This window comes from Mycena indigotica (assembly GCF_014461135.1).
Source record: "Mycena indigotica strain 171206Taipei chromosome Unknown Mind.scaff0018, whole genome shotgun sequence".
NCBI classification, from domain to species: Eukaryota; Fungi; Basidiomycota; class Agaricomycetes; order Agaricales; family Mycenaceae; genus Mycena; species Mycena indigotica.
In genome coordinates, this window is record NW_023503017.1 from 361,585 (window position 1) to 422,532 (window position 60,948).

A 60,948-nucleotide genomic window follows, 5' to 3' on the forward strand; every position below is an offset into this window, starting at 1 on the left:
GGTGCTGGTGGGCGTCGAGATAGCGCATCTTCGAGTTTGAAGGACTCGGCACGCACATGCTGCCACTCGAAGTCAAAAAAGTCGGATGTACGCAACCCAACGGAGCATGGGGGCATTCGGGACGTCATCCGGCGCTGAAATCATTTTAGCGAGAGATGTCGCATCATACTCGAGGCGGAAATGGACTCCCCAAAGGTAGTGGCGCATCTCTTTGAGCGCCCGGAAGAGGCCGTAGACTTCTGTTTTTGGCTGGCCGTAATTTGCTTGTGCCGCGCCGAAGGTACAAGAGCCGTAGATCGCGGGGTGCTTTCCGCCATCGCGGACCTGGTACAAGACCCATCCCGCTCCCATCCAGGACGAGTCACAGCCGAAAACGAGAAGACCTTCATCTGAACCGCGCGGCTTTCGGGTAATGGCTCGCGCGTCATCGTAGTCGAGCCGTATTAAGACTGGTGTGCTGGTAATACGCTGTTTGAGGGTTTTAATGGCTTCAACGGCCTCTTGATTCAGCTGGAATTCGGCAGTAGGCGTTCGAAGCAAGGAGGTAAGCGGCTTAGCTATTAGGGAGAATCCGCGAATCCATCGCCGGCTGCCTCCGGCGAGGCCGAGAAAGCTTCTGAGTTCGGAGATGGAGGTCGGCAGTGGCCAGTCCAAGACGCGTTGGACCAATTTCGGGGCGATTTTCCAGCCTTCGAGCGACACTACCGTGCCTACGATATGCAAGTCGAACGCCGCCAGCACTGTCTTTGCGCCAGAAGCGGTAATGCCAGCTGCAATCAACGTACCTAGAAAATCGTCCAGGTTCTCTGCATATTCCCACACGAAGCGTCGTATGTTGGGATTTCCTGCGATGGGCTCGTCGTTGTAGCGAGACATTGGGCCCTTGATGCCCGTGTCGTCGAAGAATGAGTGTGCTTTGTGAGGCGCGATAGGTTGGAGCGCGTGGTCGAATCTTCTGTTGAACTCGTTCGGTGCGTTTGCGTAGCCATGTGCCATCGTAACTTGTTGTTTTGGTCCCAGCGGCGAGTGAAACGACTGCATCGCGCGTGAATTCTCGTGGATCCAAACGGCGTCAAAACCTGAAAAGAGATCTGCAATTCCGTATATAGCATAGCCAACAAAGGACTCAGCAAAATCATTGATATTGGGAACCATGGCTGCGTCCAAGATGGTGACAGCGTTGAGTGGCTCGAGGTTGAGTATGACGCGGACTGGAGGGTCCGAGCCGGGTTTCTTGGCGACAGGGAACATGGCGCATCGATAGCTCGACACGCTCGGCTCAAATCTCCCATCTCGCTCGCCGTCTGCGATGACCTTTCGAACGGCTGGCTCCAAGGCTCGGGGAATGCGGATGGGTGCTGCTTGCCACGGGGTATGCTCGATGGTCGGAAACTCATAGTCGGGGTAGTATTTCCTGGAAAAGAAGCCTTTTTCTGCAAAGTTCCACGCAAAGGCAGACTCACGGGTGACAACGATGAACGCGAGGAGATTACTCTCTTCCTCCGTTAGTATCCCCGGTTGGATGTTGGCAAGCATTGCTTCGAGTCGTTCGCGGGTGACGCGTTGTCCATATGTCAGGTTCTTGTAGTCGAGAGGCTTGGTCGGGAGGGTAGTTGGCTTGGCGCGGGGTATCTCCTTGAAGAGATGCTTCCGCGGGTCGGGTTGGTAAGTCGGAACGGGTCGGATTTTTCGGGCGACAGGTTTGTACCGCCTTTTATTGACGATTGGCGCTTTAGCGCCGGCGCTGGTCGTGTAAACGCGGGTATCGTTGAATAGTCGGTTGGTCCACGGTGTTGATACAACAGAGTTGAGGTCAACTCCGGTAGAAATGGCATAGTCGATAAGAATAGAATCGTAATCTGAAGAAGGTGAAAGATGATAGAATGAATCGAAGTCAGAAAACTCAGCTTGGCCCATTAATGCTTCTAAGGATCTTCCCAGTGTGTTTGCGCAGGAGGTCGGGAAGGCGCTCGGTGTTCTCCCCCGCGTCAAAAATCCTCTCCTTCCGGGATGTCCTCGACGTAGGCGGATTGATGTGAGTGGCCGTGGCCACGTGTCATCGCGACAGCGTTCCGCGGGTCGGCGGGGTTAGTGATCGAGATGCCTATCGTAGGCTGTCCTCGACGCTCACCTTCCTTCCACAAGAATAAACTCACGGCTCCTCCGCGTTCGTAGTCGAGTCGGGCACAGAACCATTGCAAGAATGGCTGGCCCAGTATCAAGTCGTGCGGGCCGAGTTCCTGGTGGGAGATGAATAGGTGGTGGGTGAAGTCGTGTTGTCCAATGCGCAATGGTACGTCCGTCGCACACCCTCGCAGTTGCTCTGGGTCGCCGTGTATGCCCTTAAGGGCCCATCGTGTGCCCTGGTAATCAACTGCGAGAGAGCACCGAGTTGGGACTGATAAACTCGCCAGGTTGAGCTCGGAGCCCGAATCTATCATGGCCTTGAGCTCTACCCCTCCCACCGTGACTGTCAGCGTCCCCGTCGTCATCGCGAAGAAGCGGCTCGTCGGTGGTGCTTTTGCTACCGCACTGCTGTAGCGAACGAGGAAGTCTTCGAGCTCGTTCGAAGGCTCGACCACCATCTCGCGTGGCTCGCTGGACTGAATCTGGGACGCCAGGCGAATCAACTCGTCTGCATCGTTCAGAGAGTACTCAGCTTGCTTATTCGAATATTCTCGTTTCGCTCGCGTTTGCTCATTCATGAGCTTCTGCAATACCGGACTCGCGCCAATAATCTCGAAAATAGGCAACGAAACATTTGTCTTGAGTATGGTCTCTAGGATCCCAGGCGGGTTAGCGCGTTCTTGGAGCGCGGAGGTGATGTGGAACTTATCATTTGCAGGTTTGGATGCGTCTCGCATGACGACATCTTCGCCCTGTCCGCCAGCTCGCGGCGCTCTCGCATTCTTCCACCCGTCCTTGCGGTTAATCGGGTTTGGTGGAGTTGGGATCTTGTTCTCGACGACTGGTGGCGGTGGTGCTTGAGTTGCGGGGACTTTCGGCGCCTGCGGCGGGGCTGTTTGTTGCTGTGGAGCTCGCGTTGTGGATTTAGGTGCTGGAGGTGCATTCGGGCGCTGTCCAACCGGATTGAAACGGTTTGTGTCCTTGCCGCTGCGGGTAACGGGGTTCGCTGACGATTCGTCATAGTTGAGCGATGAGACAGCGAAGAATTCGCTGTCTAGAACTTGTGAGTTGCCAAACGCGAGACCAGCAGAATGGGTTGCGGCAGCCTGTACTCCCGTCTGCGCGCGCACGCATATACGACGAGACTCCGCCTCGCCATCCTTGAGGAGTCTTCGGGAGGTCTGTACCATCCATCTGGACATAGCGCTGTGTGTTCGGGTCAATCTTGACGAGTGCTCGCTCGATGAGCTCGCGCATATCGGGGCAATAACGCGGGTGAAGTTGGTGAGTGCCGACCTTTCCGCAAACGAAACATCGCTTACCCGCATTAGTAGCGAGCTGTCTTTCCGCAAGATGGAGACGCATTTGCTCCAGCTGGCGCGTCCAAGTCGGCAATCTGGGAATCTGTTGAAGTTGTCGGCGCCTCAGGCGCGTGGTCTTGAGCGGGTCGTTGCTGGATTTGGACTGGCCGCGGTTGCGCTTGCTGTTGCGCTTGGAACTCTACGGTTGGTGCAGTCTCAACATGGTTACCGAACTCGTCAAACTTAACTTGGCTTGGATTATAGGTCTTTTCGCTCCACGGTTCGAAGATCAGCGAGTCGGGGTCGAATCTCTTCTTCAAGATCTCGACTGTCGCGGACAATGTGGGTGCCGTATCGCGTGTCCGGTTGTTGGTCGGGGTACGTTGATAGAACCAATCTTTCATCGTAGTCGGAATGCCGCTAACGAACATGTAGTTCGCAGTCTCTTGAGTAATTCGTTTCTTCTTGACAAGGTTTCCTGACATCCGCAGAAATTCTCGATAGTATGTGTCAACGGCAAGCTTGGAAACGAAAGGGGACTTAGCGGCATTGGATTGGCAAAAATCCTTCAACTGCTGCTCAGTATAGTTCTGTGCTGACTCTTCGTCAGGATAAACGGCAAGAAGCGCCTTCGAAGCAGCGATCCAAGTCTTGCCAGCTGCCTCAATATCGAGGTCCGGTATGTAACGTATGATGTCCTTAACGCGGTCGCTGGAGTATTTGTAGATATGGTCGACAAGTTGGTCCTTATCGACGATACCAGCTTGAATTCCGCATTCGGCGATCTGAGTGAGGAAGTCTTTGGCATATTGGCCATTGAACTTGGGCGCATTCTGTGAACGCGGAATCGGCATGGGGGTGTGAAGGGTCGCGGTTGCGATTGGAGTCGCCATTGTCGCTAGCGGCTGAGGTGAGTAATGAAGTTAGGGGTCAAGAATGGATAACGCAGTGTTTATAGGCCTCGATAACGGAATACCAGCCCCCTCGCGGTGGGCTCCACTGAAGAAGGACAACTAAGTCCAAGCGAGGACTAGATGTGGACCGAGGTCGTACCGAGGGCGGCGCTGCGGGAGGAGTAGATGTGCGGGGTAGATTAGATAAGATTTACTTAGCTTTTGCAGTAATCGTAGAACTCGGGCTCGATGTAGCGCTTTCGCTCGCGCTCACTCTGACTTTGAGATGGGGGCAAGAAGTAAGGGATGAGATACTCTCCTATTCGACACATGAAACCGTATCTACGCGATCGAAAGGGGTGATGAAATACTTTGTAAGTACAGAGACCATGAATCCTAAGCTTGGTTAACAACCACACACACAGCCAGGTTGAGGACAATTCGGATAGGGTGGCGACGCTGCCGCCTCCAGCGCTAACTTCGGGATGACCAAGCCCGTGTTGATGCGCACCCCAGTCCCGCCGAGCTGCCGTGTGGTCGCAACTTCCGCTTCGGATATAATGAGATAAGGAGGAGGGAGGGAAGAGAGAAATGGACAGATAGAGGAGTTGAGTAGAGGAATGTGGCTGTTAACGCCCGAAGATGGTCGTCGCGTGGAAGTGGCGTGACCGTGATAGCGACGTGGAAGCCAGATGGCACTTCCACACCGGAGACAGCCCACTCGTCGGAGCGCGAGGAGCGGGGGCCTCGAGCTTGACCTTGGACCTTTAGGAGTTGCCGGGCCGCTAGTGCGACGGGCTCCTCCAGGTCAGGCTCACCGGAGAGGGCATCACGGATGTCGCGGAGGAGTTCAGAGCCGGGACCGGAAACGGAAACGCCCTCGAGTGCGCGGACATGGAAGAGTTCAGGCCGCAGAAGGACGACATCGGAGTTGTCGGAATTGACTCCGTGGCCGGGTCTCCGGGAGAGGGCGTCAGGCCGACCCATATCACGGCCAGGCTTGTGGTGCAGCGTGAAGTCGAACCGGGAGAGGTACAGAGACCACCGGGCCTGTCTCCGGTTGAGGTGCTGCGTCTTCCTGAAGTACTCCAAATTCTTATGGTCAGTCCAAATCTCGACAGGGTGCAGGGCGCCCTCGAGGAAGTGTCTATACTCCTCGAGGTGCGCGGATGATCGCGAGCATCTCCTTGTCGTGGATTTAAGTGTTGCGCTGGACATCATTTAAGCTTTTGGAATAGAATGCTACAGGGTGCCACTTCCCGTCCAGGGCGGATTGTGAAAGAACCGCCCCCGTCGCATAATCAGAGCTGTCCGCCTCGAGTCGGAAAGGCCGTGCGTCGTCCGGAATCGCCAGGACCGGTTCCGAGGTGACCGCGTCCTTGATCGCTTGGAACGCGGAGGCCTCCGCGACGCCCCAAGTCCATTGCTGGTCCTTCTTGGTGAGCGCAAAGAGAGGACGCGAGGCCGAGAAGTCCCGAATGAACCTGCGGTAGAAATTAGCGAACCCAAGGAACTGTTGAACATCCTTCTTGTTGTCCGGAGTCGGCCAAGCGGAGACGCCTGCGACCTTGACGGGGTCCATTTCGACGTGGTTGTGGGAGATGATGACCGAGGTATTCGATTGACGATTTTCAAGTCGCACTTCTCCGCTCGGAGGTACAACTTATGCTCCCGGAGTCGCCGCAAGACCTCCTGAACGATCTGCCGGTGTTTCCGGAGGTCGGAATGGGCGATCAGGATGTCGTCAAGGTAGATCATGACGTCTCCGGAGAGGATGAGGTCCTGGAAAATGTCATTCATCATCGTTTGGAACGTCGGGAGAGTTTGTCAGGCCGAAATACATCACCAAGGGCTCGAACAGGCCTCGGTTAGTCCGGAAAGCCGCTTTCCACTCGTCACCTTCCTTGATCCGGACGTTGTTGAAGCCCCAACGGACGCCGAGTTTGGTGAAGTAACGAGCGCCTTTGAGCCGGTTGATGAGGTCGTTGATCAGCGGAAGGGGTACCGGTTTTTGACAGTCATCGCATTGAGAGCACGGTAGTCCTGGACGAGCGGAGTCCGCCGTCCTTCTTCTTGACGAAGAAGACCGGAGACGCCATCGGAGACTTGGAGGCGAATCCGGCCCGTCGAAAGCCCTTCCTCGATGAACGCGTCGAGCTCGCGTTGCTCGAGGGGCGAGATGGGGTACACCTTGCAGTTGGTGGGCTTAGCGTCGGGGACGAGTTCAATAGCGTGGTCCCAGGCTCTCCGCTCCGGTAGCGTGTCGAAGGACTCCTTGTTGAAGACGTCCTGAAACTCCTTAGCCCAGTCCGGGATCTCGGAGGGCGCAGGGGCGGAGTTCCTGGCGAAGGCTTGGCCAGGCGCTGTGAGACAGTACTGCCAGGCGTATCTCCTCCGAGGGGCAGAACGAGGTGTAGAAGATGCGGTCACCATCTTCAAGCTGACCATCGTCTTCATCATCGTCGGAATCCGGCATCAGATCAGGCAGGGCGGAGTCGTCACCGGAGACGGAATCGTCTCCGTCGTCAGGCCCAGAGAGGTCCATGGTGCAGACCGAGGGGAACGGGCCGGAGCGGAGTCGCTTCTGGAGCAGCCGGAGTCGCCGTAGCTCAGTCCGTTCAACGCGTTCTTCCTCGCGGCAAGTGGAGCAACCGCGGGGCACCGTGTCATCTTGACCTCCTTGGTTTCCCAATTGATTTCCGGGTTATGCTTCCGCAGCCAGGAGTACCCCAGAATAAGGTCTTGTTTACCAAGATGAGTGACGGCGAGTTGAACACGCTCGGAATGGCCTTTGTAGCGTAAGACCAAGTCCGCGATCTGGTTGATGGAGCCGGGCGTGCTCGGAGTGCCATCAACGTTAAAGACCGGAATCGGTTGCGCCAGGGTGCGGACCGGAATGCCATTCGAGCGACATAGTTCGTGTCGATAAAGTCGGAGGTGGCGCCACAGTCAACCAGGCCAGAGAGCGAGAGCTTAAGGCGCTGGTAGTGGACTCTAGCTCCAACGGGAGGTGGAGGGAGTTCACTCCAGGGGAAGCAGCGACAGTGTACTGCTTGGGCAGTTTCTTTTCCCAGGCAGTGAGGCGGCGAAGGACGATGACCGGAGTCGCGGGCGAAGTCGGAGACGGAGTCGAAACGGGGCGGGGGAGGGTATGTCTTTCGTTTCAGGCTCGTTGTAGGGCAAAGGAATTGATTCGTCATACAAACAAGCGAAACGATTTACGGACGCGAACGAGGGCACACCAGTCACTCGTCGCGGGGACAAAATCCTCTCCGGCCATCGACTCCGCGACTGTTTCCGGCAGCGCAGCTGTGTCCGAGTAGCGGGCGATCAACTCCGCTAACATCTCGCCACCGAGTTGTTGGATCACCTCGTCGAGGATGTCCATTGAGCGGACGTCCAGGGGAGGGGGCAATCCCGGCGAGATGGTTTGGGTCGCCGCACCTGAAGCAGGCGCGACGAGGGGCACCCCGAGCCCTAGTGCGATCCAACTCCATGGGGACGGGAGCTGGAGGCGCCGGAGCGGGGGCGCGGGCCACGGGTGGCACGACCGGAGCCACCGGGCGGAAAGGGGCCGGAGCCGGGATGCGGTTGACCGGAAACGGAGTCCGAATCAAACCGCCAGGCGTCTTGGGGGCGGCTGACTTGATCAGCTTGGCCCGGACCAGGGCCTCGTATTGACGGAAGGCCCGGGTGCGCCAGCTAAGGTAGTCCCGGAGGTCCGGGGGGTCGTTCGAGGACGTGATTCCGTTGTTGATCAGGGGGTCAAGTCCGTGGCGGAACTTGGTCACCTTGACCAACGCGTCTTGAATCCGGCGAGGTCCATCAGGTCCTCGAAGTCGTCGGTGTACTGGTAGACATCCTTTGTGCCCATGTGATAGGCGGAAGTCTCCAGTTTGGAGAGAGCATGATCTTGCTCATTCTCCTCGACGAACCGGAGTCGGAACTCGGAAACGAACGAGCCCCAGGACGGAAACGGAAACGGGGCTTTGCTTCCGTGGCGCTCCGCCCATTGCTGAGCGGGTCCTTCTGCCATAAACGACATGGCATAGCGGACGGCCTTTTCCTCGCTCGCCTCTCCGTTGACCACGAAGGCCTCAGGGGCAAGGCGGGCGTAGGTGCGGACCGCATAGAGAAACGCGCGGCCGCGTTTCCGATCGCCGTTGAAGGTGAACGGAGGGTTTGGTCGCAAGACCAATTTTGAGGCGAGGTTGATGTCGCCAAAGAGGGCCTCGGAGTCGCCCTGAACCGGAGTCGGAGTCGGAATCGACGTCTCCGGAGGTGGTGTTGTTTGGGGTCCGCCAGCAGTATTAGTGGCGGCAGCGGCAGCGGAAGCCTGGGTGGTGAGAAGAGTAAGGGCCTCAGTTAGGCGGTCGATTTTCGCCTCGAGTGCATCCAGCCGAGTGTCAGCGTCAGGAGTAGCTCCGGAAGGCATAACAGGTGCGGGGATGACAGGAGTGACAGAGGAGGAGGGGACAAGTGGTAGGGGGGGTGACGAGGGCGGAACGGACTCGTATTCGAGCCTGAGTCAGCGCCCGAACCTAGCAATCTTGTCCGGTTGATCCCGTAGAGAGTTTCTTCTGCTGTAAGGGCAACCCGGAGGCCTGAGATCAAGGTCCTAGCAGGGGAGGATCCAAAGAGTGAATAGAAGTAAGCAAATACAAGTGAGGCTGACCTAGCAGGGGAGGATCCAAAGAGAAGAAACTCTAAGGGTCCGCCTGCTAGGTAGCGGAACTATATACTGCGCTCTTGACGCGCCAAGGTTGATCGTTGCTCCGTGCAGTATGCCTGCGCCATGTCGCAGGCCAGGTCCCAGGGGGATCGCCAGGCGGGGGCGGCGATGCGCCTGACGGAGGCGGTGATGCAATCACCGGAGTCGGAGCCGGAGTCGGACCGGAATCGGAATCGTCTCCGAGGGGCCGAAAGGGAGGTTTCCCTGACAGTCAGAAGCGTCCAGCCAAACCTTATCACCAACTTGAATATTCGGAGCGTCCGAACGTTTCCGATCGTAGTACCGTTTATACTCGTCTTTGGCTTTAACGAGTGCGGCCTTTGCCTCGGAGACCCCGTTAGCTATCCGATCGCGAAACTCGTTTACCGACTCCAACTCTGAGCGGGCGCCTGGCTCGAAACCCATTCGGGGGAGCCGGCCAGTGTCCGTCATAAAGGGTACCTGTTGAGTGGAGGAGTGAACGTGGTAGTTATAGGCGAACTCAGCGGCAGGGATAAGCTCGTCCCAGTCGTCTTGTTGGTAGTTGGTGAAGATCCGGATGTACTGCTCGAGCTCTTGGTTAACGCGTTCGGTTTGTCCGTCGGTTTGCGGGTGGTAAGCCGTAGAGGTAGCCGGCTTGACGCCAATTAAGCGCCAGAGTTCGCGTGAAGTCAGCGATGAACTGCGAGCCACGGTCCGAAATGTACTTCTCGGGGGTTCCGTGATGCCTCCAGACATTCCGATAGTACAACCGGGCGGCTCCGACCGCATCTATGGTCGTATGGCACTCAGTGAAGTGAGCGCGTTTGCCAAGAGCGTCGATGACTACCATGACCGCGTCGTACCCATGGGCCTCGGGGAGCTCGACAATGAAGTCCACCGTGACAGTGTGCCAGCGTTCGGGGGGGGACTTCGGTCGGGTGCAGCTCTCCGTGCGGGAGCCTTCGGAGGGCCTTCGTGCGGCAGCACAAGTCGCAGGTCGCGACGTAGCGTCCGATATGGCGGGACATCTGTGGCCACCAGTAGTTGCGCGAAACCAGCTCTAGGGTTTTGAACCGACCGGGCGTGTCCGGCGACTCGCGTGTCGTGGCAGAGCTTAATGATGCGCCTCCTTAGGTCCTTGTCCTTGGGGACTACGACCTTGCCGCAGAAGTACAAGAGATCGCCCGAGACGGCCCACTCGTCCGAACGTGATGAGCGGGGGCCCCGAACTTGACCTCGGACCTTTAAGAGTTGCCGGGCCGCAAGTGCGACGGGCTCCTCGAGGTCAGGCTCACCGGATAGCGCTTCCTTGATGTCGCGGACAAGCTCGGACCCAGGCCCAGAGACAGTGACGGCCTCAAGCGCGCGAACGTGGAAAAGCTCAGGGCGCAAGAGGGTGACGTCCGAGTCGTCTTCGGAGATGCCGTGGTCAGGCCGGCGGGAGAGAGCGTCGGGGCGGCCCATCTGGCGACCTGGGACGTGGTGCAGCGTGAAGTCAAACCTAGAAAGGTACAACGACCATCGGGCTTGCCGACAGTTAAGGTGCTGTGCCTTTCGGAAATACTCCAAATTCTTATGGTCAGTCCAGATCTCGACCGGATGCGCGGCGCCCTCGAGGAAATGCCGATACTCCTCGAGTGCGCGGATGATCGCGAGCATCTCCTTGTCGTGAATCTCGTAGTTGCGCTGGACATCATTTAAGCTCTTGGAATAGAACGCTACAGGGTGCCACTTCCCGTCCGGGGCGGATTGTTGTGAAAGAACCGCCCCCGTCGCATAATCTGAGCTGTCTGCTTCAAGTCGGAAAGGCCGGGAGTCGTCCGGGATCGCTAAGAGGGGCTCTGAGACGACCGCGTCTTTGATAGCTTGAAAGGCGGCGGCCAAGGCCTCTCCCAGGTCCATTTCTGGTCTTTCTTGGTGAGCGCAAAGAGAGGCTGCGCAAGGGCCGAGAAATCCCGAATGAACCTGCGGTAGAAATTAGCAAACCCCAGAAACTGCTGGACGTCCTTCTTGTTTTCGGGGCGGAGGCCATGCGGAGACTCCGGCGACCTTAACGGGATCCATTTCGACGTGGTTGTGAGAGATGATAACCCCCAGGTACTCGATTGACGATTTCTCGAAGTCGCACTTCTCCTTGCGAAGGTACAGCTTGTGCATTCGGAGTCTCCGAAGGACTTCGCCGGACGATCTCGCGGTGCTTACGGAGGTCCGAATGTGATCGTTTGGAAAGTCGCGGGGGAGTTCGTCAGGCCCAAATACATCACCAAAGGTTCGAACAACCCTCGGTTAGTCCGAAAGGCCGCCTTCCACTCGTCTCCTTCTTTAATCTGGACGTTATTGAAGCCCCAACGAACGTCGAGTTTGGTGAAATAGCGGGCACCCTTGAGCCTGTTGATAAGGTCATTAATCAACGGGAGGGGGTACCGGTTCTTAATCGTCATTGCGTTGAGGGCGCGGTAGTCCTGGACAAACCGAAGTCCTCCGTCCTTTTTCTTAACGAAGAAGACGGGGGAAGCCATCGGAGATTTCGAAGGGCGGATACGACCGGTGGCAAGTCCCTCCTCGATGAACTCGTCAAGTTCGCTGTTCGAGGGGGAGATCGGATACACCTTGCAATTGGCGGGCTTCGCGTCGGGAACGAGTTCGATAGCGTGGTCCCAAGCCCTCCGCTCTGGTAACGTGTCGAAGGACTCCTTGTCGAAGACGTCTTGGAACTCCTTGGCCCAGTCCGGAATTTCCGAAGGCGGGGGGGGCCGAGTTATGGGCGAAGGCCTCTGCAAGGCGTTGGGACACGGTGCTCCCGGCGCGAATCTCCTCGATTGGGCGAAAGGAGGTGTAGAAGATGCGGTCGCCGTCTTCAAGATGCTCGTCATCGTCGAGGTATGGCGAGGGACTCGGAGGGTCCGAAGTAGCTCCGGGTTCGTCGTCAGCATCGTCTGGGCCGGCAATATCGATAGCGCAAACGGTGGGGAAGGCGCCCGAGAGCAAGCGCGATTTAAGGAGTCGGAGGCGCCGAACCTCAGCGCGTTCGGTTCGTTCCTCGTCGCGGCAAGTGGAGCAGCTTCGGGGGCAGCGACTCATTTTCACCTCTTTCGTTTCCCAGTTGATCTCGGGGTTGTGTTTCTTGAGCCAGGAGTATCCGAGTATCAAGTCCTGTTTCCCAAGGTGGGTTACAGCCAGCTGAACGCGTTCGGAGTGTCCGTTGTACCGTAGAACGAGGTCCGCGATTTGGCGAATAGACCCAGCATCATTGGGAGTACCGTCGACATTGTAGACCGGTATGGGTACTGAGAGATTTCGGACTGGCACGTTGTTTCGGTTGACGTATTCTGTGTCGATAAAGTCCGAAGTGGCTCCGCAGTCGACCAGACCTGAGAGGGAGAGCTTGAGCACGTTCGCAGTGGACTCAAGCTTAAGAGGAAGATGGAGCGAGTTAACCCCAGGAGCGGCAGAGATGGTATAGCTGCCAGGTAGCTTCTTCTCCCAGGCAAGTCGGCGAATCCGAACGGGGGCTTCGGAGGGGGCAGGGGGTGCGTCTTTCGTTTCAGGCTCGTTGTAGGGCAAGGAAGTTGATTCATCATACAAACAAGTGAAACGATTTATGGACGCGAACGAGGGCACACCAGTCACTCGTCGCGGGGGACAAAATCCTCTGCCGGAGCCTCCGAATGCGCCTCCGCTAAGGCCGCGGTGTCGGACAGCCGCGCGAGCAGCTCTCCCAGCATCTCGTCGCCAAGTTGCTGGATTACCTCGTCAAGGATGTCCACATGGCGAACATCGGAGGGGAGCGGACAATCCCGAGCCAAGTGATTGGGGTCGCCACATCTGAAGCAGGCTTGGCGAGGGGCGCCCCGAGCCCTAGTACGATCCAACTCCATAGGGACGGGAGCCGGAGGTACTGGGACGGGGGGCGGGCGCGGTGGGGCAGGTGCGGCCACTGGGCGGATGGGGAACGGAGTTGCCGAGCGGGCGATAGGGAACGCGCGCCGGAGCCCCCGAAGGCGTCCGCGGGGTGGTTCCTTTGATGAGCTTCGCCCGCACCAAGGCTTCGTATTGGCGGAAGGCCCGAGTGCGCCAGCCCAGATAGTCACGGAGATCTGGGGGGTCGTTCGAGGACGTGATGCCATTGTTGATCAGGGGGTCAAGTCCATGGCGGTACTTGGTCACCTTAACCAACGTGTCTTCGAATCCGGCGAGGTCCATTAGGTCCTCGAAGTCGTCGGTGTATCCGTAGACGTCCCGCGTTCCCATGTGGTAACCCGCGCTCTCCAACTTGGCAAGCGCAAGGTCCTGCTCGTTCTCCTCAACGAACCGAAGGCGGAACTCGGAGAGGAATAGGTTCCACCGAGGGAAGGGGAAGGGGTTTTGCTCCCATGACGCTCTGCCCACTGCTGAGCAGGTCCCTCCGCCATATAGGACATGGCGTAGCGGGACGGCCTTTTCTTCGCTCGGCTCTCCGTTGACCACGAAGGCTTCCGGGGCAAGCCGGGCGTAAGTCTTGACCGCGTATAGGAAGGCGTGGCCGCGTTTGCGATCTCCGTTAAACGCAAACGGGGGGTTTGGTCGTAAGACCAGTTTTGAGGCGACAGTAATATCACCAAATAACGCATCCGCGCGGGGCATTCGGAGATGCCAGGCGGTTCAGGAGCTGCCGAAGGTGGTGCGGCAGCGGAAGCCTGGGAAGCAAGGTGGGTGAGGATATTGGTGAGGTTGTCTAGTTTCGCCTCAAGTGCGTCCATGCGCGTCAGCGTCCGGAGCAGCTCCGGTAGACATAGCAGGCGTAAAGACGACAAGAGCAGAGGAGGAGGGGTCAAGTGGCAGGGGCGGTGACGAGGGGGGTACGGACTCGTACTCCGAGCCTGAATCAGCGCCAAACCTGGCAATCTTGACCGGTTAATCCCGTAGAGAGTTTCTTCTGCTGTAAGGGCAACCCTGGAGGCTCCGACGAAAGCCTAGCAGGGGAGGATCCAAAGCGTGAATAGAAGCTACGGAAATACACGGAGGGACCGACCTAGCAGGGGAGGATCCAAAGAGAAGAAACTCTAAGGGTCCGCCTGCTAGGGCGCCAACTATATACTGGTCGTCCGTAACTGCCGACGTAGAGCGCAGAAGGCCTGAGCGGCGTCGCAGGCTCTGTCCCAAGGTGATCGTTGGGAGGGTCTTGACGGATCGGTGATTGTGCGGGCGAAGGAGGCCGAGGACGATGGTCGGGGTGGGTCGGAGCGTCCGAGGGGGCGCCGATCGGATGCGCCTCGGATGCGTTCGGAGGGTCCGAAGGAGGCCGAAGCGGGGGTTCCCCTGACACCACCTCTGATTTCATCGACACAAACTATGTCACTAGAAATGGCATTCCAGTCCGCACTCTGGCGCAACCAATTCCGGTCTTCAACGTCGACGGCACTCCGAATGATGCTGGCTCCATCAATCAGATCGCGGACTTGGTCCTACGCTACAAAGGCCATTCCGAGCGTGTTCAACTTGCTGTCACTCATCTTGGCAAACAAGACCTCATCCTGGGGTACTCCTGGCTGCGGAAGCATAACCCGGAAATCAATTGGGAAACCAAGGAGGTCAAGATGACACGGTGCCCCCGCGGCTGCTCCACTTGCCGCGAGGAAGAACGTGTTGAACGGGCCGGAGTTACGGCGACTCCGGCTACTCCAGAAGCGCCTCCGCTCCGGCCCGTTCCCCTCGATCTGCGCCATGGACCTGTCTGGTCCTGACGACAAAGGCGAATCTGTTTCCGATGGTGATTCCGGTCTGCCTGATCTGACACCAGACTCCGATGACAACGACGACGATGACCAACTCGAAGATGGTGACCGCATCTTCTACACCTCGTTCCGTCCCTCGGAGGAGATACGTCACCTGTTACAGCTGGTCCAATGCACAAGTTGTGGGTTATAACCCAACGGTCCAATGCGCAAGACATGGGTTATATACCAAAATATACTATAAAAGCATAATGTGACTAATGTGACATCGTATATGTTATTGTAAATCACCTTTTCTTCAGGCCGATGACTCGTGATGTAATATTGGGCTCCTAGCAGAGGAGGGAATAGAGATCAATAATAACTAGAGAAGGAGTGATGCAGCATCATGTGATCATCAAAACAATTGATCTCTTGCAAAACTGGTTCAACAAAGGTTAGATTGAGTTTGGACCATCAATCCCATCACTAATATCAGACCAAACAGCTCAAAAAAGAATAAAATGAAACCAAGTAATTATTCCTCCAAATTCCCCTGGGCTATAACCCATGTCTTGTGCATTGGACCTTTGGGTTATAACCCATATCTTGTGCATTGTAAGAGGGGCACCAGCTGGATACGTGCTGGCAGCACCGTCTCGCAGCGCCTAGCCGAAGCCTTCGCCAGGAACTCCGCGCCTCCGCCCTCTGAGATCCCAGACTGGGCTAGGGAGTTTGAAGATGTCTTCAACAAGGAGTCCTTCAACACATTACCGGAACGGAGAGCCTGGGACCACGCCATCGAACTCGTCCCTGACGCCAAGCCTACCAACTGCAAGGTGTACCCCATCTCGCCCCTCGAGCAACGCGAGCTCGACGCGTTCATTGAGGAAGGGCTTTCGACGGGCCGGATTCGCCCCTCCAAGTCTCCGATGGCGTCTCCAGTCTTCTTCGTCAAAAAAAAGGATGGCGGACTCCGCTTTGTCCAGGACTACCGGGCCCTTAACGCGATGACCGTCAAAAACCGGTACCCCCTTCCGCTGATCAACGACCTCATCAACCGGCTCAAAGGCACTCGTTACTTTACTAAACTTGTGGAAAGCGGCTTTCCGGACTAACCGAGGCCTGTTCGAGCCCTTGGTGATGTATTTTGGCCTGACAAACTCCCCTGCGACGTTCCAAACGATGATGAATGACATTTTTCAGGACCTCATCCTCTCCGGAGACGTCATGATCTACCTTGACGGAGCCATAGTGGTAATATTTAGGCTAAAACCAGTAGGTACAGCTAGGGGAACCCATTGCCTAGAGGGTTAGCCCTACCTAGGCAGCCCTTTACTGGCCTCTGTTAGAGCCAAATGTGACGCTTTGTAACATATGTGACATGTGGGACACTTTTTCAAAAAAATATTATTATTCCTTATCTGGTATCCTAGTGCATGTGACAATACACCTATCTAGATAATGATTTTATTGTGGAACCATTTTTGATTGCCATCAGTACTTTTGATGGCTATCTCCTGATATATCATTTTGTCCTAATTAGGAAAGTTATTGATATGGGCCTTCCCAACTACATACCGGGTCATCGGCCTGAAGAAAAGGAGTTAAAAGTATTATATTACATAATTATTCAATTATATGTATTATATGTATTATATAATAATTTATTTTATCATTGATATTATTGATTCAATAGCCTAAATCACTAGGTACAGCTAGCCCTAGGTGGAAATAACTGTGTAGGCAAGCACCTCTTTAGCTGTACATAGGCCTTTAGCCTAAAACTTACAGCTAAGGGTGCTTGACGACATCTTAATCGCCCATTCGGACCTTCAGAAACACCGGCAGATCGTTCAGGAGGTCTTACGGCGACTCCGAGAGCACAAGTTGTACCTCCGAGCGGAGAAGTGCGACTTCGAAAAATCGTCAATCGAGTACCTTGGAGTCATCATCTCCCACCACCTGTTAATCCCAATTATCTCTTCTAATTAGAATGGACCACCCATGCGGGTGACCATTCTAATTAGAAGAGATAATATAAAAAGCCCTATGCTGCAATAAAGGGGGCTATAAAACTGCAATATCTCTGGGACCCCAGGCTCTAAGTCAATTCATATGTTATCGCACAAGGTCAGTGTGACATTTTGTGACTGGTAGATACTAAGGTATGGTAACTTAACAATAATCTTATATTGAGCACTATAACCCCTGTCCTGCGTGTTATACAGGTTTACCCTAACAATAAGAAGATGTGATACTGGTATGTCACTATGTGACAGTGGTATGTGACGTGACATCCCAGGTTTCTCATATATGTCTATATTATACTATACATATTGATGATCAATAGCTGGTTTCAACTCCATATACTTCTGCTGTATCATATGAGGTCACAGGCATGACATGTCTCCGAAAAAGGAATTTTTTGCAGTTCAACAGTGGAATCATCAGAGAATGTCACATATCGTCACAAAATCAAAGTTGTGTATTGTGACTATATAAACAACTTTCATTAAGTAACATATAGTGGCAGCTCAATAAATGTGTTAGCACTGACCCATCACTAATTCATATATAACTGATGGACCTCTATCTTCATAGCTGCTTAAGCTAAAAGCATAAATTGAGAACTAGCAGGAAGGGTCTCAAAAGGACCATCGATTGATCAGGTATTTTGATTACCATCATATGATAGGATTCCCATATTGACTATTCAGTTATTGAAAAGAGCATGTTTGGTACTTTAAAAATGTAAGGTGGCCAATGTGTGAGTTTGGCTACTCCAACATAAGGCTCTGGTATGTATCCTCCTAAGTACCACTGAATGTGGCACCAAGAATGCAATGCATTCACTCATCAGTGGCCTTTGATCTCCATCACCTCTGAAAGATAAGCCCATATCTCCAGCTAGCCTTAGTGGATAAAGTTGGGAGAGGGTTCATTTGAAAGGTATATCATCCTACTATCCTTGAGCCCTATCAGCAATTTTGTTGTTATCATTGCCTTCATTTATTCACTGCCAAGAATGCCTAAATACTCAGTAGAGCAGTGTTTTGCTGATATCCTGGGACTACATGCATGGAATCTCATGATCCAAGTTGATCTGGAGCTATAGGATGGTCTACCACATTTTTACTTATTTGTGACCACACAGCAACTGTGAGGGTCAGTCAATTCCCTGAGACCTTAGGTGCCATATATTCTAGGATAGAGATAAGCTAACAGGGTGAGGGCACCATTTTCTGGGAGGTGCATAATACCCCTACCTGTAGATGTACTCAAATCAATGAGATTCGCAAAGGCTATACTATGGTGAACTCATCATTTTTGGGATAGATAACACTGATAATGGTACTGTGAGAGATCCACAATAGCTATGAGGTTAATTCAAGTGCTGAACAGGCTCATTTAGGGGTCCATACAATCCTACATTCATGTCCTAGATCATACTTGAAATTAATTTCTGACCAGTTGTAATAGCGAAGACACTCTCTTTTGCTCTGTGGGTACCTACCCTCTCTTCAGCTACCCTCTGTAACACTTGCCAGAACCATAATAGATTATAGTATGGGGTCCTACTAGACATCCAAATATCCTCATACATGCATCTCACTGTCCAGTACTTAGTCTATAGACCCCACCATTCATGTAAACTAGTTCTGCACTCAACTCATCTTGGAATGTTTATCCCAATGCATCCTCTGAGACTATATAGAGATCAATCGGAGTATGTAGATAGATTTATACACATCATTTGCCAACTTTCACATATTTGATCTATAATCAACTAGCAGATTACAGTTGTATTGCTAATATGATGTGCAGTACTATTCATTATTAGAATGGGGAATAACAAGATTTTTCATGCATATAATGTGGTGTCAAAACTGCAATCTTATAGGGGGACCCCTTCTCATGCTTGCTACCCTTATTCCATAGGGGATCCCTCACTTCTAATTCAGTTATTGGGAGATTGGTGTGTTAGGATATATGTCATATATGGAGGTAAATATGATATCTAAAATTATAGGGAGCTCCCAGATCTATGATGGCCATCTATTACAACAGAGCACAGCTTGCATTAGGCTTATCCATGGATTTTCCAGTGAGATATCAAGTGATCATTGAGTCTGATCAAATTTGAAACATGAAAACTAGAGAAAAACAGTGTAATATCATAGTCTCAAGATATAGGACCATGATTACATCAGAACATATGAGCACTAGGTTATGAGCTACCTACCAGTACAAGGATCATCTGACTTGATGCAGGATTGGTGGAGATATTGCAGCATCAATGTAGGTGATGAATCATCATGAGATGATATAGCTATACTAATAACATTTGATTGTCCAGGATATCGATCTTATCATTTATGCACCCTTGGTAGTGCTCTAATCACCTTGATAGATTATCCACTTAGTGATATATCACTGTATTTATTATAGATCAGCCAATCACTGGCCAATCCCACCACAATTATTCCGCTGCAACTATAGGTCATTTTATGAAAGTTGTTTGTATAGTCAAAATATACAACTTTGATTTTGTGACGATCTGTGACATCCTCAGATGATCATACAGTCAAACAGCGAAAATTTCCCTTTTGGGAAATTCGTCACACAAGGTCACTTATTATTATTCATCAGAATACACTTATATGATAGCTTCTTTGTAATGTGACATACCAGTGTCACATCTTATTGTCTCAGTAAACCTGGCAGTTCATAGTAGGTACCAGGCTACACAGGTGTTATTATTACTAATATAAGATCACCATCAATAGTATCATGCCAGTCACAAATGTCACAAAATGTCACACTGACCTTGTGCGATAACATATGAATTGACTTAGAGCCTGGGGTCCCAGAGATATTGCAGTTTTATAGCCCCCTTTATTGCAGCATAGTGGCATGCGGGTGGTCCATTCTAATTAGAAGAGATAATTGGGATTAACAGGTGTCTCCCACAACCACGTCGAAATGGACCCCGTCAAGGTTGCAGGCGTTTCCGCCTGGCCGACTCCAGAAAACAAGAAGGATGTTCAGCAGTTCCTTGGGTTTGCTAATTTCTAGCGCAGGTTCATTCGGGACTTCTCGGCCCTCGCGCGTCCTCTCTTTGCGCTCACCAAGAAGGACCAGCAATGGACTTGGGGCGATGCGGAGGCCTCCGCGTTCCAAGCGATCAAGGACGCGGTCACCTCGGAACCGGTCCTGGCGATTCCGGACGACGCACGGCCTTTCCGACTCGAGGCGGACAGCTCTGATTATGCGACGGGGGCGGTTCTTTCACAATCCGCCCCGGACGGGAAGTGGCACCCTGTAGCGTTCTATTCCAAAAGCTTAAATGATGTCCAGCACAACTACGAAATCCACGACAAGGAGATGCTCGCGATCATCCGCGCACTCGAGGAGTATAGACACTTCCTCGAGGGCGCCGCGCACCCTGTCGAGATTTGGACTGACCATAAGAATTTGGAGTACTTCAGGAAGACGCAGCACCTCAACCGGAGACAAGCCCGGTGGTCTCTGTACCTCTCCCGGTTCGACTTCACGCTGCACCACAAACCCGGTCGTGACATGGGCCAACCTGACGCTCTCTCCCGGAGACCTGACCATGGAATCAACTCCGACAACTCCGACGTCGTCCTCCTGCGACCCGAACTCTTCCACGTCCGCGCACTCGAAGGCGTCTCCGTCTCTGGCCCCGGTTCCGAACTCCTTCGCGACATTCGGGACGCCCTATCTGGTGAGCCTGATCTGGAAGAGCCCGTCGCACTAGCGGCCCGGCAACTCCTTAAGGTCCAAGGTCAAGCTCGAGGCCCCCGCTCCTCACGTTCCGACGAGTGGGCCGTCTCCGGCGGCCTTCTCCACTTTCGTGGGAAGATTGTCGTACCAAAGGACAAAGACCTGCGGAGACGCATCATCGAGCTCTGCCATGACACCCGAGTCGCTGGACATGCTGGTCGCTTCAAGACCTTGGAGTTGGTCTCCCGGAACTACTGGTGGCCTCAGATGTCTCGCCACATTGGCCGGTACGTCGCAACCTGTGACCTGTGCTGTCGCACCAAGGCACTCCGGACACTGCCCCACGGAGAGTTGCACCCGACGGAAACACCCCCGGAGCGCTGGCATACCGTCTCCGTCGACTTCATCGTCGAGCTCCCTGAAGCCCATGGGTACGACGCGATCATGGTCGTTGTGGACACCCTTGGAAAGCGAGCCCACTTCTCAGAGTGCCACACCACGGTCGACGCAGTAGGAGCAGCCTGCCTCTACTACCGGAACGTCTGGCGCCATCATGGGACTCCGGAGAAGTACGTCTCCGACCGCGGCTCGCAGTTCATCGCGGACTTCACCCGAGAACTTTGGCGTCTAATCGGCATCAAGCCCGCCACGTCCACCGCGTACCACCCGCAGACAGACGGTCAGACAGAGCGCGTCAACCAGGAGTTAGAGCAGTATCTGCGGATCTTCACCAACTATCAGCAGGACGACTGGGGACGAGTTGATTCCGGCCGCGGAGTTTGCCTACAACAACCACGTTCACTCCTCCACGCAACAAGTCCCCTTTATGACGGACACGGGACGGCTCCCGCGCATGGGCTTCGAACCTGGAGTCCGTTCCGCCATGGAGTCGGTGAACGAGTTCCGCGACCGGATCGCCACTGGTGTCGCCGAAGCCAAGGCCGCGCTCACCAAAGCCAAAGAGGAGTACAAGCGCTACTACGACCGGAGACGCACTCCGTCTCCGGAGTTTAGGGTTGGCAACCGTGTTTGGCTGGATGCCTCTGACATCAGGACGACTCGCCCTTCGGAAAAGTTCTCCCACCGCCGTCTGGGACCATTCAAGATAGTCGCGGAGATCAGCAAAGGTGCCTACAAGCTCAACCTCCCTCCCCGCTACTCGAAGCTCCACCCCGTCTTCCCCCGTCGTCAAGCTCGAGCTCGCTCAAGACGACCCCTTCGATGGACGCCCCGGCTACGACCAGCCCTCTCCAGACCTTGAGGATGGAGTCCCGGAATGGGAAGTAGAGGAGATCTTGGACGCTAGGATCAGGTATAGGCGGCTGAACTACTTTGTTAGGTGGAAAGGCTACGACACCTCGCACGACCAGTGGGTCCGCTTCGACCGCGTCTTCGCCCCAGACAAAATCGCGGAGTTCTATCGTAGGTATCCCGGCAAACCACGGCACATCGCCTCTGCGACCTTCGACACAATCCCTTTCCGATCTATGCGTTGGGACGCCGCATTCAAAGGGGGGGGGTGATGTCCGGGGAACCTCCCTTTCAGCCCGGAATCGCCCTGATTCCGACTCCGGTGATCGCATCACCGCCATCAATCGCATCACCGCCTCCGCCTGGCGATCCCCCTGGGACCTGGCCTGCGACATGGCGCAGGCATACTGCATGGAGCAACGATCAATGTATATAGTTCAGCTACCTAGCAGGCGGACCCTTAGAGTTTCTTCTCTTTGGATCCTCCCCTGCTAGGTCAGCTTCCTTTGTATTTGCTTACTGTTATTCACTCCTTTGGATCCTCCCCTGCTAGGACCTTGACCTCAGGCCTCCAGGGTTGCCCTTATATTTCCCATGAAAAGATAAAATATACATTTTAATACTTCTTTCTATAGAGAAAAAGAAATATCATATATGTGAACTAAAATAACTAGTGTTTTCCAAATGAATCTTGTATGAAAGGAACCTTTTTTCGAGAAAACTATATCGTCAATTGAAAGTTCGAGATGGCAGCAATATAGTCTTTGTACAACAAATAAACAGGAATATAAATCACTGATTTATGAAATGAGTAAAATATATATCCTTTATATTGTACAGAAAGGGGTCCATATGGAAAGATCTGCTTTCTAAAATCTTTTCCATCCCAGCCAAAGACATCCTTTTGTTCTTATAGAAAGCTTGATAAAGCATAAACAGGTACCCCAGAAGGAGGAACAGCATGTGACCAAGAACAAAAACTGCCTGCCAGTCTCGTGCTCATACGATCGTCGCGCAGAGCACTTCCTGTAGTTCTGCCCACCAGAATCAGCACATGGGCGCCATTGGCTGCGCCGATGCAGATGACGCACGTTGCGTTCGAGGCCAAGTTGCTCAAACATGATCTACGTCATCTGCCTATCTCGCGGAAATCACGGACATCAGTCATCACACTTATGCACCCAGCGCTGGCACCACCAAAACTCACGAGTGTGACGTGCGACAGCACTGCTTTCACTGCAGGAGTTCGGGAATAAACAGCCCCCGTTTCAATTGATCATATGGCTAAAATCAATGTACCAAAAAAAATAATTTTTGTATACGGTATACCTCTATTTGTGCCAAAAAAGGTTCACTTATATGATCCAGGGCCCTGATATATGTTATATAAGGGCATATTCACCATATCAGTGCATCTTTTTTGGCACAAATGGAGGTGCAAAAAAATTATTTTTTGATACATTGATTTTAGGTGTATAATCGATCGAAACGGGCGCCGTTTATTCCTGAACTCCTGCAGTGTTTGCCGCTCTGGGTCTCGGCGATCTCGGTGTGCAAGAATCGGAGATCGTCCACGGCTTGACCGGCGCTCCGGATCGAGCGCCGGTCACGCCGGCCTCTCACGCCAAGCTCTATGGTCCCACTCACCACCTTGGACGACGGCGCGCGCGTAGAAGGGCGGTGATGTGGGGAGGAATGCTGGATGATGTGGAGGGAGCGTACAATAGGGGAAGAGACAGCTGGGGATGGAAGGTGAGTGGTGAAAACCACCCAGTTTCCGCCAGCTCACTAGATACTGTCACCGCCCTCCTACGGCCAATTCTGGGCCGTTCCCCTCCATCTTTTCAGGAGTGTCCGGGACGCCCTTCTACTCTCCACATCTCGATGAGCGAGGCCGCTGAACGCGCCGTTGGCGGTCGTCGGCCGACACAGTGTCCGAGGTGGGCTCAAATTGCCTCGGCCACCCCAGGCGCGTTTCCCAGCCGAATCCCACCAAACGGCGCCCTGCTACTCTGCCTCCCGAGCGCTTTAATTACCGCGCAAACAGCGGTCATCGTCCCATATGTTCACGCCCGCAGCCACTTACCATCTTCGACTCCGCCCCACTTACCCCGCACCGAATCCTTTGTTGTTTCGCGCCAAACTGCAGCATTTGGTGCGAACGTGGCATGACTCCAAACGCTGTAAATCTCAGCATGAACGGGCTAGCGGAAGCAAAGTAGAGGTGCGTGTTTGTCGTGCATGGCTTGTGCTGCTACTGCTGATCTCACTGCAGTATTGGTCGTTGAAGTCGACGCCATATGCGCCAACACCTTCGACTTTGTTGTTATTTCGGGACAGTTTCTCAAGAAATTTCCCTACTCTCCGCAAGTGAAGCATAAACCCTTGTCCAGCAACTTGTCCTGGTGCTTCAGCGACATTCCAGGTCGCTCAGAGAGGTCTTTTGCGGTGGTAATCTCGGCAGAAGCTGTCCGCATCCTCTGGCGACGTGCACATCGAGTGGTGACAGGCCGGCTGAGTGGTTGAAAGGGGTGAGTGGCCTGCGAAACGGTTAGCTGGGGTAATGGTTCCTCCCGCTCACCATCTACACTTCCACATCGACACGTTCCGGAGACATTCGCGACAGCATCACTGGCAAGCCGCGGCTTATTTGCAGCCGTTTATACATACCCGCGTTGAGCCCCGTAGAAGTGCCAGAGCCTTTTGGGGGCTGAGTGCTCAACGGGTCGTATTCTGTGAGCAGTCAGCGCTGCCAGCCGACTTGCCGCCGGTTGAGCGGCCACGGCTGCTCGGCGCGGCGTTAGCGGCATTATTCGTGTCGCGCCACCGCGCGGGACTGTGCGCGGGCGGGTCGGGGCGGTGGACACTGGAGAGCGGAGAAGAACGCAGCGGCACGTGTTTCGGGCTGGGCGCCCCGCCGTCGCCCTCCTCCTCGTCAGCCCGCTGCCCGCCGGCGTGGCCGTGGCCTGTGAGTAGGGTCGTGGATCTGGACCCGCTCACAGGTATATTTTGCGTATATGTCGCGCTGTCTTTGCCTTTGACCTCACGCAGCAGGTGAGAGACCGGCTTCTGGCTGCTGGCCAGCCCACTGGGGGCAACACTCCAAGTGCGTGATCTGCCGTGAATCAGGCGAGTACTGACCCGTTCTTTTGTTCTTCTCTGTTCTGCGTCGGGAGCCCTGGGCTGCCAAGGAGTTTTTATGACCAGAAGTCTTTATATGCCGGCGAAGCTCAAGACCACGCTCGAGGGCACGCGGATTGCTAGTGCGCGAACATCACTAGCGGCCTTTCCAACGGGCTAAGCGACGCCGCTTTAACGCTGCTCTATAACACCATCCCGCACGTGTGTCCCCTCCTCCCCCTTCTTTCCACCCGATAATGAGTCGCCGACGGACCTCGGCCCGGACCACGCTTGGAGAAGCCCAACGTCGAGGGGGACGTCAACGAAGTTCAAGCAGGTGTTCTGGACACCCTGTGCGACCTCAGCGCAAGCATTACGTGCGTGTTCTATATCCTCTTACATCGTAGTTGCTGAAGCCAACACAAGCCAAAGCGCCGTCTGGCGCGAATGCGTGAAAGACATCGGAAGTTGTTATTAAAGTTTACTATATATATCAAGTATATGCTCCGGCGGGCAGTAAGTGCTACAATCCATCCCATCACTTACCCAATAACACAATTCTCCAACGTCGACACAAGGTTCGGTGTCTGAAGCTTCGTAAGGAGGCTCTGGAAGTTGGGATTCCCTCCCTGGCCCTTGGTGTACAGCGTCGCCGTCAGCGCATTGGCCTTGGGCACGTTCTTGCAGAGGATGTTCTGGCGCCGCGCGACTAGCCTGAGGCGCGAATTCAACGCAGCTTGATTGACGATAGCGTATTGCTGGAAGTCATCGGTCATGTCTTCATCTGCGGATACGTATGAGCAGCAGGTCTAGCAAACTTGAAGAGAAGACGCACCGACTGAGGCATTCATCGGCCCGGAAATCAACACGTTCTTGTATATCTCGACGGCTAGGGCACGGAAAGGACTTGCGGTATTCTCGCGGTCGAAATTCGTATTCTTGTTATACAGTTGAAACTGCAACGACATGTGGGTCAGTTGCCATGGTCTCATCGCAATGAACACACGCACATTCTTCCAGTCTTGTGTCTCCCCCGGAAACTCGAATACGGCGGCACCAGGTCCGTTCCAGCTGTACTCTGCAACGGATGGTTCATACGATCAACGTCCCTTCAGCTGAGAGGGATTGACTTTAACAACATACCGAAGACATCAACATTTGTCGGTTCCGCTCGTTCGTCCACTGTGATACCAAAACATGCGAATTGTGCTGCAGCAATGAGACTGTCGGTGAGATAGAAGCCGCCGGGCACCTCGGGCCTTTTGTTGAAGTCGCCTCTTGGAGCGGTCTTCGCGAGGTCCACGCCGGCTGTCAGGGAGGCGGCGTTGCGTGGATCGGTGCCGTGGAAGAGCGTGATGCGGCCCTTCGCGCTAGGGTGCACTACACCCGCGCGCGCCTCGTGGCGGTTTGGCGCGAATTCAGCATATCGTGCTTGCAACTCCTTGGCAATCTGTGCCTGCGAGCACAACTTCTTCGTTGAGGCTGGCGCTTTCGCGGGTGCCTTTGCAGGTGCTTTGGCGGCAGGTGCCGTAGCCGGTGACTTCGCGGGGACGTTTGCTGGAGCCTTTACTGGGGCTTTAGCGGGTGCTTGGGCGGGTGCTTTGACCGGCGCTTTGGCGGGCGCTTGGACCGGCGCCTTGACCGGCGCCTTGGCCGGAGGATTCGTCGCCTATGTACCGAGGCAGTGAGCGGCATGGCTGACAAACACGGGATTACGCACCCGCTTCTTCAAAGCCGTGGCAGGTTCCTTTTGGCGCAGTCAGTAACAGTGCAGATGACCAACGGCGAGCGACGTACGGCTTGTCTGGCGGCCCTGCGCGCTGCACGAGCCTCAAGCGCCTATAACGTAAGACGCTTCAATGCGACAGAAAGATATAGCAGAAGAAGCAACTTGGCGCACCATTAGTTCGGCGTCGTCCACCGCGGTAGGCGGCTTGAGACTACCAAACACGGGCAGTGTCAGGAGGAGCGAGACGAGGAAGCTTGTCGGGAAGCGCATCGTTTGGTCGGTAGTAGAACGTCACGGTGGGGGGCGGATGAGTCAAAGAAGAAAGTTGCGATCTAGCGCAAAAAGAAGTGAAGGAAAGAAAGGCCGGTCTGGCGGCAAGAAGTTGAAGGGAAGGAATAGGCTGGGAAAGTACTAGGACTAGTTGCAGAAAGGAAGAACCGACGACGACCCCCTGCCTAGACACCAGGTACATATAGCTTGCGGAATTCCTCACAGGGGTTTCCAATTTCGCAACCGGTTTCGAAATTCGAGACACGTTGCGCACACATTTCTGTCAATGGTCCTGCGACACTGGAAGCGAAACCGGAAGAAGACGCGTTGAGCATACATTTCTGTCAATAGTGCTGCGCAACCGGAAGCGAAACCGGAAGAGCCGCCGGTTGGCTCAGACTGTCTTTCTCTGCCTCTCTTCATCAAAGCTCGGGCTTCTCATGGGGGTTGTTTGACGCCTGAGCCATTACATGGCAGGGGACATAGCGCATACCTCGACACGGCCGTGTGAGGGATTTACACCAGCCATCGCGTTCCTGTCAATCTTGTTGGAAAAAAGCCCAGCCAACTTTTTTTTCGAAATTGTGCAGATCTAATGGTGGATTGCTGGCCTTGGCCTGCAAGCGATCGAGTCGCAGGCTAGCGGCTGTGCACATGTGGCGATCCGCGGGTGTATCCGTCGCAAGACCCCTGATAATATGGTCCTATCAGTGATACTAATTCGGACAGGATTGGGTCAAAAAGTGCGAAACACTTTGGCCTTCGGAGGTATCAGCGTGACGGTCATGCGGGATAAAGCTATTTGGTACACCAGGTGTGACAGTACACCGTGCCCCAAATAGATGATTGTCTATTTGGTACACTGTTGGTGATTGATGTCACAAGTGTTACACATAGATCTCCTTTGATAATAAAAGCTTATTAGCTGCCAGGATAAACACATTTTGTTCTTTTCTAGTTCTTCTAGTTGCCCTGGAACCTTCATTCTAAAAATTTGACAGGTGGATCATTTGTCCTTGAGATTTTTGCCTTCAACCTATGGATAGTAGCCAAAGCATGTTTCAAACACTTGAAGTTTTATGTAGACTAACATTGTTCAGATCTACTAAATCCAGAATATAAGAGTGGGGACCTTGTAGTTATGTGACAGTTGTCAGTCGCTGGTAAAACCTATTGATTCAATATTTAAACCCATTCAATCTCTCTTAAATATTCCACAGAACTGAGTGCTGATAGTCTCTATTACATTGAAAAACTGTGCTAGAATAAGAGTTTATGGCTTGTTGATGGAAATTGATGGCCTTATCGGAAATTGATTGACACATCGCTCCTTATCTACATCTCAGTCTGGTCCCTCGCTAACAGCAAAACTACCTGGGGTGGAACACAAGTCACTAATATCTATAAGATCTCTCAAAATTTACACCATATTTCTATTTTCAAGTGAACAAAAGAGATTTCTCTGTGATTTGTCACACTTGTCACACTTATCACATTACGGAAAGTCAATCAAGTCATCAGTGTACCAAATAGAAGGACACCGTGCACTGTCACAGATCGGTGTACCAAATAGCTTTATCCCTCGTGGAGTCTTATTCAACTGCCACCAAGCCAAGCCAAGGTCGGACCAGAACACCATGGATAACATAGCGGTCCGGGACACATGCACCTTGCTGCAATGCAAGAACTAAACTCCAACACAACACACACTACAATCAGCACAGAAACACAAGAACACACACAACCAGGGAGCCTAACACCAAAACACACAGGCCGAGTCTCAGATCACTCGGATCAGGAATGGATCACTTCGGAGTTTGAAGTGGGTGGGTAGTGAACTAATGGACGCAAGTACGGGGGGAGTTCCAGCTAAAGTATATAGCTAAATTAACAGTGGGCAGGACGGCAGGATATCAGGACGAAAGGCAGGACAAATAAACAAACTGACAGAGGTTCTCCAATACAAACAGTGATAGCAGACAAAACCTATGCAGAGTCAGACACTCAAATTCTCTTCCCTATTATACACAAATGCTGCAAATATATACCTCTTTCATCACTGCCTTTCTGCAGCCTGCTTGTGTACACATGCCTCTTAAGTATCTCGCCAGTGCCTACAGCACGCGCAGGACTCATAGCTTACCCTTCTACATGTTGGGCCATTTCTGCTTATGAGGCCTGTCTTACATGTGCGTTTCACAACTTGCGACATGTTTGGATGCATCTGGATGCAGCGGTGCTGGCATTTACTGTCTCCGGCCTCTCTTCTGAGGTTGTCCCTTTTGTCCCAGCCATCCAGAGATGTTCCTACAAACTGTTTGTTAAGGCCAAATTTTTTTTTATAAAACCAAGCCCTAGGTGTAGGACTCGGCACCGTATCCGTAGCCATACGGCATACGGACGTACGTACGGACGAAAGGTCCGTGCTGTGGAGCTCCAACAGGTCCGTATCGTATCCGTACGTATGGTGATGGGATCACCGGACCGCTGTTCCAGCTTCCTGGGCCCCAACTTTGCAATTGGTGGCTGGTGTCCGCCTGGAAACGGTCGATCCGACCGAAAACACACGCTTGGCATCGCCGAGACCGTGATATGCGGCGGGCCCACCCACCGTATCTCGGACCGTACCATACACCATACCGTACCGTAAGGCCAGCCGGTGCCTCGTCCGTACGCCGTAAGGTCCGCATTTAGTCCGTACCATATATGGTACGTACGGTGCCGAGCCCTACCTAGGTGCAAAGTCAACCTCAAACCTACCAGAACCCCCCCAAACTTTTACATAGCAAAAAGTTTTTTTCACCCTCCCTGGGACCCCATCCCTCTACCCCATGTCTGTGATAAGCATCTTGACACCCTTGATTGTCACAGGATGTAGCGAGTGCAAAAACCACCAATGTGTGCACAAATCTCATGCGCTTCATCTCCCCCCCAAATGAAATAGTGAGTGCCCACTCACATCCGACTTGTCTTTAATCAGCTTGTGATTGATGATTAAGCTCATCAAGTTCCACAGTTTGGTTAGTAGTTGCTTGTGCTTCCGGGTCTGTACACACTTGTATTAAAGCAGTAGCTCGCTGTGTCACCCGAGGATAGATTCTGAACATCTTTCTTGCGTCATCTGCTTGGCTCTTGATTCTCGCTACGAGGACTAGTTGTAAATCATTGGAGGTGTTTGTTGCTTGTATCTATATCTATTTATGTGTGAAATACTCATTTCTTGGCTACTTATGCCGTTTTTTTTGTAAATTTCTGTGCTGTCCGGTGCCTATGGAACATTTTGAAGACACCATCATACAGCCACCTTACTGTGCTGTGCAGACTGAGCAGACCGCTGCTGCAGCATGTCACCGATCAGCTTCTAGCTGGTGAATTTCCAGTGCCACTGTCAAACCCTGGGTTTAAAAACCCTTTTTCTTCGCCCTTTAAACCTTTTATTTTGGCCCTGGTTGATAAGATAAGACAAGGAGGAGATAAGATGGACGATAAGATGGTGATTGGATCATCAGATGTCGATGCTGATGTTGATTGACAGCGTGGAGTTGGACATGAGGCAAACAGCATGTAAAGGCATGGCTAAAGTATGACGTCATTGCCTCTTGTATTAGGCATGGTAAACACATGGTAGTAGTGTATATAAGTAGAGTAGATTTCGTCTTGTACCCCAGTCTTCGAATTCCATCATCTTTACGATATCCTTTCACAGTGCTTCTTGCTTGCCTTCACTGGCCAACTGGCATCCTCTGAATTGGTGTTGTTTGTGACAGCCACATATATAAGATAGTGTTGTCCACAATTATATTATGCTAGAATATATTTTGAATATATTTGAATAAATATGATTATATTATGCCCTCTGCATATTCAGACCCATTGAATATGAGTGATTATGAATATGAATATATGATGAATATAATATATTATCCCCTGGCCATAATTGATTATATTCAAATATACCAGCAAGCCTTCAGCCAGAAGTACTAGCTCTGTAGCAGGCTACTAGCAGCAGTGGCAACATCTTCAAACTGTCAGGGGAACCTCCCTTTCAGCCCCTCAGAGACATTTCCGATTCCGGTCCGATTCCGGTTCCCACTCCGGTCCGACCCTCCATCTCGCCCGCACAATCACCGATCTGTCAACGCCCTCCCAACGGTCGCCCTGGGACCTTGCCTGCGACACCGCCCAAGCCTTCTGTGCCCAACAGCGGCAGCTACGGACAAGCAGTATATAGTCAGCTCCCTAGCAGGCGGACCCTTAGAGTTTCTTCTCTTTGGATCCTCCCCTGCTAGGTCAGCTTTATTTGTATTTGCTTACCAATGTTCACGCTTTGGATCCTCCCCTGCTAGACTCTGATCTCGGGCCTCCGGGGTTGCCCTTACACAAACTCAGTCTTTGCAATATCAATGACTCTCAGCAGTAAATCAGCCAGGATAAAATCTGCGTCCAGCCCTGACAGAAGGCTGAAGTTGACCTCTACATTATTGCCCTGGACTTTGAGTTGACAGATAGTGATTGTGTGGGCAAGATGGAGGGCCGGACTGGAATCAGAGGCAGAATCGGACCGGAATTGGAGACATCTCCAAGGGGGAAAAGGGGAGGTTCCCCTGACAATCAGGTCCAATCTGCTGGGCTGGACCTCATAGTATACAATGATATATGGGCCTCACAGGTGCCAATTTTCCTATCAAAAGTCATTTCCCATTTTTATACTTAGGAGTTACTCTCTTGCAGTGATAGGAGTTGAGGTGTATTATACCATGATTTTCCGACAAAATCTCGCAGGAGCGTAACACTGTGGGAGTTCAGGAATAAATGGCACCTGTTTTGATCAATTATATGCCTAAAATTAATGTGCCAAAAAAGGATTTTTTTCCCCTATCTCCATTTACACCGGAAAAAAAGATTCACCTGTATGCTCCAGGGCCCTGATATTTATCATATAAGTGCATATAAATGAACATTTTTGGTGCAAATAGAGGTTTTTTTTTTCTTTTTTGGTACGTGGATTTTAGGCATATAATTGATCGAAACGGACCCAGTTTATTCCGAACTCCCGCAGTGTATATTTTGCTCTTTCCTCCCCGTGTTGGCCGTGTTCAACGCGGGCTACGGCCAACGCGGGCGCCAGGCCATGCCGGATCACCGGGACCGAAGATCGATACCCACGTCACACCCACGTCATCGCTCTCTTTTGCTTTTTGCCGCCACCCACGGGGCCAGCGACTGCGAGAATGGGGGGCCATGGCACAACACTGTTCGTCGCTTTGTCGGCGTACGCGAGGGGGAACTCACTACCACCGTCAAGTCCACTGGCAGCACGGTTGCATTGACGATTGCGGCGGCTGTCTCAACTTGTCTATCGATGACTGACCACTGAGACAGCTCGAGGATGCGTTGAGACGCGGAAGAGCCATTCAGATCTGCGCCTATAATGCATGCTGTTAATGCAACTCAATGAACCGGGGCATCATCGCTTCCAGACCGGACGTCTACTCCAGAACTTCCAAATCCGGTACCACAGCTGTTAACTGCGCTTTCGCCTTATAAACACCCCCCGGACTTTCGCAGCAACGCGGCCTTTACACCATGGAGTCCCAAATCACCCTCGTCGATGCCAAACCAACCATTTTAACCTTCTACCCAAATAGCATGGTGTCCGCGACCGTCTCTGCGCTCTACACAATCACGACGAACTCGCTCGACTGCACGACTATCACGCACGCCCAGACGGGCGCCATCGCAGCAAAGATCACGCGGCGTCTGCTGCTCCCGGACAGCGTGTCGTTTGCCGGCCCGGACGGAAAGCTAGAGGCGGTTCGGATGGGCAAGTGGATGCGCGACGCCAAACCGCAGACGCCGGGCGGCCGGTGAGTGCATCCGATTTCTTGCTTTGCCTCGCCGTTTGACCGTGATCAGCTCAGGACACATCCTCGAGACAAACACGGGGCTGCGCTGTTTCATCTGCACCCACGTCGAGCACCGCGTTGCAGTGTGTTTTCCGAGTCCTTGTCAACTCGAACCTTCCCGTGATGATGCCCACACAGCTCTTCCACGAAGGGGACCCGTCAGATGCGAAGCCGCTCGCGCGCTGGCGGCTAGCCGACCCCGAGGCACCGCTCAGCGGCGTGGCGCTCGTGCTCGACGGCGTCCCCGCCGACTTCCAGCTGCACGTGCTCGTCGCGTTCATCATCCTCGAGCACCGCATGCGGGCGGACGAGAAGTGGAGTCTGACGGCCGAGGCACGTGTCACGCAGGACGGGTATAACTACGGCGCGCGTACGCATGGGACAGGGCAGTACATGGAATGACGCTGCCTATACACCAGTGGCCCGGGATGCTACACACAGACGGCAACTCGCTGAGAGCCGATATGAGAAGGGATCTGATACACTATGTCCATTGTTCTATGTTCCTATCTATCATGTGGATAGTAGTCACCACTATTCTTTGACTGATGGTTGTTCGACATTCGGCATCCGGCTGTGGGCCCGTGACACGCCGAAATATTTCGGCGTCGGAGGGCCGGTGTGACGCGTGACCGCCGAGCTGAATAAATTACTACAGTATAATGCTCCATGTATGATTTGTAACCCAAGTAATAAGTATAATGCTCCACCTGTACACGGGTTTTTTTAAAAAAAAGCCTTCTCATTACCATAAATGCTCCATGTATGTATGATTCAGTGTAACCTAAGTAATGCGACGAGGTCGCCGGATTTTGGCCGGATTCATCTCGAACCCTTGAACCCTTGCTTAGCTGAGTAATTATTAATCCCAGCGGCGACACACCGCCGCGAATGACTCAGGATCCGCCTGGCAAGTAGTTCAGGGTCATCGGCTTATGCGAATGGCATACAGAAGGGAGCAGAGTGGAGCACGGTGGAGCGGCGCATCAGATGCGCCGTCGGCTGCAAGGAAGCAGAAGCAACTGACCGCCAGTAGTATAGAGAAATCAATGGACGTCCTGTGGCGTAACGCGTCAACGCGCCATCCACTGGCTATTCCCGCCAAGCCCACGTTGTAACCTGCTGCTGCCGCAGCGTGAAGTTTCGGCACCGGTTCCGTGCGGCCCAAGACGCCGCATTTGAGCTTATGATCCGAAAAGGCGGTGCTGTTGTGCCCGCGATGCGATCGCAAGCGCAACTCACGCAGGGCGTGACCGCGACCGAGATCCGGACGATCCGATCACTATTGAGTTGCCGCTGCGCAAGTTCCGGGAGATCCGATCATCAGTTCGTTGTGCGCGGTGCCGCACGACTGTAGCGTTGGGCTGTCCGGACTGCCTCGGAAACAGTAAACTTTAGTAAGGGCGACAAGAAACAATGGCTTTCGGACTAATTTTTGCCGTGCGGCAGTGCACAAACGCACGGCGGAAGCGAGGCGAAAACAGTAGACCTGGCGACCACGGTTGTTCTAGAAGCATATATAAGCCCGCCCATATACGATGAATTTTCAGCCGACTTCCTACAGTTTCCTCTTTTACGCAACACTTCACGACCCACATAACGTTAACGACTGATGATTCTAACAATCCTCTTCTCCGCACTCTTGCTCCTTGAGTTGCCCATCGCCCAGGCTGGACTTCTGCCAGCACCAGCATACCTGCGACGCGCTGACGAGGGCGTGGCCGACCTCGGCACGCCACCTTCACTCGTCCCACTGCGTGAAGTCTTCGGGATCAAGTTCCCAGACTTTGGCGCGCTGCTACCCGGGCCTGTTGAGAAGACCGGCCCGGGCGGTGAGGGCGGTGAAGCTGCACAGAACGTACCCGCGCCGCCTTCGGCGAATCCCCCAGTCGAAGACCAGAACAGAACTGGCCAGAACAAAGAGGCCGATTCCACGCCGGAGGACCAGAACCGTACAGGACAAGACAAGAGTCAGCCCAACGAGAAAGGCCCGGAGGGCGATGGCGAGAAGGGCAAAGAGGGCACTGGACGCGACAAGAGCGGCGTGCCCGACCGCGAGGGCCACAAGACCGACGACGCCATCAAAAACGACCCGAGCGACGCGGACCGCGCCAAGTGGGTGTTTCTCCGCTTCCAATATGCTTGCAGTACTGACACGATGCGCAGGAAAGCCCCCGTTCCTGGCGGCGAGAACAAGAGCAGTGACGGCGGCAACAGTGCGCCGCCGCCAAGTGACCGAGAGGGCCACAAGACAGACGATGCAATCAAGAACGACCCCAGCGATGCTGACCGGGCGAAGTAAGTTCTCTGTTGTTCATCTGACGCGTGGTGCTGACCGCTTCCCAGGAAAGCTCCGCCTCGCGTCCCACGGCGTGTGCTGTTCCGCGCCTGAGTAGGCGGACGGTGGAGGGGAATTTCATGGACTAATCATTGGGTTTTTTTCTCATGGACCATATCACGGGTTTCCTTTGACGGACATAGTATCGGTATATGTTATCAGTAATGCCTAGCACGTATAATCACTCACGAATGACCACCAAATGACTACATACACACACATCATCTTCAAATTCATGATTGCACGAGCTTTGATGCATGAGTTGGATGTCATCGTGGTGGGGTGTTGAGAGTAGCCTGCCTTGGGCCGCAATGGCACATGCTGTAAACACTTCCAGCCATCAACCTCTTGGACGGCATGAAGGGTAAAAAAAGACGATGTGACGTGGCAATCAGCATTACATCATCGTTTCAATCCATTACATAAGGACTTCTCACTTGCTTCTGCACCATGATGACGGCGCCAGCGGCCAGCTGCGCTCCCCAACGAGCTGCTCCTTGGCATCTTTAGCCACCTGTTGCCATCCGAGCTCTACAGTGTCGCCCTCTCCTCCTACCTTTTCCGCTCCCTGGCTTACGACTTCTTGTTTTCAACTCGCCACAATGCCATTGAAGCTTCATGTCGTCAAGCTTGACATCAAAATTTGCAGCTCCCCCGAGCTCTGGCTCGCGTTACTGGCTCCCAGGGTAGCTCAAAGCATCAAGATGTTAGTTAGCTCCTTCAGCCACAGTCAGCTTGCCGGGCTCCCCGTATAAACCTGCCACTCGATTTCAGCGGCTTCCCCTGCTTTATGCTGCATTTCCCGCGGTGGAAGACTTCAGCGCGGAGAGCTAGTATGGCGGCCCGCCGTCTCATGCTCTTCCTACACCCGTGGTTTCCTTTCTCCCTCGCCTCAAAAAACTCGATGTGGACGCGACAGGCGTTGTGGCTCTTCTTTCCGTGGCGTATATCCACGATTTGATTCGCGGGGAAGGAGCGCATGAGCTTTTCATGTTGCTTGTTCCCCTTAACCCCGCCCGCCTTACGACGATCCGTGCATTACATGTACGGTTGGACGACTGTACCAGCGCTATCCTGGCCGCGCTATGCGACCGTTTCCAACGGCTGGAATCCCTTGTGACGGACCTGGGAGCCTCGCTGCCGTACCCTCGTCCAGGGGACACGGAATCGGTCCGCCTTTGCTTGGTTTCTAATCAGTCGCTGACGAGTGATGCAGATTCTCGCGCTTGTGACGGATCTCCCGGCGTACCTCCCGCGTGGGCTGCGCTGTCTGTGCGTATATTACTTGGACGCGGAGGACGAGAAACCCGCGGAGTACTTTGCTGTCCCGGACGCTCACACGCTACAGGCGCAGCTTCTTGCCCGCTGTCTCGCACTGCAAAATGTCGAAATCTGCGCGCCGTTCTTCGAGCTAAAATGGTATGCTTCGGCCGGTATGGATCGTACGCGTGACGTTACGCTCGCTCGACACTGTTCAGAGTCGTTGATTTAGATTAAGTTGGAAGTCGCTTGAAATATACCTTGACGGCTTATAGTTTGTTCCCAGATTGAGATTGAACGAGACGCAACACATCCGCTTTCAATAATTTATCCAAACAACATACAAGTTTCCCAATTCCACCATACCACCGAATCCCGTACCACCGGCCCCTACACATAGTCCAAACGGGACAGCCACCGGCGCTGGACTGGCGCCTTCCTGTGTATTGCGTCAGCGATCTGTATTGACTCTGAAGTTCGGACTTACTTTGGTCTGTTAGCGTCGTCCTCGCCATTGGTGATTGCCTCGATCGTCTTGGTTCCCTCGCGGTCTGGCACGGTGCTCTTGTCGCGACCATCGCCGACTGGTGGTGGCGCAGGCGCAGGATCCGGCTCTGTCGCCTTCTCCTTTCCAGAAGTGTCCACACCGCCCTGTTGAAATTCACCGTCTGCATTGCCCTGGCCAGTGCGGTTGACATCGTTAACGACATCAGCGACGCGGCCCTCGCCGCTGGGCCCGTTCCCCGTTGGCGGTGGCGCGGCGGGGTCGGTGATTTGGAAGTTGAGGTCTGGACCGTCTGGCGGTGGTCCGACGGCGAGGTCGGTAGCAGTCGGCTCTTGCGCAACACGGATGCGGACCGGCCCGGCGAGCGCAGCGGGGAGAAGAAGGAACGCGGAGAGGAGCGGGAGGAACTGCATGGTGTGGTCGTCAAGACTAGAGGTGGTGAGGCGGTCAACGCTGGGGTCTGCCTGAAGCTTGTGGAAGGCTTATATACGCGTCGCGTCGCGAAGCATTCGTCGCGCACTGGGCACGGACATGTTGTCTGCTTCAACCGTCGCCTACTTAGCTGGCCATTTTGATGTGGAAGAGGAACTTATGGTTGCCTGGAGGCAGCCAGGAACTTTTCTGTCGCTGGACACGGTCACCGTCGTTCAGCCCTGCGTTAGACCTGCGTATCGGGGTAAACCTGTATACAATATGCTTCTCGTCTTTGTACATGTGACACAGCTTATAGTAAACTTCGCTGATTTCTATGCAGGCGGCATATCAAGACAGTTACAGGTTCAGCTTCTTCCACGCCTGCCAATAATCAACACTTGGCTGAAGTGTCAAACCCTGCTTTAGATGCGCGGAAGTAGTTGCACTTGTGTTCGCGTCGTCGGCTTCCTCGGCGAATCAAAACGCCCGGCATGATCCGGATAACCAGTAGAGGAGATAAGGAATAACCAGCTCCTGGGCTAACGTTGGCATACTTACGCTGTCCAGCCAGCGGTTTTCCGTCTTGACCCACCTAGGCCTCATCCTGAGGGTGCCCCGCTCACAAAACTCCACACCAACCACACCCACCCGTCACCGCGCGCGTGCGGAATGATCGACGCGCTTGATCCGCGGTGGCGGCGCGCTCCAGCTCCACGGTGAGTCGGACCGCAATTCAAATTCCATCAACGGCGCGACACAGCGGTAAATGTGCCGGGCCCTGAATGTACGATTTGGATGCGGATCCCGGTTGAAATATCGATAAACGGCGATACGACGCCTTCAACCGCACAGCCGGATCCATCGCGCTTGCATCTAATGGCGCTGACTGAGACAATAGTATATAAATGACATAGTTTGAGTAGTGCTGGCCAGAATTATATTATGGTTGATTAAGCATTGAATATATACAGAATGATATGATACTTAACCTTGGTTGATCACTTGAATATGATTATGTTTCAAGTTGGATATATCATGTTATGTTATGACTATACTATATTATAGTCATAGAATATTCAAAATATAGTAGGGTGGATGATCACAGCTAAGTATTTCCTAGTCTATGTATTTACTAATATTAGTCTGATGTAGCCCTACTTCTGATACTGTAGCATTTTATTCAGTTCGTATGTCACGTGTCACAGTAGCTATAAAATTCGAAATTTTTTCGTATGTCACACCATTTTGCTCAAAATCCTCTCCCAAAAAGGCAATTTATGACATTTCCGGGCGCCTCCGGCGCCAAGAGTTTCCTAATTAGGAAATAATTCGAATTGATATTTTCGTATTGAATGTCACACCACTTTTGGCATTCAAATTGAATAAAATACAACAGTAAATGTCATATTATCTATTATATATAGTGATCCCATAAACCATTCATTACTTCTGGTAGGAATAAGTTTCAAGAGTGATCACTTTGGGAGTGATGCCTTTGATTGTATTTTGAGAGTCCTAGTATGGGTCCAAGGCTGCAATTGGAGAGGCCCAAAGGAAGTTGCCCAGACAGTCAAGCATATATCTCATGCTTTTTTTTTTCTAGTAGCAAATATGTCAAATATATCCAGAGATATACATACTAGATTATAGTTGAATATATTCATAACATCTTCATATTTTGCAGCTGAATATGATTATACTATATTACAAATATATTATTGCGTTGGAGCTCCAAATATATATGATATGATTATAATACATAATAATATAATCATATTTGGCCACTACTAATGTGTAGCATGCTAGAGAATCAATTCTTATATGTAATCCCGTGCTGAGTCCTGGATTCGCCACTTAAGTTCGGAGAGTTCCGGCCCCCAATCGCAAGTGGCCGCCCACGACGACGAATGACAGGCAGCGCCGGCGCCGGCGCGCGATCGGCCGTTGCGTTGGCACTGCACGCATGCTGACTCTACCTTCCGAGGCAGACCCGTGCGGACAAAACACGCGTGCACTCGTATTGTATACGGGAGCGTTGAGCGACGATCTGCACCCGAATCAAAATAGAACAGAACAGATCGGAAGAAAGGATACCGATCAGGGCTTGGCGCCCACGACGGCGACGGCGGCAATAATCGCGCAAAGTGGGTAATTTGGGGGTGCGCGATTAGCGAGGGGCCGTCGTGACGGACAACGGTGACGGACGTCGCTTGTGGTGTCCTTCGCAGTAAGCCCAGGCGTGCGGGTGCGGGTGGGCGGCGAGAAGCCAGCAGCGCCAACACAGGCCAACACAGAGATCTGTGTTGGTGCGTCTGCGTCTAATCATAGATGCACGGATGATCAGTTCGCGATGGCGATGGTATTGGTGGAGTGTACGTACGTACGCGCCAAGCCGAGCGCATTACGGAGCAATTATGGGGGTTCTCAGCGAACCCGAGCGCTGCATAGTCCAGTCTAAGCATGTACGCGCGCGGTTGGCCGGGTAGATGGCGTAACCTGCCGACCGCTCCGTACCCTGAGCGAGCCCGCGAATCCACGCAGAGATACTCCCCAAATCACACCCACCAACGAGCAGCGCCAAGCCCAGGTCGTCGCCAGCCATCAGATCGGGAGAAGACGTTGCGTCAGGGCCCCTCGCCAACATCCCCAACCGAACACAGACTGCAACCGAGCGCCCCAGCGCATAAAAGCCCGGCGGCGCACTCCACATCCCTTGCCTTCGCCCCCCCTTTCACACACACTCACAACGACCTAGCGTCGTTCTTTTTTGTTCTTCTCTCTCTTTCGACGTCGTTCGCCGCGCTTGCGCTCCCACTTTAGTTCCACACACTCCCTCTTCGACTACAATCAACCGTTAACCACACACAACTGCAATGAGACTCGCACTTCTGTCGACACTCGTGCTGGGGACCTCCGTTTTGGCTGGTGCGCTCGTCTCTCGTGTTTTCCGTCTGTCCATACTGAGATACCAGGCAGGCCCGCTCCACCTCCGCCAAGAGGAAGGCAAGGCCGCCGTGGGCGCTGCTGGGGAGAAGGCTGGCGCTACCGGTGCTGCTGGGGAGAAGGCCGGAGCTGCCGCCGGTGAAGCCGCCGGAGCCGCCGCCGGTGAGGCAGGAAAGGCCGGTGCTGCTGCCGGTGGGGCTGCTTCCGCCGACTGCGTGCGCTTCAGGAGCACGGTCAATAACGCCCAACGTGAACTCACACGACTCAACTTCATGTCCGTCCCTTTTTTTCCCTTCTTTCCTCGGCACTAACCCACCCCAGCAACACCAACGCAGGCATCAAGGATGCCCGCCCCATTTTCGACGCGCAGCTATCCCTCCTCGACGCGCTCGCCGCCGGTGAGAATGCCGGTGCGGTCAACGCTGCGCTGGGCAAGGCCAAGACTGCAGTAGGCGCCATCGTCGTTGAGTGCGTGTTCTATCTTAGGTTCACTGCGGGTTGCTGACTTGACACAGAGGCGCGGCCGGCCAGAACAACAACCAGAACAAGGGCAACGCGGGCGAGGCTGCCGGCGCCAAGGCTGGTGAGGCTGCTGGTGCCAAAGCAGGTGAAGCCGGCAAGGCCGGAGAAGCCGCCGGAGCCAAGGAAGGCGCTGCCGAGGGTGCTAAAGCCGGTGAGGCCGCTGGTGCAAAGGCCGGTGAAGCGGCTAAAGGCGAGGCCGGTAAGGCCGGTGAAGCTGCTGGAGCCAAGGCCGGCGAGGCTGCTGGCGCTAAGGCTGGCGAGGCTGCCGGTGCCAAGGCCGGTGAGGCCGCAAAGGCTGGTGAAGCCGCCGGTGCCAAAGCTGGTGAAGCCAAGGAAGGTGCCAAAGCCGGTGAAGCAGGCAAAGAAGCCGGGTTCGTCTCCTCCCCGTCTCTCTCTTCCCACAACTGACACCCGTCCCAGCGAAGCCAAGGAAGGTGCAGCAAACAAAGGGTTTGTCCTCCCCGTTTCCTTTCAACCTCCCCATCTAACGCTTTCTCAGCGCGGCCAAGACCACCGAGAAAGAGGCCCGCGGCCCGGGCGGACGCGGCGGCAAGAAGGGCGCCAAGGGCAAGAAGGGCAAGGCTGCCAAAGGCAAGGCCGCGAAGGGCGGCAACCGCAACACCGCCGCGAACCGACAACAGCAGCAGGCGAACCAGAACGCGGCACGTGTCCAGCGCGCCCAGGGCCTCGTCGACCAGGCGGTGCAGCTCGCGGGCAAGTGTCTCGCTGCGGGTGCGGGTGCTGGTGAAGCCAACAATGCGGCAAACAACGGCGAGGCTGCTGGCGAGGCCGGAAAGGCTGGCGAAGCTGCTGGTGAGGCCGGAAAAGCTGGTGAGGCTGCTGGTGCTGGTGCCAAGGAAGGTGAAGCTGCTGGCAAGGCTGGTGAGGGCGAGGCTGGCAAAGCCGGTGAAGGCGAGGCAGGAAAAGCTGGCGAGGCCAACGGCGCCGAAGGCAAGGAAGGCGAGGCGGGCAAGGCTGGTGAAGCTGCTGGTGAAGCTGGCAAGGAAGGTGAAGCCGGCAAAGCTGGTGAGGCCGGCAAAGCTGGTGAGGCCGGTGCTGCTGAAGGCAAAGAGGGCGCTGCTGCTGGAGCAAAGGAGGGCGCTGCCGCTGGAGCCAAAGAGGGTGCCGCTGCTGACAAAGAAGGCGCCGCTGGAGCCAAGGCTGGCGAGGCTGGCAAGACCGAGGGCAAGAACACCGCCGACGGCGCCGGTGCGGCCAAGTAAGCCTTCCTCTCTCTATTTGCTCTTCTCTTCTGACAACTCGTCGCAGGAAAGTCGCACGCAGCATGCGCATCGTTCGCCGTCGCTTGTAGTCGCCTAGCATGAGAGTTGTAGACAGTGGTTTTATGGATTGTACTTACATACGTGCCCGGAGCGCAGCGGAATGGATAGCATTGAACGAAGCGGGCGTGTATAATCATAAGTGATTGCTCATTTTCACTCAAGGTAGAATCAAGGCTTCGAATGCGTTGGAATGACTCTGCGCCAACCGCGAGATTAAAGTGCGATGTCCAGTTCAAGTTTGCGTGTCTGTAAATTCTTACCGAGCTCTGCCACACACACGACCACGACCCCCCTTCCAAGATCAGTATGAATGTGATTTGTGTCTTTTTGGTCTTGTGTTTGATTTCGTTAAAAAAATGTTGAATGGCCGTTCGTCCCACTTCTACGCATGCTGGCTCAGTCCGTTGGGCTCCACCACCCCATCCCACTCCAGCGCCAAGAATGGCACCATGAGCTCGACAGCGCTCAACGCAGCACAGCGCGTGCGGAGCTGTGTAAATAGGGTCCGCGGGTCCGGAACGACAAAGTTCTCAGCAGGCTCGTCAGCCTCTGAGTCCATGTAATAAAGGCGGAGCCGGCGCAGGCCGCGCGGAAGGAAATCAGGAATGGCAGCAACGAGAGCGAGAATCTACGTTGCTTAGTCATCACTTCAGGCCCCGGAGGAAAAGAAAAAAAACATCACGCACCGCCTCTGTGTCTGCGTGGGTATGGTCTTTATGCGATACATGCAAAGCAGCCTTGAAGTCCTCCAATGCAGGGAAGCACCCGCACAGCGCGGCGAACGTCGGGCGTTTGCAGTTTTCGAGTTGCAGCTCCAGGCTTGTGACAGTGGCTAGCTGCGCGGGTGGGACCGCGGCGAGCGAATTGCGCAGTGCTAGGGCTTGGGACCAGCGCACCGTGAGCTGTGTGACCGGGCCGGCTGCTGCCGCAAGGAACGGGGCAGCACCAGCGTCATGTATGTCGAGCTTTGACAGCCGGGGGAGCATTGCCGGGTCTGCAGCCGGTGCAGGCCACCCTGACCCGCCGTAGCCGTCCACAACGAGTGACTCCACCGCGGGGAAAGCGGTGTTCAGCTGGGGAAGGACCGACTGCCGCGGCCGGCAGTCGAGTGGCAAGGCAAGAGTCGTTACGTGCGGGAAGACAGGCAGCGCAGTGAGAGTGATGTCCGTGAACCGCGTGCCAGTCAGCTTGACGCCAACCAACAACGTGGGGGGTGAACAGCGCAAGCCAGCGGTGCAGCTCGCTGCAATTGAGGATGGCGAGCTCGACGGCGCGCAGCTTCGGAAGCGCTGGGACCGCGAGCAGACACGTGATGGCGGTGAATGTGTGGAGACCGCGTAGCTGGGCGAGCGCCTCGACCGCCAGCGCGGTGAACGTGACCCGTTCCACGCGGAGGGTGTGCACCTTGCGGAATGCGTCGAGGGTAGCGAAGAAGGGCAGGAGGAGGGCGTGTGTCGCCTCGTCACCAGCGAACGGTGACTCGAATGGACTGCGCTTGTAAGGTGGGTCCGCGAGGCCCGGCTTGCGCTGCAGTCGGTTGAGCACAATAGAGGTGACATGTGGGGCTATGCTCTCCGACGCGAAGAACGCAAGCTTATCCAGAAGGTCTTCTTTTTGGTATCCTGTGGGGCCTCGCAGGACGCGCGTCTCGCTGTCGAAGGCGTACGGCGTGAAGTGAAAAGTAGCGAACACAAACTCGCAGGCCAACGCGCGGAGTAATTGGGAGCAGAGCGCAACGCTATGCACATCCGAGGGCGGCAGGTCAGCAAAAATCTTCAAGAGGAGCTCGTTCGGAAACGCAGCTGGTGTCGTCGTCATCGTCCAGAGGAAAGTTTATTGACGTGGGAGTCGGATTTAGGTAACTCACATAAGTAGAAGATCCGCGATCACTACGATCAATCTGTATCAACTCGTGCCAGCAAGAACTTAGATCAAATTTTTAGATCAAATTTGTTACCAGTATATCCGTGAATATCCATTCAGGTGAGGAGGAAACCACGAATCAAGTATTTGTGCCCTTTATTTCTTTCCGATATCTCTCTAATACTGTAAAGGACAAATGTTTAAATGTTTACTAGACAGGGCTGGGGCTACACCCCAGCTTTGAAGAGGAATGGGGAGTAGGACTCAGTCCTGTGCCAGAAGACCTGGAAGCGGCACATCACAGATATGACACTTGATGATGCTAATGCCATCACGATTCACAGTATGATCATAAATTCATTACAACAATGAATATTTTATTGTGAAATTAGTGTTAGTGTGCGTTGTTTAGTGAGCCGTTGATGAGTGCAGAGTGCGGACAGCAAATGTGCTCTTTAACCAACCTAACCAACAAAAACAACCAAACTCCACTTTTTGTAGAGAGAAAGATGTATAATGTCGAGTAGGAAAAGTCACAAAACCCAAAAATTGTCAAGCCTTGGCACAGATGTGTAAGGTTGTAGGGTAGATACGAGTTTCTTGCGAAAAACATTGATTTTGTGTGCCCCAAAGCGTACTATCGACGAAACTCCGCAATAGAGAAGCGCGAATACAATGCCTGGAGAGTTTATACTCGTTGGATCAGGACTAACTGCCTTAAACCCTCTGAGTTGTCTCAAGTCAGGAACTAACTGCCTTAAACTCTCGACCAGCAACCAAAACCCAATAAACAGCAACCAGAACTCTTGTATTCAGCAACCGAAACCCAGGACCCTCAACCAATAATCCTTCCGACACGATGATACTATTTCAAAAGAGCTAGCAAGATAGATTGACGAGCTAGATCACCAGATACACCTAGTAAAGCGGGGCAATCCGTGAACCTGCCAAATACAAAACAGAGATATAAATACTAAACAGAAATTGATAGAATCAGGGAAAATCATGAGTAAGAAAAGTAGTCCATGTGCATAGTTGTATAGGTATCGTTTCGCCATACGGCCCAGAGTCAAAAAGCCAGGTCCAGATGACTGGTATCGCATATATTGGTGTCAATGACCTGTGCAAATCTTCCGTGTTCGCGACCATCTAGCTTTGCTTGTGAAGTATCCCTCGATCTTGATTAGGATAAGTGGATAGCTCTGCTTCCCAGCTTTCGATTGACACCCATAACTCGTATCTTGTGCATATGGCCTCAGCGGTGGTTGTCCCAACTCTCCTGGCGCATTTCCAATGTTCAGATGATCTGTTCCTCGACAGTGTTTTAGAGTCGCCGTTGATCACAGGTCCAGGCCCCAATCAATTGAGTAGGTTTTCGCCGTTTAACCGTCCCTTGGCACTCTCGATCCTCCAGCATGATCCGAAACCACGTTCCAATGATGTCAGTCGTCGATGCCAACAGAGATAGGGGTGTCCCTTATCTAGGAGAAGTCGATCTCGAGCCTCCAGTGAGCACCAAACCGAATATGCCTTTTAGTTTACATTCCCTTTGGGTATTTTGCATAGGATTGGATAGATCCTAGCAAGAGACAGGCTCTGCAAACTTTTCCTAGTCAAGACTTTGGAATCACTGAGCACGATTTGATAGATTTTGACTGGTTCTTTGACAGATATCTCCCTAGTTGACCATTCGGGACTCATGTCAACTCTGAGACGTGCGCTGAGCAACGAAATCAACAAAAATAGTCGTTTCCTGGTCTGTCCCAGACTGCAGCTTATCACCGTACCTGTAGATATTTAAAAAATAGCCTGGTTGGAGCCAGTGGATGTGATTTCAAAAAAGCCCTTGCTAACCAGAAGCTGCCTTCACTCCTCCCCTTGCGAAATATGATTTAGCATCGGCTTTGTCAGCATCGATACTGCCATCATTGGGACCATTTTTGTCCTCTGGGCTTTGGCCGCTGTTCGCCAAGCCTACTCCATCAGCACCGCCCGGCACCACGTCATTGCTCAGTCATCGAATCCCGCCCACGACTGATCCACCGTTGCCCCCTCCTGCCAACAATGCCAAAGACTAAGCTATCATTCCCGTCTCTATCGACAATACCGCCATTCCCGCCCCGCCACCCGCCTGCTAATGCTTATCCCGTGGGGCCGTGATTCCCAATCCTGGCCAGCAAGACTAATCCCGTGATTCCATTCCTCACGTCGTCGTCCCGCCCTTCCGAGGTTATCAGTGCATCAAACGTGCTCCCCTTGCCCACACCCGCCCACGCCCGCCCACGCCCATGCCCTGTGCCCTGCCCCTACCCACCACAAATCAGGATAGGATAGACTGGCTATGTAAGGAGCTTTGTACACGCTCAAACTCGCAACAACTCATGATAGACTCTTATCGCACAATTAATGGACTCAGGTACTCTACTTGCGCAAATTCTTCTCCTACTCAGTGTCTGAGTTCTCGTTCGCCAAGACCTCTGTCATCCAACATCACAGATATGCCATTTGTGAATCGATCACACACTGTCACCTGTTAATAATCTTCGGCGAAGATTCTTCGCCCAAGTCCCAAAGAGTCAAAGTGTCAAGCAGCAAATTTTTGACAACTCTACTTGCGCAGATTCTTCACAAGTCTCACCCAGCATCGACTTAGTTCAAGAAATCTTTCCTCGCAAAGACTCTGTCATCCAAAATCACGGATCTGCCATTGGTGAAAATCATAGATCTTCGTAAATCACAGATCTGTCACCTGTTGATAGTCTTCACAATTCACAAAGAGTCAAGGACTTGCTGCCAGGGACAGCGGAGGCGCTAACTTGGGTTGTCGAAGTAGAAGTCGCTACAACAGGACCCGCATTGACTGTGCCCCCAGGGACGGTGCCGACTTGGGTTGTTGAAGAAGAGCTTGAAGCAGAAGTCAAAGTGATTCCATCCGAACTGGCCTTGGCTTTCGATTTGGCCGGGGCCTTGCTCTTGGCTTTTGTCTTCGGCCTGGAGTCAGCAGCGACAATTTTGTCTGCGTCATCATGCACCTCCATATCGTCCACGCCGGTGCCCTCGCTGTTGTTATCATTCCATCATGATTCATCGGTAATATTCAGTGCATGACCAGGAGCCTCTTCATCTTTCACTCAACCCGTCACCTTCAACCTTGTCCACTCGAAATAATGTCTGCTTCCGGTGAGTGACCGACAGAAGGGACAGCAAGTACTGACCCTTTTCCTAGCTGGGGATTTGCAGCTCGGAGAGCGTTGGGCCATAAGCAATGGAGATCGACTGGTGCTACCTTCAAGTTTGGCTATGATAACCTACAACATTAGCTGCCAATGGCTCTCTCAACTCAAAGCTGCACGTATCTTGTGTGTTAGCATTCCCCGGCCCTTGTCCTTTTGTCTGGAAGTGCCACGCTTTCATGCACAAGCGTACCAAGCAGTCGATCCTGAGCTGTTTGCTACTACAGCAGGCGAGGTCGTCGAGCGGCAATAGACAAGATGTTTCCTTCGCGTCAACTCTAGTGAGTTTGTTCTTTTCGCTGTCACAATTTCGCCCCAGTCCTGACCAGTTGATGCGGAGGCAATAGTCGCTGATTCTATTGGCATTTGAAATCATATTTTCACAGACGAGCATAGGCGAGCCAGCGGATGATTTGCAGATCTTAGATAGCGGAAACCCTTAGCCTGCAAATCCATTAACTTTCCCCATGAGTTACTTCAGGATTTGTACTGGAGCTGAAGAACTTCCGGGCCTACTGAGATTGAGGGGGGGAAAGGAAAGGCCTAGCCATCCAGTACAGGCAACAGCAAAGCCAGATTTCGCTTGCCACGCCTGGAGCTTTAAGACGGATGAGAGCACTGGTGCTGAGGGTACTCGGTGAATGCGGCTAGCAACCGGGTCTAGAATATTCCATGCAGTCACATTGGGCATCAGGCATCAAGGTGGCATCATGCTTGTGGCTTGGTCTCGCCTGCGAGGCTTGGCCAAGCCTTGCGCGTTTTGTGAGCCAGGTGAGCGCCCTCTGCCAGTGTCCTTTCTTCTGGTTTGTGGCTGACGGCTTGTGTCTAGACGTGGGGGACGGCGGGACGACTTCTACATCGGCGAGGAAGACGACGAGCACTTTGAGGCCGACCATGGCTATGACCTCAGCGCCGACGGGGTCTGATTGTGTGGTCGCTTTGTCAACTTAGAGGCCTCCCAACGCCCACCAGAGACGTCAGCGGCAATATGCCAACCAGAAGCGGACCAGTTTACGGCTTGGACTCCTGGCGAAGGAGAGTTTGGGGCTGTCGACCCTGCAATGGCGGATTCAATCTCAACGTTGTCCTGGGACATCCCCGATGATCCTAACTTGCTGAAGCGGAAGCGTTATGATAGCTCAGTGAGTGGTAACAATCTCAAATTGAAAAATCTTATAATAACTACTCAGGACAATCCAAATCTTCTCTAGCATCGCTTAATACCACTCTAGGTCGACACCCTCATTCGCCGCTGACGTGCTTGCTTGCCAAAAGACAAACAAGGACTAAGTGTGCAAGTGCCTTCAGAGCTAACAAACTCCTCAGGAAACTCAACACCAAGAACTCAAGAACTCAAAAGAGAACTCAAACTCAGAAGGGAAAGACTGGGAGGGGAAGCACTGGGGAGGATGATGCTAACTACTAGCTATGGACAGGCTTTTATAGACTAGATAAATAAGGGCTAAATGAAATAGAAACTAAAATCAAATGGAAAATGAGCAACAAAGTCAGGAAAGATAGGGAATGGAAACTAAGGTAGGAAATAGCAACTAGAAAAGGAAGTGGAAACTAAAATAGGAAATCAAACTGGGTGACAAAGTGTGACTTGTGACGAGCAGGCTCGTCACCGCGATGGTCTAGGCGACTACACCAACAACAAATGATGCCCATATTGTCAAACGGACCTTGCTGACGAATATATCCAGTGTGAAAAGTGTGTACGAGAGATGCACTGTCTTACTCCCTTGCATAGATTGAAGGTTTGTGTCCTTTTTGAAAGGGTTATGGTTTGCTCGAGGATTTCAGGAATGGAACGGAGAGTTTTGGACCACTGTCTGGATACACTAATCACCTGGCCCAGGGGGTGCTAGCAGGCTGCTAGCAGATTTAGCCTAGATTTTACCACTACGGCTCGCTTGATGATGAAACCCGCGACAGCAACACCCATCCTCCACAACCCGAGCATATCAAGCTCTATTTGCCATCCAACCTTGGTGAAAACAAGCGAAAAGTAGTGAGCATGAAGCGGATCGTGGAAACAGAGGCTCATTTGCGAAAGGGGCAATGTGGGGATGCGCTTCAAGAACTGCGAAAGCAACTGCACGCAGCGCAGCATGTGTATTGGTTTCACGATAGGAATATGGTGGGCCAAAAACAACATACCCAGTCTGTAACCTTGACCTCGAGGATGGATAAGAGGAGAGCACGCTCTGTGGCGAAGTATCATCGAGCGCAGGCAGCGCTAATCACTCTGAAAGGGTCTGCTTATGTGCCTCAGTTTCGTAAACTGGAGGACAAGAACGTCAACACACATTGGGACCTTGAGAGCGATGCAGAGGCATCTTGCAAGCTCAAAAATGCGGATGGGTCTCAGGCCGCTCGTACAGCGGCGAATACGAGACGGGGACCAAAGGAAGTGTTGTGGATCTGGAGTGTGGGTGGTTTAGCAAATGCAGTGGAAGTGCATGACTGTACGTGCTTCTTTTCGTCCCGTTTAGCCGTTATCGATGTCGATCAGTGGTCCGTGTCGAATGGTGCAAAGCCCGGGCAAGAAAAGAGCGATGGAACGAGGAGGTGGAGCTGTTGCAAGAGGAGATGAAAAGAGTGCTGCGGTTCCTGCATTGGGAACAGGGCCAGTGGACAGAGCGGGATGAAAGGAAGCGGGATGACCTCGATCCAATGACAGCCACGGGAATGAAGGCTTACGCACGCCCGTCAGGTCCAGACCCATCAAAGAATTGCTGAGACATTCTTTGCCACATAGAGCAAAAAACTGTCCGCTACGGTCAAAGACTCCATTGCGGAGGATGTGGGAATCCTCCAGGCAACACTGGAGGGGGCATCTTCTGCTTTGGTCGGCAGTGGAATGGCTGAGTTGGAGTGGAACGAGGGAACATCGCACAGCTGAATGACATCTATGATTGTTGTTACGCATGCTTATTGCACTGCTGGTGTAGATCGTGGCAATGCTAAGCCACTCAGTCAAGCAAGAGTCAAGCCCGCGCTCATCTACGCTCATCACCGTGCCTGGTTTGTCCTTCTGATTTGTTAGAAAAATGCAAGCAGAGCGTTAATACTACTTTAGTTTTACCACAAAGTCTAGGCTACTTGTAGTCTAAAAAATATGTGATGCGCCAACGCCGTTGGCGCATCAGGCTTATGACATGACACAGCCGGTCAACTGGGTCACTTTGGGAGGCAAAGCAGATTTTAACCTAAAGTAGGACATAACAAGTCAGTTTTGGCTGAGCTTTGGTCGGTCTTGACATGCCGTGGTGATCTTATGATAGCCTGTGGCTCTGTGATTTGATAAATCAGTCACCTGCCTGAAGCTGTTTCCATGTGGCAGATGGAAGCAGCCCCTGGTTGGGCCCGGGGATTTTTCAAACGGATCCGCTGGCTATAACCAGGGGTCCTTTGAAAAGTCTACAGGCACATGTGGTTTAGTGTTGGCTAGTGTTGGCTAGTGTTGGTTAGGGTTGATTAGTTAGGGTTTGGGTAAGGGCAAGAGATGTATATATATATGCTGTTGGGGAAAGTGCTGAGTTAATGCTATACCTTGTTAGGGTTTGGAGAAGGGGTAAGGATGGTTAGAGAGTAATAAATATTAGTAGTGAGTATGATACAATTATTGATTGCTGTTGATAACCTTTGTTGATTGATTTAATTGTTGGCATAGTGCTATAATTAAGGGGGCTAAGTCCTATCCTATGGGACTGAGTCCTATTGTAAGGCCCTGGATTCCGCCAGAGTTGCACTTTTGGCGCGTCGCTGCTCCATGATGAGCTGATTATATTCACATGGTCCCTACTATGACATCATCTCTTTACATTACTTGAATACCTAACCTTTTTATATAGTAGTTTAGTCTTTCCGAGGTCAACAAGTACACTTACTGTTCGCGTTGGGCTCTAGCCGTATCAGGTCGTCAGGTGGTCCGACTGCAAGTAGGTCTGGGGAGCACAAAAGTGGGGTTTAAGCCCGGAGAATAGATGATATTGATATTAGCCTAGCGACTACATCCTGTAAGTACAGTTTTTATACGCTAAGAGATTAGGGATGGATCGGATGGGCGCTAGGTCCCAGGGCGGATCGGATGGGCGCTGCGTAGGGCCGCAGGGGTGAAGGGAAGGGGTTAGAAGAATGGGGGGAGCGTTGAGGAGTATGGAGGTTGTGCGGGCCTACGCGGGCCCGATCGGCCCCCGAACGGCCCCGTGGCCCGGCAGCCCAACCCGAACCGTGACATCACCCCCTCCGTTGTGGGCGGCATCTCGACGCCCTATGGGTGTGCGCGCTCTGATCTTCTTTGCGAATCTTCCATCATCCATTTACGAGTTCCTCACAGGGCACGAACGGGTTGAGTGTGTAGAATTCTTTGAGTGCCTCCTCCGCACCTTCCAGCTTATCCCGCAATTCCCACGTCCACTCTTCCTGAGGATAGCCCTTCCATTGGATCAAATATTTCAGGCGATGTCGCCCTTGTTTGCGAACGAGGGAGATAGCCTCTACCTCGTAGTGGGGTTCCCCGTCCCGCATCTCGGCCGGAGGCGGCGGAACAGCCCGTTGGTGATCCGCTACTAGGGCGTTCCAGGGTCGTAAAAGCGCGGTGTGGAATACGGGACTAACGCACCATGTCGGGGGTAGGACCAGCTCATAGGAGGTATTGCCGACTTTCCGCTTGACTTCGAACGGCCTGAATCTCTTGTCTCGAAGGCCGATCGCTGGTGAGGTTTGTTCCTTGTAGGTACACCTTGTCACCCTCGGAGTAGTTTGGGTCCGGGGTATGCTTCTGATCGTAGTACTTCTTCATCGTTTCTTGAGCTTCCCTCATGGCTTCGGCTGCGTCGGCCCATGCCTCCTTCATTTGGTCGGCGAATACCGTAGCAGCTTCCGTCGGCACCTCTTGGGGAGCTTCAGACCCTTTTCTCGGGTGGAACCCTAGCGTTAGGAAGAAGAGTGAGAACCCCGTGGAAGAGTTTACTTTATATCATCTGCCCTCTTGAGTTACTGGTGCACATGCTGGGGCACAAGGGCCCGGAACATGCAGTACATAATGATAAGTCAGACAAGGGAAACACTGCACGGCCGCGGGTTCACTCCTGAGTCCTGTTTGAGGGGGGAAAAAAGCAGAAACAAATTGTATCGCCAATATTGATACCCACTCGTCGAGTCGTACGGGGGTCAATCCTGACCACAGAGCGGAAGCACAAATCACGGACCCAGACGTTGAGCCGCGTGGTGTGGTGTAATGTTATCCACCTCATTCTGCACTGCTTCAGATGGCACATACAAGTCACAGTGTTTGCTACATGTGACGCGGGCTAAGATGCCCAACTCACGACGATAACCTACACTCACATGGAGTAAAGCAATGCAAGATATCACTGTGGTTCCTTATTGGTGGAATTTTTTTGGGCATGATTTCCGTTTGTGAAAGCAAACTGAGTAACATCCGCTAGGTGCATTGCGAATTCCCAGTTGCGATCAGGCCATCCTTGTCCCATCCTCTCTCCACACCTTCGACACGAACCCCTCCGCCCACTCCTCGTCCGCAGTGCGGTGCACACAGTCCTCCTCCGGGGCAATGCGCTTCGCCCACTTGTTGCCGTCCCTCACCCACGACCACGACTCGACCGCGTCGTGCCCTTTCATCTTTGCGTGGCAGTCGCAGAGCGAGAGCACTCGCAAGGAGGGCATAGTCGCCTCCAGCGCCGCAAGCGCGATGTGTTCCTCGCGGACCGTGATTTGGCAGAACGGCTGGAAGCAGTTGAAGCGTAGAGTGTGAACGCTGTCCGGGAGGGTGATCTTTCCTGTGGCGGCTAGTCGGGCCAGGAGCTGGAAGTATACTCAGTAAGGACATATACACACAAAATGATGACTCGCCTCGATGACCCCTTCTGTCGCTGTCAACGCATGAGAGGATGCAGCGCCGTAATGGAAGAACGTACCCCCAGAATCCCCTGTCCACCGTAAATTCCGTCCAAAGTCGAGCATGTCCACGGAGAGACTTTGTAATTGGGGAGCGCTCTGGCGTAAAGTGGTGAACAACTCGGCCAGAGGCTCTTCCTCGAGCGGCACGAGATGTGCAATTTCTAGATGACGGACAGAGGGTGTGCTTGCCAGCGCTCCTGCCCGTATTGCAGCCAGAACGGAGCTGATGTCAAGCTGGGCCTGTGACTCAGCAGCGGTCCCCGGCGGGGCCAGCGCATGTAGATTGAGGAGAATGACGATATGGTCCACGGGCCGGCCTTGCACCAGCGGCGGGACAAGTTCTGCGCGACATTGGACAGTTTTGAGATTAGGAGTAGTCGTTGGAGATATGGTATCAAGCATCTTGCGGTAGTCGTCCACGTCTTCGCCGTCAATGTCGAGCATGATGTCTTCCAAGCACGGACAGTACTCGAGGAGGGTCTTGATTTGGGTAGGCGGCCATTCTATGTGCGATATGGAAAGTGAGGTGAGGTTTGGGAAGTGGGTGGAACAGAGAGGATGTGGTGAACCGCCTTCCGTGCATTCTAAAGCGAGACGCTGCAATTTGCTTGTGTCAACAAGAGACAGGAGTGGCATTAACTTGAAGTCGCCGTGGTCGAATGTAATCGACAGGGAAGACAACGTCAGGGTACATGGAGCATTGGCGTCCGTTGAATGACACCCCGAAAGAGCGAGGTTCTCTAAATGGACTAGGGAAGCAAGGGCTTCCCGTAACGGAATAGTGATTTCCAGCCCCGCAAGGGACAGCGCAACGAGATTAGTGTAGTTCCCGAGTGTGGAGACGAATGCATTGACGAACTCGGTGTGTTTCTCCGCCAAAACATCCGCGACCCCACGTAATCTCCTTGGGTCCCCCAACGAAAGCTCCCGCACCGAATTCGCATGCTTGCTCGTCGCCAGCGCCTTGGTGAACTCGATTTGCCGTACAAGTAGTATTGCCTCTCGTCGTGAGCCAGAGCCATTCGCCCGGGCCGCCTCGAATTCGACATGGTGGATGTAGATTGAGCGGAAAAGGCGGGCCTGACAGAGGCGCCGAAATTGGCGGCAGACGAGACTGAGCTGGTGCAGCTCAAGTCGGCGGGGGACGAAGGCCCAACATTGGTCCCATGTCTCTTCCGCCAGATGAGGGCGGCGGGGAGGCGCGGTTATGGCCATAGTGACCGTCGGGAGCAAGTGCGGAACGCTGTGACCGTCGCTTTTTCAGGGCGAAATGAATCGCATGCCTGCATTGGATGCGAGTGAGACGTGGCCGAGTGAGACGCAGTATAGAATGAAGGAGAACAGAAAGGAGGTGTCAACCTTTCTGGTGCCAACTTAGGAAAATGATTTCTCGGTCTTGACCTCCGAGTCCATGATCATGCTCGCGTTCTGGTTCCCAACTACCGAACCGGCATTCCACACCGACACTCCAGCAACCGTTCTGGATAGCCACGAAGAGGAGACTTTGATCTCAAAAACCAGATTCAGCCTGAGCGCCAGTGCGTGTCAATGGTTTCCCGTAGTTGTAACAAGCTCACCGGTGACCCTTTCCATTCAGTGTAGTTCTACTCAGTACTCAACCACAGACTCGCTATGTCTTGCTGTCGGTGGTTGTACGCGTAATGAAGACGTTGATATGCTGTTTGCGACAGTGACTGTCGATGGACTCGGAGCTCTATATGAAAATGAAAGGGGCAGTGCGCTGCTGGGTGGCATACTAGTACGTCGACCAAGTTCAAATCTCTTCATCCCAAGGCCGATACGTGCGCTCTTCCACCAGAATCCCTATAATTCACTATTTTGGTGCCCTGCGTAATTTTAACTTCCTCTTTCCAATACCCCCCCACGACGATGCTTTCCTCGTCCGATCCATTTCTGTCAACTGGCGGTCAGTCACGCTGTCGTCACTCGGAAACACGTTAGCATGCTCCTCCTGCCATCTTTTTCTCGCTCGGTAGCCTGGTCAACTTGTCTTCTTAGTCTAAGACTTGATACTAGGGACAATCGCCCCCGGTCCAGAACTTAACTTTCGTACTTCAAGAAAACGACTCGGAGAGGAGTTAACAGGACAAGCTCCATTCTGGTAGCTAGTAATGCGGGCAATGCGTATCGACAAAAACAAGAAGAGAAGGATCAAGATCATCCAGTTCTGCTTCAAAGCCTGCAGAGACAACACATACATCCCCTCGCCACCAAACAGACCGGAATCAAGCACGGCGCGCAGCCTATCAGCATCGTCCAATGGACACACCCGCTCTTCGATTGCAACTCAGTGCACCACCACTCCGCCGCCTCAAGCCCGATACGGTGTTTGCCCCCGTCATAACCCTCCCAGTTCCGGTTTACGAGGTCCGTCTGCGGGTCGAAACATGCCTCAGGAACGCACGTGCAGTTGCAGCACGCCATATCCACCAGCGCAGTGCAACATCCGCGGCTCCGGCGCTCATCGCTGATGACAGAGTCGATACCGCCAGCAGCGAACTGTGATGTGAGCCCCATGGCCGCGGAATGCACGCAGAAGTCGGCGAAACAGACAGGGGTCCGGCACGGGCAGGAGACCACGGTGAGCGCGCGGTCGGCGGCTTGGCGAGCCGGGGTTTTGGACGGAAGGGAGTCGTAGCCCATTGGTGGCATCGGTTTCGGCTCTGCAGCAAGTTGTCTCGTGTTAGGGCAGCAAGTGTGGGGACGCACGCTGAGTTATGACGCGTCCATGCCCGGGCTGGTGGCTCGCCATTTCGACCCCTCGACCCGTTTCGCGACTTGTACCGGGCAGAGATTTTCCACTTCACCGATTATATGAAGGCTTCGCCGTCGTCAAGGCGATAGGCAAATCATGATCGACAGATCGGGAAGGACATGCGGATCTTCGGCCCTCGGCGTCGGTCGACGAACTGGCATTGGACGATACTCCAGCTATTGCCAGTAAGTATATGGTGACAGTATACTCACGCGCCTCCACTTAATCCTCCCTTCAGAACTCGCAAGGGCAAGCAAGCCTCGAACTCACGGCAGCAAGTCGCCAGCAACGGAATCAAATACTTAAACTGAGCCCAATGCAGCGATCCCAAGCGAATGTAAAGCATGTGAGTGCTAAGGTAAATGTTGTAAGTCACTGTGTCCGTGGACTGTACTCCTGTACTGACCTGCTTTCACTCGGATCTGGTTGCAACACTGTATTGACTGACACAGTTGGTTTCGAAGCACCTCCACCGATTCCCACGAAGCTTGTTCTGCTGAATTTATTCATCTATCGTACAAGAAAGCACCCAAACTGTGTGGACCTAGACCCCAATTCCATCCACCGTCAATATCTTTCAAATGTCCCAGTGGTCCATCTGGCCTCCACCGCCGGAATAAAACAATGACTCTGAACTGGGGAAGTCTTCGCTTGTGAACTCGAAACCAAGCTTGGTCCCGCTGTCCTCCTCCAAAAACATCCCTGGACAAGCATCTTCGTCGATCCACGACGCGAGGGTGTTGTCCGAGCCGGGACTCGCATAGTCCTGCCCATAATGCTCAGGCTCATGAAGCGTCAGTGGCGGGTAGGCGTTGCCCGAATATCGCGGCCGGGAGTTTGGTGGCGGGGGAGAGAGTATATGGGAGGCTCGGAACGGGCTGGGCATTTGCTCTCGCGCTATTCCTACCTGCGACTGACATCGGCATGCTGACGGGCCCGGGTGAAAAGCTCCTCCAGCCTGAGGGCTCCACCGGCGGAAGCTCGTGGTACCCGGCGCTCGGCGGGTAATAGCTGAGGACTTGAATTACAGTGGGCACTGGATACTGGCAGTTGAGCTTGCGGATTTTGCAGCGCGTGCAGGCCTTCTGCTCCGTTGGCACACACTGCGCGTGATTAGCAATCCCTTGGATGCCAGCAGAAACGCGTCCTTACCCTGGCTTTCAGATGTCTGCAGTTCATGCACGCAATTTTGCTGCGTGGAAGCTTCTCTTTGTGCTCTCCGCTAGTCGGCTTTGACCGTATCACGCGGGAAGCCGTGGTTGATGGGGGCCTCGGCGGGAGGGCCGGCGTTGTTGAACGGGAGCCCGCGTCAGACGAGGACGGCGGTGAAGCGCTTGCGGAGGAGGGGGAGGAGACAAAATCCGGTTTGGGGCGTGATGTGTAGCGCATCGTGTGCCGACCCACCTGCTGTAGGGTGCCCTTTTATCCATGGTCTCGCGCAACCATTGGCGTCTGCCTCCACGGTCAGGTCGCACACCCCAAACGATGATCGACGGTGGTACAAAGCAGATATGACACACCGTCTGACCAATGGGCCGCCAGTTTTTGATTCCCGTCCCTCAAAAGTGATCGCCCTCCCGAAGATCACTGATGGCGTTGGGCGCTTGCTGGGAAACCCGCTTGGCGCGCACGTCAATCGCTGTCGAGACTCTGGAAGTCATCGATTCCGCAGCACACCGTGTCCAGTAAAGTATGGCCACGGGAGGCAATGTCGTGAAATCTCGTCCAGATCAATTATCGATTAGTTTTGTGATCGAGTTAGCTCGCAGCAACGAAGAAAGCGAAACCGCATTTGGTGGGCAACCAGCAAGGAGTGCTCATCGCCATTCGACATCAGTTTTCAAAATCGGGTGTTTCGGGCCCGAGCCCCGCACAGACGAACCCACTCTGCCCCGACATCAGATTTGCAGCGTCAGCTAGAAGCGATGCAGCCTCTCCTCTCGTCGGAGCCCATCGAAGACAACGTTAGCCACCAGAGAATTATCCTTGCAACCAAAATAAACCGGTCGGTCCGTGATCGCACGACTACGAGCTCGAGGCGTCATGCCTTATCCGACGATTCCGATGTCCGCCCTGCAGTCAGCGCAACAAGTAACGGGTGGCAATGACAATCCGGAGGAAGCACCTCCATTTTACGCCAAGTTCTTGCCATCCACGCAGACCAGCAATCAGCATCTCCAATATGCGGTTTATGATCGGAGCCAGCGGAGGCCATGACCACAAATGGAAAGTGTCGCCGCCTCGTAATTGATTGGCTGGGCTTTTGCTGTGGCACAGGACAGGCGTATTGAATGTAGTGTTCCGTAGAGACACGAAGACAATCGCGAAGGCGGCATCTTTCGCGGATCCGACTGTGAAAGGCAGGTCGACTGCCTTACTCGGAGATGGTAGTACTGAGAGAAAGAAGTCAACGGGAAAGGAGGTGGAATGATATCGAAAGCGTCCGTCAACTAGTTCCACCACCTAGTTCTACAAAGCAAGGTATCAGCCAGGTATGGGTGGAGATACGTATGAAGTGGTATGGGCAAAGAATCAACTGAAGTAACGTGCGTGTAGGAGTGGATAGTAGGCAGGAGAAGTGTTATGAGGCAGCTTCTAACAAAAAAGGAACTGAGAGAATAAGGAGTGGTATCAACTGAAGTGAGGGGTAACGGATAACAGGCAGTGGATGTCAGAAAAAGGGCCCAGACAGAATGTTGTGGGTCTAACCAACACTCGCCCCCCCCTCGTTTCTTCATGCGAATGGAAGAACGCGACATTTTAGCGCTATGGCGTGTCCCGGATGTGCCGCTGGAAAGCAAGCTGGGCGAGCAATGGATGGGAGGTCGATTGATTAGTGCACGGAAAGCATGCAATCATTGGTTGCTGTCCTGGTGGTCGCTGCATTCCCCTGATAGACAGTCTCTCATTGAGAGAACGAAGGGGAGATAGTGGTGCGGTCATGGAAGCAAGACCGACGGAGTAGACAGATGAGGCTATGTCCAGTGTGAAGTCGGAGACCATATAGGCCAATCGAGTACACGAAATAACAAGTGGGCTGGTAATCGTCGGGAAGAGGAGCGGATATGATCAGGATGCGAAGATGGGGCGGCGGAGAGGAGACGTGAAGGGAAGGGATGAACGGCCCGATTCAGAGCGAGCGGGTCCTAGTCTGTGCTCGCGTTCTTTTCGGGGCTGAGGGGGAAGGCGATGAAAAGACGTTTTTGACTGGTCGAAGACTTTCGCAATGTTTGTGTACGCATCCATGGCCTGCTCGTTTTTGTGTACGGTTGCAGCCGTAGTGAGGTATAGTCCGTATAGAGCACTGAAGACGACCGCTTATTCGGTGAATTAGCGTGTGAGGCTAGGGGAACAACGACGTACCTAGCATTCCTCCCAGCAGTTGTATGTCACGCTTTCCACTACACCACCAAGGGCTTGAGAAGTACGCATAGTCAAGGAAGCGTCGTTCTGGGTTGTCGTGTGTGGCTCAAAGCCTAGTATTTTTCGAGGTGATCATTGTGCCCGTCTTGAGCGGCGAGGGGGTGAATAGAGATGCATCGCGTTGCGTATGCGGTACTGGTGAGGCTTATTCGAGTTCGTGGAGAAGCCAGGGAAAAGAAAATTTATGTGCGTGTGACATGTGTGACAGCGGCTTGTCCTTGTCCTTAACCAAATCAAGCGCCATTGTAGTTGATTTACTCTCTGTATGCATCGGTATGAATTTGATTCTTCAATACAACTCAGACACTAACAAAATATTAGGCCCGATACTGGCCTTTTTCTTTTGTCGGCGTCCCTTGTGTTCCAAGAGTCAAGCCTTCCAAATTGTCGAACGTCCGACCCATCCTCATAATGCAAACTTTACCGTGAAGACATATGTGGGCCGTTCAATGGCTATGACAGATTGAATCACGTTCGCTTTTCTAGCTGTGACTGCCCGTGGCCGGACCCAAGGTGAACTACTATGCTTAGCCCAAACTCAAAGTTTTGATATGCCACCAGGTGCCAGTGGTTCTTAGCGGCACAGGCGTCAACCGTGCAGACAGTAACATCTCGAGCATGATCATTCCAGGCCAGAATACCAATGTGTTGCAAAGAAAACAAGGAATTCGGAAACGAGTGGACAGGTATGTAAATCCGTGTTCTCTCCTGCTTCAAGTTTTCCTCTGCTTAAAGAGTAATAGGGAGGCAGTTAATGGCAATGAGGCCAGCCCACTCCTTCTGGGGAGCCTCGCAGGTGACGGTTGTGCCTCCGCTGAAATAAATTGAGCGACATTCGAAAACCAAGGAGAAAAACCGACCAGTTGTTGCCGATAACGGTAATGGGGGAGCAGCTGAGACCGATGGGGATGTTTGCTCCCCCGAGATCGATGCCAAGAAGGGCAAGAAGTCCCGATACAACGCTGCTGGTCGACGAAACAACACTGTTGCAGCACTGGGGAGAGTCGGAGGGTGGAGGGTCGTTGCGAGATTGCAGGCCCGAGTTGGGGACGGCGACAGCAAGGGTCTGCAGCATTGGTGAGCTCGTCACAAACCCTAGCGCCCAAGCCCACTCACAGCGAGAGCCAGGACGGCGGTGTACTTGAGGTTGGCGAACATCTTGTTGTTTGAGTGTTTACTTGAACTGGTGAGCTCGAGTGAGGAGTGCAGGTCGAAACCAGGTGCCTTTTATATGTTTCTCCCCCTCCCTGGCACCTCGGCTTTGTGCTATCTCCCGCCTGTTTCTATTTTTCTTGGATTCTGGAAACACAAGTGCTGACCAGCTGCACGTTCACAGGACATCCCCATCTGCCAGAGATACATGTGCTGATTCGTCCACAGGAGCCAATGACGAGCGGGTCTGGAACAAAGGGACGGGGCCCGCGGACGCTAGTTGGCCCGGCCTCCGCCCCCGCCATGCTCAAGTGGAGCATATTATGTCCAAGAATGCACTGTTGTCGGCGCGGCGACACGAAAGCTTGACGGCTGTTGACCAAACTGAATCGACCAGGATGGTGCGTGTGTAGAACGGTGATATGCGAAGTAGTTTCATCCACTTCACCTCAATAGACCTGTTTTGAACTCTCTTCAACAGTGTAATCGCCGGCGGGCATTCAACTGAGCTTTGGCCATCCGGGAAGCCAAGGCCTCTGACACACTTGAAGCTCGCCACTGAACTATTCAT

At 53.3% G+C, this 60,948-nt stretch overlaps 4 protein-coding genes across 4 annotated transcripts; 2 read left to right on the forward strand and 2 right to left on the reverse strand.

The window, feature by feature from the left end:
• Positions 1-32,414: 32,414 nt before the first annotated feature.
• On the forward strand, positions 32,415-33,136 carry MIND_01406600 (uncharacterized protein; the record flags this gene model as incomplete). Its single annotated transcript, XM_037370466.1, has 3 exons — positions 32,415-32,695; positions 32,745-32,817; positions 32,873-33,136. 3 exons carry the CDS (start codon positions 32,415-32,417, stop codon positions 33,134-33,136), a joined length of 618 nt encoding a protein of 205 aa, XP_037213058.1.
• A 6,988-nt stretch (positions 33,137-40,124) lies between these two features.
• MIND_01406700 (uncharacterized protein) lies at positions 40,125-42,028 on the forward strand (the record flags this gene model as incomplete). Its single annotated transcript, XM_037370467.1, has 7 exons — positions 40,125-40,176; positions 40,228-40,468; positions 40,516-40,662; positions 40,710-41,087; positions 41,137-41,166; positions 41,216-41,935; positions 41,986-42,028. 7 exons carry the CDS (start codon positions 40,125-40,127, stop codon positions 42,026-42,028), a joined length of 1,611 nt encoding a protein of 536 aa, XP_037213059.1.
• Positions 42,029-42,381: 353 nt separating this feature from the next.
• MIND_01406800 (uncharacterized protein) lies at positions 42,382-43,817 on the reverse strand (the record flags this gene model as incomplete). Its single annotated transcript, XM_037370468.1, has 3 exons — positions 42,382-42,627; positions 42,686-43,242; positions 43,307-43,817. The coding sequence occupies 3 exons, from the start codon at positions 43,815-43,817 to the stop codon at positions 42,382-42,384; spliced, it is 1,314 nt and encodes a 437-aa protein (XP_037213060.1).
• A 16,137-nt stretch (positions 43,818-59,954) lies between these two features.
• Positions 59,955-60,383, reverse strand: MIND_01406900 (Hydrophobin 2; the record flags this gene model as incomplete). Its single annotated transcript, XM_037370469.1, has 3 exons — positions 59,955-60,039; positions 60,086-60,291; positions 60,342-60,383. 3 exons carry the CDS (start codon positions 60,381-60,383, stop codon positions 59,955-59,957), a joined length of 333 nt encoding a protein of 110 aa, XP_037213061.1.
• Positions 60,384-60,948: the final 565 nt, after the last annotated feature.